At 32.7% G+C, this 72089-nt stretch overlaps 3 protein-coding genes across 5 annotated transcripts; 2 read left to right on the top strand and 1 right to left on the bottom strand.

Moving 5' to 3' along the window:
* Positions 1-18137: 18137 nt before the first annotated feature.
* SOCS2-12 (protein) lies at positions 18138-39769 on the top strand. 2 transcript variants are annotated; one of them, XM_013313922.1, is made up of 4 exons: positions 18138-18538; positions 37688-37992; positions 38261-38406; positions 39087-39769. In XM_013313922.1, the coding sequence occupies exons 1-4, from the start codon at positions 18520-18522 to the stop codon at positions 39409-39411; spliced, it is 795 nt and encodes a 264-aa protein (XP_013169376.1). In that variant the 5' UTR covers positions 18138-18519; the 3' UTR covers positions 39412-39769. The 2 variants fall into 2 exon arrangements, with proteins under 2 accessions (XP_013169376.1, XP_013169375.1); XM_013313921.1 differs by lacking the exon at positions 18138-18538 and adding an exon at positions 36508-36849.
* A 1983-nt stretch (positions 39770-41752) lies between these two features.
* On the top strand, positions 41753-43575 carry LOC106119016 (uncharacterized protein KIAA1467). The gene has a single exon (XM_013313848.1). The coding sequence runs from the start codon at positions 41889-41891 to the stop codon at positions 43206-43208; it is 1320 nt and encodes a 439-aa protein (XP_013169302.1). The 5' UTR covers positions 41753-41888; the 3' UTR covers positions 43209-43575.
* A 2742-nt stretch (positions 43576-46317) lies between these two features.
* On the bottom strand, positions 46318-54329 carry LOC106119015 (uncharacterized). 2 transcript variants are annotated; one of them, XM_013313845.1, is made up of 16 exons: positions 54137-54329; positions 53940-54060; positions 53434-53563; positions 52898-53218; positions 52304-52442; positions 52073-52214; positions 51479-51616; positions 51063-51163; positions 50849-50940; positions 50392-50510; positions 49778-49889; positions 48226-48372; positions 47589-47692; positions 47206-47310; positions 46840-47048; positions 46318-46615 (listed from the first exon to the last, which is right to left on the bottom strand). In XM_013313845.1, coding segments are annotated over exons 1-16 (2133 nt in total). In that variant the 5' UTR covers positions 54139-54329; the 3' UTR covers positions 46318-46464. The 2 variants fall into 2 exon arrangements, with proteins under 2 accessions (XP_013169299.1, XP_013169301.1); XM_013313847.1 differs by having other exon boundaries at positions 54202-54329.
* Positions 54330-72089: the final 17760 nt, after the last annotated feature.

Below are 72089 nucleotides of genomic sequence, written 5' to 3'. Positions count from 1 at the left end.
GCTTGGCTATGGTTTACGACAAGAGTCGGTTGGCGAGATTGGAACTCTGGAACGCGTGATCGGAAATCCGTACCCTTAACCATTAGAGTATTGGCACTTTATATTTTATAGCAGGTTTGTTAAGCATTGAAAAATCCTGAAAGGAAGTTAAGAAAAATAAATATTTTCAAAAGACTAATATCAAAATTACCTATATAATATATTTAAAGTTGTTTGTCACTTCTGTTTTTCTGAAAATCTGAGTCTTGACAGACAGACGGACGGAAAACAAAGTGATCCTATAAGGGTTCCGGTTTTTTTCCTTTCGAGGTACGGAACCCTAAAAAAAGAGGAAAATAAGTTAATAATATCTGGATTATTAAAAACGCTCTTGAAACATTATATTTTCCTTATTTAATACAAAAAATAATAGAAAACAATAAATAATTTTTATTAAATCCAACAATAATATCATAAATTATCGTTAATTAGATTTCTACAAAATAAAAACTTCAATGGCGTCTATAATTTAGTTTTTACTATTATTACGACAATTATTTTAATATAACATTGTAGTTAGACAGATCTATAAATAAATAACAATAAAAAAAATAAAGTGTATAATTTATATCAATTATTATAAAAAGTATTTAAAGTTATTTATTTATTATGGTTATATCTTATTAATATTATAAATGCGAAAGTTTAGATGGATGGATGTTTGTTTGAAGGTATCTTCAGGAGAGCTGAACGGACAGACGGACGGAAGAACACATAGGCTAGTAATTATATTGTTTTAATTCCGCGCGGTCAGAGTCGCGGGTGATCGCTAGTAAAATAATAATTCCTTAGAAAGCTGGGTTAATAATTATTTAACTTGAGTACTCAAGTTAAAGTTAAGATTGGGAAAGAACGAAAATTTTTAAGGATTAGTTGGACGTATTTGAGAACGGACGTTGAGAAGTTAGTCGAGTGGTTGGACATTGATATTCTGTATTACTTCAAAAAATACACTTAGATACTGTTTAGTAGAGCACTTGTTTTAACCCTTTCATCGCCGGCGATTTGGACGTCAACGTCGCTATATGAGAGTTAGGTTTAGCCCTAACCTTAAATATCTAACTAAAACTAATTCGGATTTGTGTTATATATTAGTCAAGATATATGTCAAGCATATCTCAATAATGATATATGTATGTTTTATATTATGTTTAATTACATAATCTATACTAATATTGAGAGTTTTTTCTAAGAGTTTGTTTGTTTAAAATCTCAGGAACCACTAGTACGATTTGAAAAATTCTTTTTTTGTTGGATAGTCCATTTATAGAGGAATGCTTTAGGCTATATAACGTTACGCTGCGACCAATAGTTTTTTTTTAAATTCGCGCGGACGGAGTTGCGGGCGACAGCTAGTTATATAATATTTAATAACATGTTATGTATGTTTAAGCTAAAATTTAGTTGAAAGACTCTAAGTTTTTTATGGTTAGGCTCTTTGTCATTATGATAAAGTTAATAAAGGATTACTTTAAATGTTTGTACAACTTTATTATTAACTAGCGATCGCTCGCGTCTTTGTCTGTGCAGAATTAAAAATCCTATAATATGCCCGCGTGCCTCAGCTACCTTCCCTTAAAAGTCCCGTCAAAAACAATCCAGCCATTCCGGAGATTATCCGGAACGAAAGCAGGCCTTGCGAACAGACGGCTTTGCTCTAAAAATTGACTTTTTATTATCAGCTAGACAAGCACATCATGTGTACGAAATATGTTATTTTATATTACAAACAGACACTCCAATTTTGTAATATATATAGATGTGTGTTTACAAAACGCGGAGAAACAAGTGCTTGTATGTATACGACAAAATGATCTTTATTTTTCTTTATAATATATATTTCAAAGAAAACTGGCGCCACACGTACGCGCGTATAATAAGCCGTAAAAATATTTAAACTATGTTTATTGTTCCAATGAAGATTAAACAATGTCAATAAAAGTATACAAAACGTAATTAGTTATGTTTTAAGCAGTTAAAATATAATTAAATACGTTTAATTTTTCTACATTTTTGGTAAAAAAAACCCATTCCAAGATACGCAAACAATGTCATAATAACTTTATTGTTTCAATTAAACCTTTTTAATAAAATAAGACATCACACGAAAGTACTTCTTGATATATAACAATGCACATTAAACATATTAAATAATGCATTTAAACTAATTATCATGGTCGTTCATTTATTAATTTAATAAAATATGATGAAAGCTTTAATTTTAATTAGTTGATGGGGTATGAAGGGTCGTACAGAAAGCCTCTTTCAGTAAGACCCCTCTTCTGTACATTTAAGTTGATGTATCGACAATCTGTTGAAGATGTCTATGGGCAGCGGAAGCTTCGCTATTTTAGCGAAATCATGTCCACGCATACATATCTATCTTACTAATGTTATCCAATGGATCTCGATAAAATTTGTTAGGAATGTAGAACATAGTGTGGAAGAACACATAGGCTTCATATTAAGCTTTTTTTTTCTATTCCGCGCGGACGGAGTCGCGGGCGACAGCAAGTACAAAGACAAAACAGACTTTGGCCCTTTTTATATATTTGGGCAATGGACGTCTTGTGGTTTGTGATAATCCTATTTATCGTTTGTGACGACAAAATTATCTTTTAATTATTTATGTCACTTAATTTTCTGGCTTTCGAATCTTTCTCACGTATTTCTTAATCAAATCTACCCACACAAAGGTATTATCTACGTTTCTCTGTGGGCGTAGTAATGACATCTTTTTTTGTGGAATTGGATATTGTGTTACTTGTTAAAAATACCTTTCGAATAACTTTCAATCTTATTCTTAATATTTTCTGACATCTTCGAAGTGATCAAAATTCCGTGAATAAAACATTAGATATTTTATTATGTACAATTTACTAGCCGTCGCCCGCCACTCAGTAAAAAAACTTAGTAGCCTAAGAGTTCTTCCATATATGTTCTAGATATATGCCAAATTTAAGTGAGATTTATACCGCATTTATGAAGATACCTTTTAATTATCTCTATTCTATCTATCTCTCTATTAGTAAGATATATTTTTAATATGTCTATACTGTTTTGCTTTCAGTATAAAAGTTGTCAGGCATTCGTTAATAGATGGCGCCTTCGATAGTACTTTGTGGTTGTTCCCAAAGAGTATAGTAAGTATACTATAGAAATGTAAATATGATTGTTTCTTAAAATTTTCTAATATCAAATTAGTTGTGTAGTAGTTAACTACACAGACATCTGAGTTTTTTTGGAAATGTTATTCACTAAATAATTTTTCCTTCTATTTGAAAAAATAGTAACGAATACAATGTTGCGTTTAGGAATTAAAAACTTACTAAAAAGTTATTATTTAAGATCTTTTTTACAAATTTTTGGTTACAATTATTATAATTTCAATACCCGGAATCAAGGTTAACTTTAGAAAGGAATCTGTGCAAATCACACAACTAGTTCAAATATATTTTTTTACATTTATATTGGCCATTTTACATTTCAAAGAACTGCATATGTTAAAAGGATCGATAGCGCAATAATTCTATGAAGCGAACGGGTAATGAACCCGCACAATGTCACAACTTTCATCCTTGACTGAAATTCCAAGAGCGTTATCTATATGTTCTGATACTATGTTATATGAGATAGTACTGGGAATAATGTTAATTTATACTATCTACAACAGAGATACGACTTATCTATAGTCACCGCAAAATTGTGTATGCAGACATTTTGTAATTTATACCGGGAAATAATAAACTTATCTCTTTCTTCTCTTGAATCGCCGTTAAAAGTGACGAAAGTGTTTTATATCGATTATATTTAGCCAATAGCTGTCGCCCGCGACTCCGCCCGCGAGGAATTAAAAATAACTTATTAAGTGGCCTATGTGATCTTCCAGACTAAGTTCTATATCTGTGCAAAATTTCATCAAGGTCCGTCTAGTCGTTCCAGAGATACCTTAAAACATCCATACATCCAAACATTGGCATTTATAATATTAGTTAAAAGTAAGATAGTAAGATTTTGTATAGGATTACATTTCTATCAAATCAAATCAAAATCGTGATCTGTCACGCTGTAATGAAAATGCAACTGCCAAAGAAATGTCACATTTACGAGTAATAATGAAATACAGTACTCTTAAATTATTCAAACTTCCGTGAGACATTATACTAAACTGATATATAAACACGGCTAAAGACTCACGTATATTCGTCCGGTGCCGGCACCGACTAGTTTCGAGCCCATCGGGGGCCCTTCATCAGGATGAGTGGTACTGGTATTATTTCGTGGACGCGGCCCGTCGCTCACTGAATAACGTGTTTATATATATATACAGTTTAGTACAATACTCTTTATGGACGAATTTTTACAATATGCAATTTGCCCTGTCTTTCTTGACTAGACAGATTAAAAATGTACAACGTTCACGATTTGCCGGTGACATAAGCAATTTCAATGTAAACGTGAGTTTGCATCTCTCACGCTTTCTAAAGCTTATAATATTCCAGCGAATTACATTGGTCGGATTAATTTATCAATACTTCATGTATTGATAAAAGCCTGTTTCTAAATCCATACTTATATTTGCATGACTAATATTTAAAAATGCGGAGTCATTTCTATATTTCTCTTGAAAGTCATAAATAATTATTTTTAATGATAAAGGTCAACGAGTTGAGTATATTATAGTTTAAAAAAATACATATAACCTGTTTGGCATAATATGATATGTCAAACCAAAAGCAAAAGTATTCTTCTGACCAATATACCAACTTAAGCACAACATACTTTAAAAAAATACAGTCAAATAACCATCTTTTCGAAGTAACCTAAGAATGAATTATAAAGTGATATATAGTCAATTTTAATTCGCTGGAGATCCTTATTTTAATATTATTCGATGTAAATACGTCAAATAGATTTCAAAGGAAATAAATCCTCTTACATCGTATTTTGCCTAATATTTGCTTCACGTCAATATTGATAACAAAGCTCTTTGAAGTGCGATAAGCTGGTTCGCAGAACTTTTTATCATAAAAGAGACTTCCAATTGATTTCGCCCAGACATCCTGTCGTCCGTTCCGAGAAGGTACGTCCCTATTTAATTTAGGTTGCCAAGTTTTTGGCGCGCTCTTCGATTCTCCCACAGATTATTAAAGCATAACATATAATTTATTTTTGGGTATAAAAAATAAAGGTAATTATAGGTGTTGTTATATCAAACTTGAAGTGGATATTTGTATTTTTTTGTTAGGAACTTCGATATACTTACTCTGTTTACTTTTTAAAAGTGTTTTTGTGTTTCATCCAGTACACAACAGAAAAATTATAATAAACACTACATTAGTTCTCAATAGGGAACCAAATAAAATATTATTATAATGGTCCCGTCGCGTCGGATTATTTGATCGACTTTCATAAATTGCCTTTGTGAAATATGTTGTTCTATTTTATTTAAATGTCGATAGCTCGATTTTACTGACGATGTCTTTACTATATATGTAAATGTTTATTCAGAAGTGCAATATTTGGCCAGACGTGTCCGCTAACTTGTTAGTACGTTCGATTTCTAAGAACTACTTTACGAATATTTGTCACTTTATAAACTTTATTAACATAGATCTGTTGCTATGCGACTTACGTATATGCAAGCTGATAAGCAAGCGTCTTAATATGAAACATGTAAATATATAACTGTTCGTCAAAATAATGTCGTTTTATTTATTGAAAATGTTGGTTGATAAAACTGACATAATTATTGTAGTATTTATCAGCTTGACATGTAGCAGAAATCTTTTAGTGTCTCTTCTTTTCTCCATAGACAAAGTTGATCGTTGACATTTTTTGACATTGACAGGGGGGCGTTAGTGAACTGTCATAATTTAGTTTAACTTATGCCCAACGGCTTAGATATCCTCCTCGGTCTATACTATAAACTATTTAGTTTGATTAAGCGATGATACCCACACTGGGCCAGCGTGGTTGACTAAGGCCTAGTCAACTTTAATTTATGGTAGGCTCCGAGACCCTCAGTGGGGCTGTATAGTGACCAGATATAAGTGAAGATAACAATGAGCTCTGTTGATATATCATAGAGAAAACAAGATTTCATTCATCCTCTTTCAAGACGTAGTAAATTCTAAAAAATAATAACATGTCGCAGATGGATCACATAAAGATAAGATTCATGGAAACATTTAACAACTTGTTTTTATTATCTTTATCTCAGAACTTGAATGTAAATTACATACATTAGACATTTTGGAAAATGAATAGATTACTGTGTGTTTCCACTAAGCTTAAAATATGTTATATAAGAAGAGGGATGCTCAAATGCTTTTATAGTTTTAGACAATATTAGTTAGAATTATTTGGATCGAATGGCGCGCTTTTATTACCAAGTCAAGTGTCAGATCGATTAGTGAGGGGACATAAGCGTTGATATTTTAATAAGGCTAGTGTTGCGCACATTCACCGGTACATTGTTGAATTTTCTTTCTTACAACACGTACATGTTTTTCGTCAGAAAACTCATTCCTATATTTGTCTCTTGTTAAGGCACTTTACAATACTTGATTCATTTTTATTATAAATAAAGTCATATTGTTTCAATACAAACAATACTGTCGATATGTACAATCTTAAATGGATTTTCCTTCCCAGAAAACTGATCGTGCGTCTTTATTTATCGATTTAAATCGATATCAGATTGAATCGACATACATATAACATTAACCCTGAGCTTCTGACATCAGAATCTTTGTATAAAATATATCGTCATCTCTGTCTTTCATCTTTAACGAAACAGAGATAACAATATGTTTAAAACGTTTTGGTCTTCGAAACCCACGGTTAATTATGCATTCGTTATTTGATTGTCACAAAATTGTGATATCACGTTTCGTAGAAGGCGTTGTGTTAATGTCGTGACACACTCGCTGGGACCGTGAAACGAACTTGAAAATGACATTTTAATGACGATTTAACTTAGTAACGATTGATTTTTAAGACAATTATCATGAATAAGTCACATATTTTACGTATCGTCGAGGTTTTCGTTGACAAGGTCAAAGGTCAGACCTGCTAAAATACATTTGTTAAAAGAAAAAAATAACACTTTTAAGACATTAAAATTATTTTATAAATAAATATTTAATAGATAATTTAAAACTAACCAATTATGAAAACATTCAAAAACTACATAGTTCCTTCTCAGTGTGTCTACAACTTTAATATCGAGTCAATTTACTTTCCATTTGTATATGTCGTAGGGTCAAAAATACGCGTCATCATTAGACAAGCTCATTCATTTCAGTTCAATTAAACTCACTTTATCATAATCATTCTTCTCTGAATTTATTCATATGATACTTCCTTTATTTGCAAACAAATGAATACATTTTTAATCAGGAATTCTTTGTTAATCAAATGATGCCCGCGTCTTCTCCCAGATATAAAAACTAACTTAATAGCATACTTAAGCTGTATTTTAACTCTTTTACTGAAGTTAAAAAGTAACAAACATCAATACATCCAAACGTGCACACTTTAATTATTAGTAACATAAATACGATGAACCTACACGTAGGTTCATCGTAATTTAACTAAGTATTATAAACATACTCGTTCTGACTTTAAAATTGACAACGTACAAGTATCTTATCCTCTTCGCATTATATTGTTATGTTAGGTGTGACTAGGACTATTCTAGATGTCTACACTGGCACAGTGTGGGTTGCCCTTTGAATTTCTACACAGATATGAACAAGTTGCAACATGATGTTTTCCTTCATCGTGGGATGTACACAAATTAAATTAGAAAACAAATATCTGTAAGACTATTTTGCGTTTTAAATTTTATTCGAAATATCAATTTAGTAAATGGCGGACATTGTATGTCTATTCTGTTATAACGGCCAGTTATTTTCGGACATGCGACAGTTATTGATTTTGTGTGTAGGGAGCATGCGTGGACAAAGAGTTCATCCGTCGTCCGTAGGTATGACCAGTATCATTGTCGTTTTATTTTTAACTTAACAATAATCCCTTACTGTTGAAATCCTTTCTATTGTAGTTTTATATTATTTTGTTACTAAAATGATAGGAAATAGGGTAAGTAAAAAGCGTAACCGACCTTATTTTATTTCGTTTTCACGTGTGATCTTAATTCTTACAAATTTTACTAATATTATAAATACGACTATTTGGATGAATAGATGGATGGATGTTTGTTTGAAGGTCGGAGAACGGCTGTATGGATCTTGCTGATAATTGGTATAGATGTAGAACATAGTCTGGAAATATTCATAGTAATTAACACTTTTTCTAATACGCCGCGGACAAAGTCGCGGGCTACAGCGAGATTAATAATAACAATGATTCCGTATTTAAAAAGGATGTTTATACAGATCTGTCGATTGAAATATTTTTGATTTTTTTTCAAATCAAATGCGCTGAACATTTTATACATCCTTGAGTTATATTATTGGCATGTTCATTTCTAAGAATTATGCAATAGTATGAAGGGGTCGGTAACCTAGACCCACGAGTCACCGAGTAACCTATATATGATTTTCAAGGCTCCATACTTCGATATATAATACAATAAATATTAGACAAAATTCTTGTATTATAAAAAGCTCAAGAATTCCTTTGGGTAATATTTCTAACTGTTTAATACAAAATCAGGTTAACAATTTATTTATTTTATAACCCACACTGCAATAAATAATTAACATCGGATTTCAGATGTCAAAACATCTGTACAAACACATATTTTTATCTATATTTTTGCAAAAGGAATACCCGAAAAAGAGACGATATTTTCGTACAATTATATTTTTGATGGAAAACAGATTTATAGTGGAGTTCTGATGTCATGGTTACAACTCGTTGTATGATATTCGATTGTAAGTGGTTATCGAATTTATTTCTTTGATTGTCTAAGACAAAGAAACAGTAGGCCGTCGACGTAGGAGTATTACGCAGCGCGACTTCAAAGGAAATCTTAAATCAGTTTTGCAATGATGCTTACTAGGAATTGTTCCTTCCATTACCTAAGCGTTGTGGGCGATTGTTACGACACTGTTTGTGATTCAGTTAGATTTTAAAGCAAATTGGAAGGCGGAGATTTACATTTCTTAGAATAGGAGAATGAAATTACTATTATTAAACCCTTTGAGTTCCGGTTTGTGTAGTAATTTTCGTAAATTTTAATATTTTAGTGCCTTTAAGATCAATCCGAAGATTATGATTACTTTGTAAGGTTGGACGTACTAAAATAGACCCGTAAATCAGGTTTTTCGATTGCTATTGAAGTCTTTATTTAAAAAAAAACAAATTAATTAATTTAACTTATTTGTGTTAAAATATATATTTGATCTGTTCCGGTGTATCGGCGCAACACTAGCCTTATTAAAATGTCAACGTTTATGTCCCCTTAGTGAATAATAAAAACAACAACAATTATGTCCCTTACTAATCAATCTGACATTTGGCTTAGTAACGAAAACGCGCCATTCGCGCCAAAGCATTATAACTTATAATGTCTAAAAATTTTGTTTTCTTTCAAAACAAATTTGTTGTTATAACCTCAAAATAACTATCGATTTCGAAATGAAATACGTAAAAGTAATACGTTAACTTTTAAGCGGATTAAATGGATTATATTTGTACCAATTATTGGAAAAGGTTTTATCCAACATAACTGTTAGTTTCCATTGCTGAAACAATTGAAAAAATACATATTCTAATCCCTCCGGCAACAGAAACTACTAAATACGCTTCGCTTTTAAAATAGTCATGACATTCGGATTTCTTATGTATTTTCTCTTATATATTATTTAAATTACTTCAGAGACCTACATTTTAAATAGACGACGGAGCAGATGTGTCTTCATTGTTTTTTTATTAAAGAAAGTAGAGTATAGAAAACATCAAATTATCCTGACCACTACCATTGTAAGCGTATATAAGTTAAGGGTGATTTTTAACGCTCGCGCCACCAGGCGGCGCTAATTCTTCGAAGTATCCACATTCGAATGTACAGTAATTAGTAATTACCGAGACGGAGAGAGAGGCCGCTGTCCCTTACCACGAAGTCGCGTAATTAGACCCTCGATTGCGCTCTACTCGGAAACGTGAAGTTACGAATCGCAAAAAAACTGTATAACAACCGCACATTACTGATAAAATTTCCTTTTATATAGCAATTATGTTTATTTTTCGAATGAATTTGCATGGTTTGATAAATTTATTAATGTAATTTGTTATTGTATTTTAAAATTTACAATGGGAATAAACAACATCATGTATACTTTTATGTTTTTTTTTTGTAATGTAATATGTAATATGTACATTCAGAGCACATTCAGCCTCATTAAATTTCATACAGGATGAATCATAATTAAATACGTATAATTAAGATAAATTGCAAACATTAATTTTTAATCTGCATTTCACAAATTATTTATTACGTTTCAAATAAATACGAAAAGTCTCGACAAGTATTTAATATCTTAATTTGATTAAATCAAGTCTTTGTTTAATATAAATCGTAATATCGTAGTTATGTACATACTTAACTCTAACTTTATTTTTTCACAGTGATTCATATCAAAAGCATTACAATATAGATGTATTAATCACGTATAGAATGTAAATAGCATTATATAGTTATTCAATATATACATAACTTGAATTCATAAAGTGTTTACATTGTACTAAGCTAGAAGAGCTACACGTGAACACTGGATGCGGCGAATGTTAGTATTTCGCTCACAAAACCACTACTACGAAAACTCGAAAGATTTTATACGCCTACCTCTTTATATAATAGTTAAGTAACATAGCGATAATTGATTAATGTGTTATTCGAAATACAATAGTAGAAGTGAAAAACAAGCTTCTAATTGTTAATTTGTCGACTTACAGCCAAATACAATGAGATCTCGTAATAAATGTTCTCGAACTAAGCTTTTAATTAAAACGGTCTAAAGACTGCAATCACAACCTTTTAGAGGTTTTCACCCACATTTAGGGGGTGATTGAATCATCCGAGTACGGCCCTGCGTACAAAGTAATTAAAATAATCTTCGAATCAACCTCAATAATCAATTATTGAGTAATGCCAACAATTTAAATTAAAAATTACTTTTCATTGTTTATATTACGATGTTATAAGAAATGATGAATAACATTTAATAGCCGATAATAATTGCATCATCTTCGCAATCATAAAATTATATGTCGGTTTGTTTCCGTTCATAACAATATGTCATCTTCACCTCTTCATAGGAAGTATGTTTCGTGGAAATGATGACCGCGGCACTAGTGATGTTCTGATTCAATTCGTTGCAATTATGCAACATTGTACTGGAATCGATTTTTTCTTTCTTTTTTTATTTGTGTCGTTTTATGCCAGTTTTCAGCACGACGTTAGAGTGAAAACTCCTTAATTAAAATAATATTTTAGTTGACTACGTTCTACATCGAGATCCATTCTGAAGACCTTCTAACTTCTTTTCTTCTAGTAATAGTAGTAGATGTATGGATGGATGTTTGTTAGAAGGTATATCCAGAACTGCTAAACAAATCTCGTTGAAATTGGGCATAGATGTAGAACATAGTCTGGAATAACACAAAGGGTACTTACTATGCTTTTTTTTTGGCGGCAGCCAGTACATATAAATATACCACATGTGACAAATAAAACTTGTCGGTCCCTCTTCAGAGCAACCCCTTGGCGGCATTTCCATGTCGTCAAAACATTTTTTTACCGTACGTAATTCCTAGACTGAAATTAGCAGTTGGATCATAATTAACGTAGTTAATTATAAAAAAAATAATTAACCTTTAAAGTTACTGCGGCGGTCTCATTGTCAATACGTTTCATATTCTTGTAACTAGTACATAAATGAATTCAGTATTTAGCTTCGTATTTGATATGAGCTTTAAAAAATTCCTATGACCTTTAATAAAAACCTTGACGTTAAAATAACTTAAATTATTTAGTTTGAAAACAGCAGTTGTAGGCGAAGTTTTGGTTAATGCTATTTTAACCAACTATTAAAACGGTAACCATAAAGGTACAATTCCACGGTGCGTTATTCTGCACATGCACGTGGACGGACTAATAGTCATTAACCGCTGTCTAATCTCACGACTTGAAGTTTTTATAAGATTCAAAAATCTTTGCCTATGGCCAGGTGGGCTCTCAGTTCATACAGCAGTGCTCCGCTCCCTGTGGAAAATTGCGAGTCGCCATAAAGAAAAAAATTGCCATAAAACCGATTTATAACAGACATAGACTTATGACACAGACGTCTGTCCACAGAATCACGCAACGTGGAAGCGAGGTTTAAATAAGACAGCTAAAGATGCTCTCTAATGTTTCTATTCACAGAAAGTCGCAAATGATACGACATGGCGGTCAAACAATCGCTGTTTGCCGCTGCTTCATTGAACCGTTGCCGTTTGTGGAAATATTTACTTTGGCATGGCGATGCGTAATTTACGCCGTGTTGTTAGATGAGTATGTAACTGTTCACTGGCCGTTTGGAACGTGTTTCCAGTTCGAAAATTATAACTACTACATATATACGTTCAATAACTAGGTATGCACAGGAAAAGTAGTTAATTTATAAGTTTTACTTTACATTTCAGATTGTAAAAATAAAGTGAAGTGTTAATGTTTGGATGTATGCATGTTTGTTAGAAGTTTTAGACGTTACTAGTTAGAATCATTTGGCGCGAATGGCGTTGACGCGCTCCCTTTACCACATCAAGTGTCAAATTCTGTTACTGACGGAACAAAAGCGTCGACATCTCAATAAGACTAGTGTTGTACCAGTATACCGGCACAGTATCGGATTTTCTTTCTAACAGAAGGTATCTGCACAACGGCTCCATAGATATTGCTAGCTATTGCGGAGTCGTTGGCGACAGCTATTTTAAATACAACCGATAATAATATTTTGTTCATGGCACTTACGTCAAAATCTAATTTTAATAATTTAGTTCCAAGTAAATCCAAATTAAGCGTTTTCAATCGCAGTAATTCCCCTTTAACATTTATATGTTTCGATGAAAGCAGTAAATCAACAAATAGCTATCACATACATCCAGATTAGTCTATCATTTATATAGATATGAGAAAAATACTGGTAGATTTACACAAATCCGTATTAAGGTTATCTATTTGAGATCGGCTGTACTTTACATAATAGTTAAGATAGTTATTGATATACCACAGATAAACAAATTTTTAGACAGGATAATTTGCATGCGTTCATATTATGCTCCGAGATTTAAGAGACATGACATAACTGTATAAACAAAATTTGTACGCTTCGACGTTTGTTAATTCCAATTTAATCTATAAATAATGAAATAATTAAATTACATTTATTAAAAAGGTCAACAGTCTTTTTAATTACGTATATTATAATCTGTGGCAGTAATACTGACAAGTGTTCGTTACAACACATTCGTCTCAACTCTTCCGAGTATCAGATTAGATAAATTGCTTTGTGTATGTATTAATTAGTTTTAGGAAACGCCTGACGGTAATTACCTGAAAGTAACAAACGAGATATTGCTTCTGAGAAATCCAAAACAATAATATTTGATGTGTTTCGTGTAAAGATAAAAAATATAGTGTAACGTAATATTATCTACAGATAAAAAATACAATTTTCATTGTGATTAGATATTGTTTATTACGTATATTTTTCTAAATCGTTTTTCTACTAACTGAAATAATATTTGTAGAAATAAAAACTAGTTTTTCCTTAAATCATATCATTAAGAAAGTAACGAGATTAAACGAGGATGTCTATGAATATCATACTAATATTATAAATATGAATGTTTTAATGGATGGATGTTTGCTTGAAGGTATCTCCAGAACGGCTGAACGGACATCAATGAAATTTGGCATAGACGTAGACCACAGTCTGGTAGAACACATAGGCTACTAATTAAGATTTTCTTTAAATTCCGCGCGGACGGAGTCGCGGGCAACAACTAGTATAGAGATAGATGGAAAAAAGTATGGATGGATTGTATGAAAGAGGCGAAGCGTATGAAGGGAGTGAATTCAAGTGACAGCTGATAGAGATTTATGAGAGAGTTGTACCTATTGTGTCGCCCTCTGTCGGGAAAAATGCGTGAAGATGATATCAATTTTATCGTTGTGCGCCAAAAAAAACATAGTTTATATCAAACTCGGAAACTACAAATTCAGTTATAGTTTGATTTACTTTCTTAATACTTGTTGAATTATAATATGTGAAGAGAAACACTGATCTTTATTTTCTTATAAATTCAAACTTTATTTAGATGGCATAAAAGGTAAATAAAAATTAGATCCAGACAATCAATCAACAATAAAATAGTATATAGATTTTCATGTTTCATGTATATAATAAAGCTTCAATCTATTGCCCTCGAAATGGACGCGTTACTGGGCCGAGTTAATTTATTAGTTTGCGAGAGTTTTCTCGGAAAACGTTTAGTGTTGTTACTAAATGTGTTTATACAATAAATCTAAAGTGGTTTCCTGACGGCCATGTTGTTTATGAAAGAAGTAAAATATGTATAAACTAATGTAGGTTTTATTTACATTATAACAAAATAACCTTTCACCGCATTTCAATTAAATCTCAATAGGAAATCCGTTGGAATTTGCTATTTACGTATATTATTTCAAGTAGGATTTTTATGATCTCTATGTATTAGATGATGATAATAATTAAAATATTCATACAAAAAATCACATAGACTAATTGATAATCTCCTTTTTGAAGTTGGTTAACATTGTATACCGTCTTACTATATACTTCTTTCTACATTCTCCTATACTTCTTTTCTTGCGAAACTCTTTCCAGGTTTTCATATAACGATATTATTTTATTATACAAAAACTTTACATAACAATTTAAATATTGTTTTTTTTTCGCTTTATTTTTTTTAGGGACTTTTGTTCATTTGAACATGTCAGTCCCATAACAATCAACTTAGGAGCTAATTACACTACAAATATACATGCAAGCGATATAAAAATAAAAAAAGTAATAATAGTAACAATAATAAAAAATAACACAAAGAGAAAATATTTAAACTTAATTTATATCTACAAAGCCTTTATCACCATATTTCGGACGCCGTCTGCTAGATCCGACAATGGATGGGCCAAAGCAACATTGAGCCTTGACAAATTGTGCTCTTTATATATTCTTCCTCTCTCCTCCTCGTTTAGGACACACTCAGCAAGCACGTGTTGCATATCCTGAATCACGCAAATATTGGTAAGACAGCATTACTCAAAACCCACAGGGTTTAAGTGTACTTATTAATTTATAAGATCAGCAAATTAACAAATACAGACGTTATTAACCATTTCACAATTATATTAAACAAAAAGAACAGAGATTAAACGGTTTTTTCAGACCATAATAGAAATAACGTAGAAGAAGAAGAGTCTAACGTAGAAAAGATTTACTAACGTAGTATATACTTTTTTGTCTAGTAGTTTGAAAAATCTTTTGATAGCGTTAAAGATACATTTTTAAATAAAACAAACATTTCTGGGAACTAATATGAGAATAGCAGCTGTAAATACGGTTCAAAAATTTAAATTTATTTTAAGCACCACTTTAGAATACACGTTCTTAACGCGTTCGGAGGAAAAATCCCGATACGAATAAACAAGGGGAATTCCTGTGAAATTTGAGGAAAACTCGTCGTAATTTTTCCACTTGTTTATTATTTTCTTAAAACTATTCAGATATCTATGGTCTGACCTCATTTTTTGATTACTAAACATCAGTCTTCGTCTTACTGTTTCTTCAAACTTAATTATACTAGCTTTTGTTTGTTTTCTCAATACTTTTATTTGAACGTTGTTCATTTCTAAATTCTCAAACCTTTTAGGTTATTATTGGTCACAAACTCGAACAGACACTTTAGTACATACATACATTTTGACATCGCTTTTATTATCCACGTCCCTCTTACAATAACGATTCGCAAAAGTGTGAAAGTTGTTTATGAATAATAAATGCGTTTTCAAGGAAATAAAATACCGGGAAAAGAAAGCGGCATTATTTTTTTTCTAAAGTTGAGGTTATTATAACTGTCACTTTCAACTGTCAAAATAATTAAAGAATGATATTGCTGTCTCTGTTTATTTAAGTAGAATGAGCGGGATGGCAATATTGTACCAGAGGTCAATCATTAAAAGTTATCAAACTAACTATTCAAGTAATCCTAAATTTCTAACTATAGTTGTAAAATTTATTTAGTTCAAAGCAGTAAACAATAAAATGGAGAGGAACTAAGGGAGCTATTCAGAAAGTCATAATGAATGGCGCCAAGTTTTAACGATTGTTGGGCAACGGTAAGTGCTCGCTTTTATTGTATAGCCCGTTATTGACGAAATAATGGCAGATGAATGCATGGCACCATCTGTGTACCATCTGGCCCTATTTCCCCTACGTACAATCGCATACTTAATACTTTATGTATTTTTTTCGGTTTTGTATATATATTGTTGATTAATTTTATTTATTTATTATTTAAATACTTTTATAGATTATTAAAAAATCTCCTGATATTATTGTTTTTTGAAAAAAAAACTGAAAAGCACTATTCTCTTAATATTATAGTTAGTATTAAGAGTCTAACGATTTATTTATTACTAAGGCAAATAGATCGAATGCAGTTGATATGTAAAAACAAACTATTTTATTTTACAGTAAATACTAACGTATATTAAAAGGGTAAACGTTCTTTGTTTCAATCATTTATTATTTAAACTTCAATTTTAATAAAACATTCATTCAACAATTACTATTGTTAAAAGAGAGTTTAATTCTTGTTGTGAGTACTTATTTGTTATTCTCATTGTTTATAAGTACTCGGAATTTTTCAATAGTATTCATTGAAGTACTTACAATACTTAAGATTAAAATACATAAATAGAATAGTTAAGTAAATCTTAGAAACGCATCTGTAGGTCGTTAATAAACTTTGCGCGTAAACAATTTCTCTGTTAGGTTTTTTCATCGCGACTGTACCTAGAGAGCATGAAGAAACGATCATTCGGGGAAGCACGGCGCATGTCACACGCGTCGTATTTCGTAGAACATTCGATTATCTTGATTCATATTGATTGAGGACCAGCTGGAGAGAATTATCCATTGTTAAGGACTCTACATTGTAAATGCAGATAAATAACAGGAATAGAAAAGATAAGAGATGTAAAAAAATGCTGCTTATTATAGTATCCTATTTTACAATATTTTTTAAATATGCAGTTTATTAGAAGAGAAGATTAAAGATGACCCAGAGTGTGTGTAAGCAAAACGTTTAAGTTTGATATGCTTTTTCATTTAATATTGAAAGTTAATTAAGAGAACTTTCAAACTATAAATTAAATTCAATCTAATTTTTTAAATGTATACAAAATTATTCCCCATAAATGTGGAAAAAGCTTAAAATTAAATAAAGTTCTCTATCATTTTCATACACGTGCTCCATGATGCCAGTAATTTTAGTTAAAATCGATAGTTCTAAGCCGAAATTTTAATTGACTGTGTAATTAATAAGAGTAGCAAGTTCTTGAACCGTCAGACGAAGTAGATCTTAAAGTGAATGAACTCCCCGACGTTCTTCATTGCTTCCACCGCTTCCACATAAAACACGAAGGGCGGAACTTTATTCGCTACCAAAGTTTACCGGTTAAAGTACCTACTACAAAAGGTCAATAGACTGTCTGCGTGTCGATAGTTCTTATCGTGGTCACGAGCCACCTCCCATGCCGGCTGTCGTGCTAGTGCGGCTGCAAGTTTTATATAAATTAGTGACAATGCCTTGGTGTAGTTCTCAGAAGCGCCAAGGTTGGTAATTCTGGGAAGTGCGGGCACGTTGGTGACTCTAGCAAAGCGAGCGAGGCGACGTTCGCTATGCCGTGCTGGCAAGCGGCGAACAGCGAGCGGCGAACGAGCTCGAGCGCGTGGTGCGCTCGCCTCCCGCCGCGCCGCGCGCCGCTCGCCTCCGCGGGCCGCCCGCGCGTGTTTACTTCATGTGGCGCGTCGTGCCGCTCCAGCGCCAGTCGACTTTCGTACATGAAAGGGGAACCATCGCTGCGGCGACTCGCCTCGCCGAACTTTCACCTCCCGCGGCGATATCGTTATTTGTGATAAATACACCACATTGAGTGAAATTGAATGTGCGCGTTCTTAGAAACGGTTTCTGCTACGGCACGCGGACGAAGCGCCGCCGGCGACGTCGATTTCTACAAAATAATTTCTCCAGTGCGCTCGGCTTCTACGAAACTGCTTATAAAGAGTTTACCGAGAAGCGCAACGGCAGTAAAGTGGATTTGAGGAAATATTAGTAATTATAAGTGGTACTGTGTGTTTCCGTGTTTTGTTGTTACCTACGGCTTTTACATTGGATCCCAATCACCCCATCGCTCCTCCAATGGTGGTCAAACTACCAGGTAAGCTTCCTTCCCCGTTACCACTAATGCGAAATGTTTACTTAACTGTACTAACATAATGATAGCGATTTTATGACAAATGAGTTGTTCAGCATGTCATAGCACAGCCCTATTAAACAACTATGCAAACATAATACAGACGATACGTAATGGCGCCAAGCGACAAGCGATATCTTTCAGGTCGCCGGGTCATTCATACATAGCACATTGTTTACATTTATTAGTACTAACACGCTACGTTTTTCCTTGCCTATTTATAGCTAAAGATAGGAACTATTATACTTTTCTTGTATAGTACTCACTACCAACTACTAGAACGAATATAAACATGTTTAAGCAACGAATATGTACGCAGCAATAAAACTTTTAACTCCTGCCTTTACCTGTATATTTGTGTGTTATCGTCAATTTCTTTCCCCACTCATTACTGATACTGATAAATAAGAATTTGATGCCATAGACAACACTTACTAAAGGTACCCATACTGAGTTTAGGATTACTTGCTTAATGGGTTACTTATTGGAATATCTGGCCATCTAGACAGCTATAAAGTAAATAGGAATCTTGGCCTAGTCCTAGGAAGACAATCTCGAAACCTCAAAATTATTCGCCTAGTGCTTTTTAAATAGTTAAATGTTTAACCTTCATTTATTTTAGGCGCACTGTCGAATGGTAGCAGAAATTCTTGACCATCTTCAAGGTTTACAACTGTTATTAAATGGTAAACTAAAACTTTAGGCACATTAACGGTATAATATTACACATAATCATGCCTTTAATACATTCCTTGAAATGAATATAGGAAATCTGAGATGTAATATAATCTGCAATGGATTCTTTGCTTTAGCAATGTAGATAGTCTTGTTATGCTAAAATGAAATGTAATAAACTTTGACATAAAGTGCAAATTTGTATTTCGCAACTATTATAAGTTTCATAAAATCATCCTAATATTGCGGTAAAATTAGGAAATAAATATTATTTATCGTGAACATCGTTCTTACGCGTATAATATTGAACTCTGTTCAATATGTTCATCAAAAATAAATTAGATGTCTAACACAATGATTAGATTTATATACAAATTTAAATTGAATTTTATTTAAATATAATTAAGGCGAAAGTATCTGATATTATGGATACTAACAACTAAGTAAAAGCCTCGTATTAAAAGAGATAAATCATAAGACAAAACTAATAAATATTAATTCAAATGAAATACTTAATATAAATTTGTAGCTTTCCTTGAAAGCTTTCGGTCGACCTTCAAGATAATTTCAGTTGTTGTTTCGGCGAATTGTTCGAACATTAAAGCCGCAAACAGCTCCAATATTATTTCAAGTTAAATTACATTTAACGTTCAAGATTTCAAGGAATATATTATAAAATATTTTATACTATGTATTTATCATTATGATAGCTAATTTTACTTTGAATTTGTAAACGTATATGTTTTTGATGCAACACGTGTTGTGTTTTGACTGTTGTGATATTTGTTTTGATACATATTGTTGTATCTGTTTTGTGAAAGAGAATTTGAAGAATGACAATATGCCAATATTGTCATTCTTCAAATTAATAGTAACGTATCAGTGTAGTGTAAACCCACAGATACAAAATAAATATTCTTTCACGTACCGTAATCCGGTTGCAAAACTTAGTTTTTACAGGTCAAGATATTTCAAAGTTTTTACCGCAGAGGCGCTTAGACAATGCTTGATTCAATGCGGATTTCGGAATGTAAACATAGTATCAGAAATTTACATTACGGCCCTTAGTGATAGAACGATTCTGAGTGCGGGAACATTTTAAGCGGTACATAATGTAAATTGCTTTACAACTGTGACATTCCAATTGAGCTTATATAGTGTTCTCGGTTTCTTTTTTTTAAAGAACGAAAGGATGACAAAATATTTCATACCAGTGTTGCCACATTGGAAAATTATAATTATAATATTGTAATTTTGCACACATTTTTCTGGGTTAACAATATTCATTTTCGCAATGGTGCGCACAAGCACCCCTGGCTGGTCGAACGACGCAGACAATCGTACATTGTTACTTTACCGGGAACATCGGAGGTAAATCGTCTACCGGGAATCGACATTGCCTTTGTTTATCCACGAAGGGAAACAATGGCGTTTTTTGCAGCGTTATTTTAAGCATCAAAGAACCTCTTAACGCAATGTCTATTGTTAATGTTTATTGTTCTATTACGTTAGTAATTTTCGCGGAATCGACTTAACATGTTAATGTGTAGATAACCCAGCGTGGTATTGGGTCACTGATTATTTGCATGCATGAATTATTTTGAAAGCCGAATATGTTTTATGTTCCATTTTCTACGAATTCAAGAATTAGATTAAACTGGCCGCAAGACTGACGTTTTTTTTTCTGGAATCCACTTTCGGTTGCCAATATTTGTGACAAGTTGTCTAACCAAAATTGCATGTTTGGAAAATCGAAAGAAAGTCACTTATCTTGTATTCTTTAGTCTCAAAATGCAATAAATCTGGATTCAAGTTAAATCTTCTTTAAAGATAATATAGAACACTACTAAAAGAAAACCTGAACGAGCGGATTTATTAGACTAGTTGCTAGAGGCATTTCTATTGTCGTCGCAAGCTGAGCTCATTTTGATTCAGACAAATCCATGAAAATCCGGTTTAAAGATAAAAATGTTGATATATCATTATGTAAATTCTTGTGTAAAAAAAATGTCATCTTTTTGAGTGAAGAAATTAAAATTGCAATTCGTTACGGTTTCGGCAGTGAGGATTAAAAAGAAGTTTATTCTCGATGCCTACTGGTATAAAAAAATGCAATATAGACATAGCAAACATTGCAAATGGTCAGAATACTGTTTGAAACATGTTCATTTGCGGCGTAATGCTTTGCATTGTATACCGCAAAAAGCGCCGACAATTAGGTCGATTACAGAAAGCTATGAGCATCAATTTAACTTGTGAACATTCTTTATAGTGTATGGTTGACGTCTAATTAAATAAACTACTTTATTCTTTATGCCCATGTTGGGTTCTAGTCTTTTGCCTTAGTGTACACATGTGTTACGTTCCATTATTAAACCGAATTATTTTCAACATAGACAAACAGCAATTTATCCCAAAAAGCCATAAAATAATTCCGTTAAAACTATTTTTATAATATAACAATGTAATATTAGCTATTCTTATTTTACGATACAAAAAATAATTGAAAAAGGTAAATAGCGTAATGGCTGCCACGTAAGGAATTTTACGACGGTTGTACGAAACCTCTGATTACCTTTTATGTTCCACACAATAGCCTTATGTAAGTATTTTATTGTTGTAGATTTATTATTTATTTTTCTATTTTTATTTACATTTTCCATAAACGAGTCTTTTTTATGTTATAATTAAACAAAAACCGTTCTAATTTTCATCTATAGTAATCTATTCTTACCCAAAAAAATGCGCAGTTTCAGCTGTAGAAGATATAATGTACGTTCTATATGTACTTAAATTTATATTAATGTATAATTTAGGACTTTTACTTTCAAAATTACCAAGTATTTTATATTTACAATAGAGTTATTGAAATTCTATTCCGTACTCTTTCTAGAAGTTTTTATTTCGTTATTTAAGTGTTTACCCGCTTTGATGTTAGAAAAAGTTTTTAATTTACCAAGTAAATATAACTATGATGATATTAAAAACCTTATTCTTAGTCTATAAATATTTTGAATAATACGTACAGGTGTATTTAATCACTAGAATTGACTTTCCCCCACCAAACACTTGGCCACGGGTCCCTGACACCAATGGCTATTTCTAGAAACTCATGTACAATAAAATATCGTTGGCTTGATTACTGAGGCGTAGGTTAACCACCCGACAGTGTACTCTGGAAGAATTAACTCGACCAAGATAAGTAACTTACCTTTCAATTTTTTCTACAAAAATTAATGTAAAAATCACTTAGGTTTTATTTAATATGTTTATTAAATAAAATGGAAATACATTAAAATTAAATATATATACCCATTGACGCATTAAATAACAAGAAAACGATTAGACGGGGGTATGAAAAAGGCAGATATTTGTTCTAAGAGGGGAGCCTACTAGGAAAATGCGCGTTGGATCGAAACGTCAGAGCAAGGTGGGATCGCGAGCGGGCACAGGTATGCGTATTCTGAGAACGAGCCGAGTCCGTTTTTGCTCCTTTTTCGATTCAAGTTTACCGAGAATTGAATGGCCCGGTGGCGGGCGGGCCTACTCGGAACTCATAATTAATCCTTGGAAGCCTCCGACCCGAGGGTTGTTATGAGAAATCGTCAGTGTTATGACTATTTTTTTTTCGTCTGTACGAACTTTTGCATTATCATTTTGAAAATTGTCCGCTCGGGTTATTGTTCGCGGAAGGACCGGGTGTTGGAGGTTATGCATGTTATTAAACTTTAGGCAACCTCGCCCTCGACCTCGCCAACGTCGCAAACACGTCGTCCTGCGAACCCCGGACTCTTCGATGTGCTTCACGGAACAAACTAAATATTTCATTAGCGCCTTGCGACGTTTTCTCCTTTTCGGAATACACAAATAGGCAATGATCATAAAATTAACATTTTACGTTAAGGTAGGTTAAACAATAAAGTTATAATAAAATCCATTGGTGCGATTTGTTCTAGTTTTTATAATCAGTTTGGCGCCATTTTTCCAATATGGCGCCTATTCTGATCGACAATGCGACAAGCATATCTGAGTAAGAAATGCGCTATTGTGCTACTATCGTGATTAGTTGTGTCAGAAAGTATTTAAAAGTTACATATGCATAGAAAGCGGACATAAAAGATAAAAGGTGACAAGAATCTTGTGACACTTTTTGATATTAGCACGGGGGCGCCAGTGAGTTAATATAATTTAGTGTGATTATATCTTAAGGGTCAGATAACTTTATCAGTTTATAATAATATGAACGAAAACATTTTTGAACATTGATAAAAGGTGTTTTTGTTCTTTTTAGCGCAATAACACGATGACCCGATTGCTTGTTTGTTTTTTAACACCACGCTATTTATTATGATGAAACTTGACATTAATTTAATTCAGAAACCTACATGTGGGTTGCCATTTAAAACGATTTTATTTTATTTTACAGTTTGCAACAATAAATTCTAAGCAAATAAAATAAATATCTCACTAAAACATAACATAAAAATCTGAGTACATTTGAAGGAATTCCTTTTACATTGCAACATTTCTTCGAAACAATTCAAAGGTGCAAGAAAATATTTTATTATAGGATGAAACTGTTTGAATAAGATTGAATTATCCCAAGAGTTGCTGCCTTTTGTTCAGCGGAATAAAAAATGTTTTATACATTGTAGCATAGGGGTGGCGTACCTTAACCTATCAACGTGCTTGACCCTTAATTCGACGAAATTTTTTGTAGCAAAAAAACTGTTTTTTTTTTAGTAAAGTCGTACTTACGTAATTTTCTCTAAACTAGTTTAGTAGATTTTTTAATTAGTTGTTCGTCTCACTGGACACCATCGAATTAAGGGTTAACGTATTAATCAAACGTTCCATATATGTTAACGAGCTCATAATCTATTTAATTAACCACAACCACAGACATTATTACGTAAATAACTCAGGGTTTTTTTTTACATTATTTTCATTTTGTCGCATTCAATTAAATATATACTAAGGCGAATCATCCGTTTTCCGTCACCATTTACCTCGTTGGGCTAGGCCAGGGGCCGGACAAATGTAAAAAAAGATAAAGCCGCTTTCCGAGAAAGCCGGCTAGTTTAAATTTCAATGGGCTACTGCGAAACGTCGGCAGTTTCGTCTAACGAACCGATCGAATACACCGCTTTGATCTTCCCAAGCTCGACAAAATTATACTTAATCCTCACTGAAATAAAGATTAAATCCGATTGGCAGTGTCCACTTGTTTATTTCGAAATTTCTCCTTTAAATCATGCATTCCTGGTACAGAAGGTCGTACGATACGAAAAGATTCCGCAAAAAATCTCTTAAAGCAAATAAATTATTCCTCTCACAATTTAACGTCGTCTTGCTTGAAAAAAACAATTCCTTAATACGTTCGTAATTTGCCGTTCGTTTTCCCTTTCTATATTGAAATCAAAGTTAGCCGCTTTCGTTTGAAGCGAGTGATCACGATTTTATTTTTAAACTTATATCTTAAGTTTGTATCATTTGTTGAAGTAACTCTATTTATAAAACTTTTATAGTAATTCCGAAATATTTTATTCTACTCGTGTCTCGTGTGCTTCGTCATTGTAAGAAATTTTACTGCACTTCAAGGAATATCGTAAGTTCAAAACATTAGCCAAAATGGCTAAAAAAATAAGTAGGAAGTATAAGTTTACATTTAGCAAGCAAAATCTCGTAATATTAAATAATAATCCAAGTAAGGCTAAGGTATTATTAGATCACTTTTATTCAGGCCGGTCAATCGGTCGGTTACACGCGCTCTGAGCCGTAGTGTGACGTCACGATGTAGGTATAGAGTAGTAAAGTACGTACCATGAATAATGTATCACGCGACAATAAGTCACTAGTGACGCGAAACGCACGAGTGTAAAAGACGACACCACGATTTATGAATCGCAGTTTACGTAACAAATTTAAAATAAACAATTTTAGGTAATCTCATTTACGAAGATAAAAATATCATGTACGTACAATTTTAAAAGTATTGTGGTGAATAAGACAAAATCTATGTGGTGTAACGGAACGTTTATTTTAAAAATCGAAACGGCCGCGATATCGTCGTTCCGGGAATCGAGGCGCGACGCACGGCTGTAGGGCTGCCAACATGCAGTAAACGTAGACCGCGAAGACTGGCTTAAATAAGGCAAAAAAGGCGACTAATATTATATTTTGTCAATCTTTTAGAAAAAAAAACAATATAAAACTTAATCATTGAGGTTATACAGTACGTCAAAGAGGTATCATGTAAACTCGAATTCCGGTTAAATCCGCGGCAGCCCTATCAGCCGACCGGTCGAACGTTCCGAGAACACGTGAAGGTTGCCCAGCTAAAACTCTTACATTGGAGAACGTTCATTGCTGACTTTATGTGCCGTGGCCATTACGCTCGGTGCATTATCCAGATGGGCAAGACATGCCTGTACTATACATAAATCGATTACTGGATTACTGTCTGAGAAATACCTTATACCTATATACAGATTATAATAAAGATTGTCTTGACATTGCGTCCGATTTCCTGTCACATAAATCACTCTTAATCCCTAGTTAGTCTTAAATGTTTTAGTTAATTTAATTTAAATATGAAATACTCTTTTATTCATTTTAACACCAAATACTTGGCAACACTCGAATGACCGAGGTTTTATTGCTTGCTGTATGATTTGGGATTGAGGCCAATCTGACCATTAAAGTTTTCGACGATCTTCCGTACTGTTATGCGTTATGAATGGATATTTAGTAACCATCTTTTTATAGTATAAAATTTAAAAAAATAACATTTAAAATAACTTAGTACTTGTAGTATAGACTAAGACTAGTTTCGATGCCACTTTTAACGTAGATTTGGTAACTGTTTAATTTAATCTCATCTTCAAACTATCAAATGATTGTAAATATAATATTATTAAAAAAATGTTTATTAATTTTTCTCGGTATCTTGCAAAGGCCATATGAATTATTCATAAGATATCTGCGAGAAAAACACATGAGTTCATAAATTTGTATTTTAATATAATATCAGTAGACAAATAATGTTGTTTACACGTACACAATAAAAAACGTTTCGTGAAAATTTACTATGAGAAATCTCCACTAAAACCCTGTTTAAATGACTTATTGAGCATTAAATGACTGAGAATGGAATGAAATAAATGAATCGATGCTCTATTTACAAATTATTTCCGCTCTTTCGAGAAGTATTTAGTAGCAAATAAACTAAATTCTACAACGAATGCATTAAAATAAAATTACGAAACTATCAGAATAAATGATATTTAATACATTGATATTCATTTACGAAAACCACAGGTTAATAATAATTAATTCTTAGAATTCATTTCCATATTAAATTATTCAAACTTTCGTGAGACATTATACTAAACTGATATATAAACACGGCTAAACACTCACGTATATACGTCCGGTGGCGGCACCGACTATTTTCGAGCCCATCGGGGGCCCTTCATCAGGATGAGTGGCACTGGTATTATTTCGCGGACGCGGCCCGTCGCTGAGTGCCGCCACCGGACGTATATACGTGAGTGTTTAGCCGTGTTTATATATCATTTCCATATTGTACATTATAATATAATAGTATACTTATAACCTAAATATTAAATACTAAATAATAATATTTAAAGAGAACTTTTTATACAGTATGTTACTTTTAATTCTAAAACTAAGTGTAGCCCGCAATTTCGTCCGCGCGGAATTAAACAATTTAATTAGTAGCGTATGTGTTCTTCCTGATTATATTTTACGTCGATGCTAATTTTCAGCGAGTTCAATGCAACACTCATATTTATATATTGGAAAGAAGTAACATTAGTTAGATACTATAATATATAAGATGTATATACAGTCTCTAATTCTATAACATTGCCAATACGGTTCAGTAACTTAGCAGTTAGGTTGATATGAGCTTACGATTATGAAATTTGGGGTTCGATTCCCAGATTCGGAAAGAAGAAAAGTCCTTAAATAACTGCCGTTTACTCTAAGAACAAATATGTACTTACAGTAGGAGAGAATCAAGGAATAATAATAATAACTAGATAATAAAACTAAATTAAACCTTGAACTTACACTTTCTTTTATATATCTACCGCGATTTAATTCTATTTATATAGTTTACCATTTCTTGTAAATATAAAGAAAAAAAAAACACATTGACCTTTGTCGTTTTATTACATTAGAAACGCGTAGGCTTTTTTCCAGAAAGTTTGTTATTACCTACGAAGCCGAATAAAAACGAAGCGTACACGAATATCTGTAGATTGAAATGCTGCTTTTTAAAGATTAATATGAAATTAAAAGCAATGAATTCTTAAAATAATATTCAATTTGCTTTGAATGTCACGACCTCGCTATTATGATTATTAGTTCTCGTTATTTTTGTTTTTTCAAATCACTTTATCGAAAATGTGTTATAAAAAGCAAAACTTTTTATTTTATTTACTGGCTGGAGATAATGTTATTAAATTTCTCTACCTCAAAAAAAAGATAAAATCGGCGATCGCATTAAGATACAGTGAGATATTTTTAAACACTTTTTTAACTTCCCAGTGCAATATAAATAAATAAATTAAATTCAGCCTTTCTAAAGTTCTAAATAAATGTAACGAACATCAAAACCACATACAACAAAATGTTATTTACATTTCTCTAAATCGGAGTCTATTTTAGTGACAGTTCGCATAACAATGTACGCGGAAATATAAATTAGTCTTGGAAAATTTAATTCTGAATTGTTTACATAAGTTTTGTTTTACATTTCTGACACTAGTTTATAAGTTTGCAATATGAATAACTGAATTTTGATAATTCAATGACATAGTGAATTATCCAATAATACGAAACTGTGGGTTTCTACTGAGAAAATACGCTTTAATGTCATCCCTTTCATTATCTTTAGAAAAGACAGAGATGAACTCTAAATGGACAGGTCGCTGCTTGGAAACAGCTAATACGCACAAGGCACAAAATACCATCGCTTATAGCCTGTCCATGATGTCAGTGGTGTAGTATAATATTTTAATTATTGTTTATTTCGTTTTCAAACGAAACTCTGTAATATAACACTATTTTACAGAATTGTTAATAACACATACGATTTGAAATATTTTGCTTCCATCTTTATTGAAGTAACCGAAGCTGTGTTGCTATTTAAAGATTAACGCCACGCTTTCCACAATTCCGCCTGCAATGCATCAAACATAGCCATAAATATGCTAGACGGAACCAGTTTTTACTGACACAAACTGGATTGCAAATGATAATTTCACTTTTAAAGATACGATTCAAAAAACGATTTAATCTTATCAACATTAAAATTATAAAAAGAAAAAAATTAATAGTAACTAAACTTTTTTTAATACTGTCCATTATATTATTTATTGACTAACAAACCCATTAAAAAAAATTAAAATAATCGTTTGATTACATTCATTCAAACAGTAATAAATCGATAGAAAACTATAATAATTAGAAAGGTCTTATCCATAAGTAATAACTCTAATTGCGATTAGATTATAAAAGTTATGTCGCGGGTGTATAATTTCTATTAAATTAAGAAGCCTATCAAATATATTGGCAAAGGTTAGCCAATACTCCCTCCCTCCCACATTAACTATCTACTCTCTCAAATTATATCTAGAAGGTACTCTTCATTATATCTATTCATTGAACTACAAGATATTTTAAACCGGTTTAATGGAATTAAGTAATCCATCTTGCTTATCGTTACAGAATTGTGTACTAATATGATATTACAAACTGTCGACCGTAACTCCGTCCGCGCGGAAATAAAAAAAAAACTTAGTAGTCTATGTCTCAAATTTTATCGCGACCAGTTCATCAAATATTATCTAACAAACATCCATCTATTGTTAGGAAGAAAATCCGAAAATGTGGCATTGTATTGATCCAACACTAGCCTTACTAAAATGTCGACGTTTATGTCCCCTCACTATTCATTCTGACACTAGACTTTGTAACGAAAGCACGTCATTCGCGCCAAAGGATTCTAACTAATAATGTCTAAAACTATACATTCAAATATTCGCATTTATAATGTTGGTAAGATAATGTCTCTTCTGTCCCGTCCTTGAATGGAGTATTTTGTAAAGGTTTTAAGATGCACGTCTTTTTATACTTTACTGAATGAATTGAATTTATTTAAAAACACGTCGAAGAAAAAAGCCCTGATTAGCTTGGAACTTAGTACTTAAAAGTTATTTGTTAAGCTGTGATAAGGATAATTTGTCTGGATGATATTTTAATTTAGTCATCCAGCTCTTCACTTGAACATTGTAAAACAGGCTCTTAATAGTAAAATTAAAATTAATATGTTACTATGAAATTCCACTGCTGACATAATATATTTTTATCCGTTCCGACCAACAGGGGAAACCCATTGTTAAATGAATCTCAGTACAGCATTTAAAAATTTATTTTAGTTAAGGTAATATATTATCTTAGTTATTTCATTTTAGTAAAACCTAGTTCGTTAACGTAAAACAATTTGAACAAGATCGCGAGACAGTACTGAAACCAAAATAGTATTTACCCTCAAGCTATACGTACGTTGTTATTACGCTAAATTCAATCTTATACCACTGTTATAAAGTTGTAATTTGTCTATATGTTACAGACCTATGAAATAGTACCATCCTTATCTTTAATGCCACGGTAACGTGAACTTAATACACGCTTCGGGTTACAAAGTATAAAGACCTTTACAGATAATGTTTTAAATTATTTTTTTTACTTTTTAATGTAGCGTAGAAGACACTTTATTGGCCATTTGGAGACTTACGAGGAAAAAAAAATTATATGGTCATTGGGAGCGCATATTGTTTGATAGACCGTAGCTTCAATGTCTAAATATTTGTACATAGAAAAGTAATAAAGGCCTGTAGTGTACTCTCTCTCTAGCTCTCTTTCTTTCTCTCTCTCTTTCTCTGTAAAACACGATCTTTTATCTTACTAATATTATAAATGCTAATGTATAGATGGATGGATGATTATTTGAAGATAAAATTTGACATGAATGTAGAACAACCTGGAAGAACAAAGGTTACCAAATTATTTCTTTTTAATCCCGCGCGAAAGGACTCGCAGACGACAGCTAGCATGTTATAAAATGTCAAGATGTCTATAAAATGGATGCTTTATCGATTTCTTGAGAAATGAGTATTTATAAAATGTATTTTTATCCTCGATCCAAAAGTGTATATGACATCACTGGCCACGCCTTCGAGAAACCTCCAGGGTGACTAACATGTTCACTCTGACCTCAGCATTCCGATGACCCAAACCTTTTGGAAGCTGTAACGTTGTTTTCTTTTAACCGACATTAATTTGGTTATTTTTAACCGCGGTATCGCGTCTCAGAGTAGATTCCTTTCCAATTATGTATAATTTCTACCTTATATTTTAGTAGATGTAGCTCGCGACTCCTTCCGTGCGGAATTAAAAAAAAAACTTATTAGTAGCGTATGTGTTCGTCCAGGCTATATTCTTCATCTATACTAAATTTCAGCGAGATGCCTTGGAGTAAATTACTAAGTTACTTGTAGCAAGCGTCCATCCATCCAAGCATTTGCATTTATAATAATAGGATGATTTAGAGAATGCCCAACAATTAACGAAAGCAGAAGTTGTGTCATTTTGTGTTGCAACATGCGAAGTAATAAATTTTTATAATTTAAAAGAAAAATCCTGGCAACATTGCTTTTTTAATTTGATTTACAAACGCTTTACAAATATATCTTGTCACTAGTTAGATGTTGTTGACTAACTTGTTATTCTGCTAATTAGTGTTCTATCAGAATTTCTGAAAACCAAATGATACGTCCTCCGGTCCTTCTCGGAACATCTTTTTACAATCAACTATTAAAACGAACCGTATATTTTTTGCATCAAATAAACCTGTATAGAATAAAAAAAAATAACGAAATGTTTATTATTCGCGGAATACGAGTCGTTCGCAATTTTATAACTTCGACTGAGAATAATTGGTAATTACATTGCTTTCGTATTGCGAAACAGATTTATAGTTACATTTTTATTATTCTTGATTGACGACCAATAAAACTGCAATCGATTGATTAGAAAGAAATATCGATATTAATTGACTGAATTGTTTTTTTATTAATCGATATCGATTCTGATCATTTTTAATCGATAACCTATCTTAGTTTCTTAGTAATTCTTACAGATTCTACAGTTGATTGAAATGTATTTATCACATTTCCTTCTGACCTATCGAGATGTTTCTTGGATTGTAGTCATAGACAATATCTATAGTTACATTAGCTGTCGACCGCGACACCGTCCACGAGGAATTAAAAAAAAACCTTAATTTGTAGCCTTTGTGTTCTTCCAGACTATGTTCGACATCTCTGCCATATTTCTGCGAGATCCATACAAGTCGTTCTCGATACCTTCAAACAAACATCCATCCATCCAAACATTCGTAAGAAGTTTATTGATTGACTAATAAAGTAATTAAAGAAGTTTTATAATTGGATAACTTTAAAGTATTAATTGTTGTCTATTATATTGCTTTGTTTCTTACAAAAACTAATTAATATTTTTTTCTTAAACCTGTTTCAAATCGGTTAGATTTGTAGTAGTAATAACCGAAAAAAAAATGTTAGAAATATTATTTTACTTCCTTTGTTTTTATATTGTAATTGTGTGACGTAAAGATATTTAAATCAAATAAAGTAATCTGTAATCTGTTAGGAAAACAGATAAAGTGCAACGAACTACAAAGTGACATTGCCCAACACTTCGTTCTTCTTTTGTCATTGATTTAAGTGATAAATGTATCTCGATATCTCTTTTGCCATAGTTCCCGCCTTTCCCCTTCGAATCCCGCCATGTACCAATTTGTTTTTCGATTTACATATGTACATTTATCCGACTGCACATATCTGAGAAGAAATTCAAAGATATGTGTGAAGTCAACCAAACCACACTTGGCCAGCGTGGTTGACCATAGCCTAATCACCCTTAACTAAGGGGAGGTTCCGAGCCCCTCGGTGGGGACGTATAGTGAGCTGATGATGATGATGAACCATAGCTCAAGGTGTGTCATAGATTTTAAATCTTTTAATTTTCCTACCAAACGTCGTCTCAGCTCATATGACCCCACCGAGAGACTTGGTCTATCTAAGTTAGGAGTGACTAGGCCATAGTCAACCGCGTTGGACCTGTGAGGGTTGACTTCACATATATCTTTGAATTGCTTCGCCTATATGTGCAGATAGCATCACAATATTTTCTTTCACCATATGTATGAAAATAAAAATCATACTGGTACATAGCGGAAATCAAACCTGGGTATAGATTTCGGTCGGGTCCGGTCAAGTGAACAACTGTGCCACTAATGATAAAGGTTAACTATGACTTAGCAACTAAGAAATTACTAATAATCTATTGCGTCATATTACTTTATTGACATTTTTTTGTTCTTAGTAATAGTAAAAAGTTACATGTCGGTTGATATTCTTAATAGGATTAAAACTTTGTTAACTTGATTAGCTTTAACGAAGTAACATACAATTGCGGGTGATAATCCAATTCTGAAAAGTTGACGTTGTTACCAGATAAACGGATAAGAGTAATGAAAACGTGTTGAATGATGAAATCGTACAGCCTTTCCATACTCGCGGTGTGCGTGACTGTTCACTTCGCAATGTAATCATTCGTCGCGCCGGACCTCGCCTTAACGAGAAAACCTCTTAAGAAACCTTTATGTTTTGAGATTTCGACGAATTGACATATCGCAACTCGAATCCCACTCACTTTGTTCCACTTCGCTGTTGAGGTGTTCAAAGAAATATTGAGTAAGGTAAAGATAAGCGCCTTATATTACATTAAATTATTTTTTAAAAAGCAACGGGACGACCGCAAATCTTTGGTTCCACAAATTGAAGCTTTCCCCGAGGGTAAATCAATACTTAAATATCAGCCCTAATAGGCGTAGGCGTGTAAATAGAACAAGGTTACTTTTGTGTTTAATCGTAATTTATAATCCTGAAGCTATTAATTATGATTACAAAGTTATAATGAAATTCTTATTTTCTAGTATTACATAATATCTGTCAAGTAACTTAAGTAATTAATCAACTAGAAACTTACGTGTGATGTAAACTTAATATACAACAGCATCTCGACTCTAGCGATTCTCATTAGCATGATTAAAATTACGACATAACGCTCGTATCTTTATGCGAGCTATTAATTATCTGTGCCTAGATCCCGCGCTTCCTGTCACGTGCGACATCTCTTGCGGTTTGACATAATTATGGCGCGGAAGCGCGATGTTTTTTTGTAACCATAGACTATAATAAGATTTTTTTGCCAACATGAAAAATTTACGTACGAAACGTTCTTAAAAATTATATTTCAAACTAAAGCTAGTTTATTGTGTTATGGAACAGGTCATTAAATATTTTTATTTTTATTTTCTTGATGTTCCATAAAATATGAAAATTATAAATGGAACCCGGACACCGCGTGTTATTTCATATCAACACAAATACTATGAACTGAACAGTTAATCTTATCAGTTAATATCATAATCGGGCAATCATTTCGAGGAATGGTATTATTCATTATGGCTGTAACAAATTCCAAATAATTCCTCCTCTTTAATCTTTAGTCTTAGTAAAACAAAGTTGATACACCTTTTCTATTAACTAAGACTGTTCAGCCCACGTTTCATTGAAATGTGAATTGTAAATAACATAGAAATAACGACAAAAGCTATTCTGAGAAAGATATCGTCACTGAGCTGAGAATTTCAAGAAAACGCCTTAGTAACGATACAAAGTAAAGGCGCAAGGTCCCACTATTATATTGTGTAGGTGTGTATTTCCTTTGCAGGAATAACTACGGCTTCATTTCACTCTATTTTATATAAAGTATCATTGTATGTTGAGATATTTTTCTATTCAAGGATTAAATAAGAATAGGTCTTTTATTTACTATTTACTTCAGCGAATCCAAACAATTTATTTACGACGAATGTATTCTTATGTTTAAGCTACTTTTGTATTCAAAATATAAGTATAAATATACACATTTTTTTTAAATTTCTTTTGCAACTGTAGCCAAATCTATTATCGGTTATTTAAAATTTTAGGGGCAATTAAAAACGAATCCATTGTAATGAAACCGTGCACATAAATCGATTAATTTGCGATTAGTTGTAAAACGAAATGGGCACAAGGCAATTAATACATATGAAACCGCGGCCATGTTTTTTTGCTGTTGTATATTTCGCGACCGGTTCAACCACCGCGGATCAACGCTGTCTTGTTTACTGCAAGTTTTTCCTAGAACAACTTATTATGGCACAAACCATAGACATCAAGGATGATCGCCTATGGATTATGAAATGAGTATTGTTTTATTAATTTGGTAGTAATTGCGTCATATCATCAAAAGGCGGGAATGACGACTTAAATTTATTTTATGGCACAGACTAAAAATATGAGTAATGTCTATTTTAATACCTGTGTTATTGAGAGTGTTATTTTAAAATCTTATATACGTTTATATGTACGCGATATTAATAAATACCAAGGTAATGTTAGCAGTGGTAATATTTAGGTATTTGCAAACTAGGCCAGGCATTATATCACTAGTGCAGACAGTAAACATTTAGTCCGCTTTCCAACACGCGCCGACGCAAAACGGACATAGAAAATATTGGAATGAATTCTGCGAATATGTTTATAACAGCTTCGACCCTCCCGTTAAATGAAGAAGTACTGAGAACAACGGTATCTCAATGTCGTATTGAAATCGGAGTGTGCCACCTTCCGCGAATTGTGAGATGACCTCCTAAATTGTTTTTAATAACTGACCGCATCCAACCTATTATTGAGAGGGAAATTATTTTTTTTTATAAAAGTAACGGTCATCGTAATCTTATATATAAAATTCCTGTGTCACAATTTGCGTTCCCATACTCCTCCGAAACTGCTTGACCGATTCTCATGAAATTTTGTGGGCATATTGAGTAAGTCTGAGAATCGGCCAACATCTATTATTAATCCCGAGCGGACGGATTCGCGGGCGACAGCTAGTATAATATAAATCTCTTTCAAACGATCAAGACGAATTCTGTCGAACTTTGTAGCATTTTACACAAATGTCGAGAAGCTATAATTTTACACGTTATAGAAGATTTATTATTTACACTAAACCGGTGGCAAATAAAAATACAAAAATAAATCTTATGTTACACGCAGCTGCGTAAGTAGTACCAAAAAGTGACGGCAGATGTTCGCCTGTGAAAGCGACGCGGGCGCAGGTACGGGATTCCGAGAACGCCAAATATAATCGCACTACGTGGAACACGCTCTCTATGGCCCGTTCGAAATTCGAATGCGCCTTTTTTCTATGTGTGCGTAAATTTAAAGGAAAAAAATGATATCGAAGTGATATCGATTTTAATCTTAAAAACGATGACGTAACGAAAGGATTAAAGCGATTTTCACTTTATTGCCTGATTGCAAGCTACTGTATTGTGTAATTATATCAGAAAACATTAATTAGGTATTCCGTAACCATGATTTAGTATTCCAATAATGTTTCTGTTACTCCTGTCACCTTATCAGATTTTTCAGAAATTCAATTAATAAATGATGTTTTTGATATACACTTAAGGTACTTCTTGGTAAAATAATAAAATATTTAATGGTTCTGCAAACTGTCCGTAAATAGCGGCTATGGCACATGTTTAACTGTAGTATTTAAACTTCTATAATAGGGTCACGCACATTTTTTGATGTTTTACTTTTTAGCTCCAAAGTTTCATAAATAATAAACCATTTTGTTTCCGAGTAATTTAATACACAAATCAATATCCTCGAAGCCTGAAAATCCTAAGCATAGTTTATAGATCAAAATATGACATAGTTGCGACAAAATGATATCATTACGCGAAAATATGATTCCAATATTTAGATAACTCAACAAAATTGCTAGTTAATTGTTATTAGTGGTAGTGAATGAATTCTTGGAAGCCAGTAAACGTTCCGTTTCATTCGTATCACTTCTCCTGCCTGAAGGTCCCCCTCTATTTAGAATTTAGCTCGCGTATTGTATTGTAGTTTTGTAGTGAGGCTCGAACGAAGTGCTTGTAGTTTCCTTCCACTTTGCAATCGGCCACTCGAGCAGTCGAGTCTGCGCGCGTCGCAAGCGCGGTCATTCCGTCCGTATTATTATTCGCTGGAAGCGTTCATATTTATTATCATTTATTCATATTATTTTTTATGGTAAATAAAAGTGCCTGTATTAAATTAAAAATAAGAGAACGTAAAGTAAATTACGACAAGGGTTTTAGAACTTTAATAAGTTGGATATTAAAGTGAAATCAAGAAGTTTTTTGTGCCTATCATAAGGATTTGTTAAATTTTGTGTTAAATAGTGGCCAAGAAAGGTGTAAGTGGATGATAAAGTTGGAAAACAACCGGCTTGTGAACGTCAAATGTGTTTGTTTGAGAGGCAAGTGGCGCCCGCTTGTCCTCTAAATATGACTTTAACAGCGAGGTTATCTCCCCAAAGTGAGTGAAATATAAATGGAATAATAATTACGCTACAGTTTTAAGTATACTTCAAACCTATTACGAATTCCGGTAATGGTTATGTACTGCTTAAATATACATGTTTTAGGTTATAATTATGGTGTTTTGTTTACAATACATACTTACGTTACAATAACTTAATTTTTGTAGAATAGTTTTTTGCGGTCTGTACACATTTCCAATTACATAAAATTAAAAAATAAAATTCTTAATTACTTAACCGTCTTTCTTCTTTTTTTCAAGAAATGAAATAAAATTCAAAAACATTGAAGTGGGAAGTACAATGTTTACATGTTTAGATCTCTTGAAATCTAGTAACCTTGATATTATTGATATGAATTTGGTTTAAGAAATATAAATTTACTATTTCCTTAATATGATAAAACCGATATTTCTTATCATTTATTTAAGAATTTAAACATGATTTGAAAACTATATGTGTGGAATATCATAAAGTATCAATTTAAATATGCAAAACAGGAAGTAACATTTAGTTCATTATCATAAGATAAAAATTATAAATCCATTTCCATTAGCTTTAGTATAATTGAAGACTATTAAGTTTAAAAGCTAAAATGTGTATATAACAATTTTGCTTCAATTAATGTTATATAGGAATTACTATTAATCAATTAACAAAAATAAATTTATCTATATAATTATTCTGTCATTTCATCCATCACATTGTTCTGTCCCAGTTCAAAATAGTCATGACTAGACCTTACTAATTGTTCTACAGGAAAGTTAGTAGTTTCTAGTTGTTTAGATTCTTGGGAGTTCTATACAGTTGTCTTATGAAACTGTTTCTTCTTTACAGATGCATGTGTGGAAGTGGGGGTGCCTCTCAACAACTGGTCCAGTGGCGTAGCTTGCTGTCCAAACTGCAGGCATGAGCTGCGAGTGTCCCTGACACCATGCAGCGGGAAGACACATGCCCAACCCCAGACACCTGTTACCCCACCCTTCACAATACACCCTCCGTACTTGCCACAATCTCCATTATACACAACCCCATCCTCACCTTTCATACCTTCACCATACAATGATGAGTTGAGACGGCTAGCAGATACTTTGAGAGCATTAAGGCTCTCAGGGTGGTACTATGGAAATTTAGACTGGCAGGTGTGTATTTTTATTGAGTTAATTAGTTAATTCTCCTAACTTAAACTGATCAACTGAATGCGATTAAATACGCGGCATTTGTGGAGTAGCAAAAAGTCATGACCCACCTATATTACCCCCCTACTTAATATGCCTGGTTTACTTTATGCATATAACTGGCATAAGAAAACACTTTATATTACATCCATATTATACAGAAGACATTAAGATTAAGATATCATTTTTAAATTTAAAAATGTCTTTATTAATTATTTTTTTCTCTTTACAGGGTGCCCGAAGTTTATTAAAAGATGCCAGTGTTGGTGCTTTTGTTATAAGAGACTCGGGTGACAGGAATTTCATATTCTCACTATCAGTACAAACAGAAAGAGGTCCTACTTCTGTGAGGTTACATTTTGAAGATGGATTTTTTAGGTAAGAATATTTCAGAAAAATTAATTTGTAAATTATCAACTCCATAAACAGATTATTTCTTTTTTCTTTATTATGTACTGAAAATAGAATTAATTATTATGCTATTAAAAACAAGTTTTATTTTGTATTGATATAAATTACAGTTAAATATCAATTAGCAAGTTACCAAATAGGAAGAATTGTTTTCCTGTAATGAATTACTTCATAATTCCGTTTAATGTCTTTTGTAACTGTACTTAAACTGAGTCAGCATTAGTCATTACTACAACATTATAAGAACAATGTTTACAATTTACCTATTGTGATGTAAAATCAAGGAAGATAAAGGGTGTCCATTTTTAGACAATATCAAAAAGAATGATGTTCAAAGAGATTCATCTATATTTAAAAAAAATGCAATTTGTTGTTATTGATCATACACTGTAATGTAGCAGTAATTGACAAAATTAAAGTTTTTAGGGTTCCATACCTTGAAAGAAAAAAGAACCCTTATAGGATCACTTTGTTGTCCGTCCATCTGTGTCAAGACCCCATTATAACAGCATTTTAGTTACTTTCTGTTAATATAAATGAATCAATCATTTCATGCGTAAAAAGCAGAATTGTAAATTAGCAATTTAAGTCTTGTTTTAGTACATTTTCTATATGAAGTACTAATTTGACTCTTTCCATCATTACAGATTAGACTGCGACAGACCATTAGCGAGGTATATGCCGAGATTTCGATGTGTGGTAGAACTAGTACAACATTATGCGAGAGTCGGGGAACGAGGTGCAGCGGGCACAGTGTGGGTAGACAGAGAAGGTTGTACACATTCACCAGTCCTACTCAAAACACCATTACGAAAGAACCCACCATCATTACTCCATGCTGCCAGACTTGCAGTACACAAAGCATTGTCTAACCCACTAAGACCTAAAATATGGTGCGCACCAAAACACAGGCTGTTGCCTCTCCCCTCAACTTTAATAGACTATCTCGGAGAATATCCGTACTCAATCTAATATTTGGATCTGTGTTAATTTAGAACTCATTTAATGCGTACCTCTTGTCTGTTGGTTTGTACATTATAAAGTCAGATCAGTTCATAATATATTTTAAATCTTTCTTGGGAGAATATGGTACAAAAAACTGCCGAATGTTATGCATTTATATTATTTCATTGCCATTTATAATTATTTGGCACAGCATTGGCTTTTTAAATATATTCATAAATATTTAAATGTAACCTAACGAAGATAATAAAAAACCTAGCTTGGGAACTAATTACTAATTTTATCACATCATTTTCAGTGTAAAGAAATTGTTTCTATATTATTCCGCAATATGGCGAGGTTTTTTATATTATTGGTTGTGCTATATTAAGTTATAAAAAGATTTAAAATTGAACAATCATAATCCCAAGACAGTGTCAAACAGTTTGTACAAATGATTGTGTCATGTCATAGGGCAGGCTCCTTTATTACCATAAATGTTATAAATAAAAACTTGTGTATTACTCATAAGTATTGAATAATGGGACTCAAATATGGTATTTAGTGAAAATGTTTATTGCAATGATTTTTTTTTAATTTCTCTATGTATATAAGATGTTTTGATAATGCAAGACTGAAATCCAAGAGCCGCTATGTAATAATTATAATTTGATAGTGCATTATGTATGTTTGTTAACGGTGACCAACACCAGCTATGTTTGATTTAGTTAATTGTTCACTAATGCCTAATCTTGTCCGTAATATTAAGATATCATCACACTATTTTGTAAAGATTTTTATTTTATTTATTTATTTCCTTACTAATAATTAGGGTAATCAATGGTTCACTTATCATAAAATTTTGTTCCTATCTAATTTCTTATTAAGTTTAGTATTAATTAATAATCAAAATATGTAAACGGCAAGAATCTGTAAGAAAAGTCAAAATACTTTCACACATACGATATAGTTTTGTGCCATTATAGACAAAATAAACATTCTCCCTTACAAGTATTTATGCAATGGTCATATTTTTGAGGCTGAAAATGTAAATAGTTCTTGTTTTTGTTTTATTATTTATTTTTTTAATTATAATGAAAATAGCTGAATTTAATCTTATCAAAAAAACTTAGTGACAAATTTCACGTTAACCATGTAATGGTTATTTTTCGGTTTAGGTAGAATTTTAGATAAGGTTTTGGCTAGTGATGTTAACTAACGTAGAAATTAAAAATGTACCTTGAATAATCTCAATTAGCATATTACTAGGTCTCACAATAATATATTTTCTATTTTAATAGCCAATTTCACTTTATATAACTATGCTCTATCATAAACATGTATGTAATAAGAATGTAAATTTTATTCTTTGATGGCAATAATCGTCGAATGATTCTTACATTGCTCGACTAATTTATTTTTTTACCATTCAAGGATAAAGCACCAATTGAATAAGTGTGACATAATAGAAAAATGTGTTTAGAAACTTTGTAGAAATAACATATTAAAAAGAACTGCAAATAATTTATACACAAAAAAATAAAAATATACATTATGCCTATAAGCTCATTGTTTCATTGTTAGATACCACTTTTATACAAATCCTTAAACTTATTAAGAGTTTTTAATTTCATCTTACTAATATCAATGTGAAAGTTGAGATGGATGGATGATTTGTTAGAAGGTATCTCCAGAACGGCCTCAACGGATCTTGATGAAATTTAGCATATAAATAATAATCACTATAATATCACTGGTAAAAAGAAGCAGCTGTTACTTTAAAGGCAGCAATAGTATTTATAAAAAATGGGATAGATAGTCAGCTGGTCTTAACAATGTAGTATTGTTAAGACCAGCAATATAGCATTGGTTTTGAATTTGAAAAACTTATTTGTCGATTTAAATAGTTTTATTGCAACTCATCAAAAGATGGCGTTGAAGTTCTTAATTTTAGATGACTTATTTGCCAGCGCAATAGACTTTACAAGCGTATAGAAAAGATATAATTACTCCGCTAGATGACACAGAGACCCAAAATTAGTCTTAATCTTCCATAGAAGAGATATAAGTATTAAAAATGAATGAAATTATTCATGACAAATATAAAAAGAGGTTGCCCAAATCCAAAGGCCGAAAGTTTAAATACGCTTACATAATCACGATTATACCTATTGCTCATTATTTAATCTTCATTCGGATTTCTTCCAGCATTAACAAGACTCAGATGCTTCGGAATATTAATTAAAGATATTGACGAAAAATGTTAAAAATAAAAGTCCTACAATTTTTTTTATCGCAAATCGATTTTAAGATAGCCATAAATCGATACAGAACATTTTGACGGTACAACACTAAAGCCGTTTCAATTGGATTGAGTTTGACATTGCGTTGTTATTGATTTTATTTAGATGTAAGTTGAAGTGGTCATTGCTTTTAATCGGAATAATGAGATTACAACAATTACAGTAAGAAGAATATTTATGTAACATTATTCTGTCGTAAAAGCCATGACAGCAAATGGAAACGGCGCTAATTATGCACCGTTGAAACAAACATTGTCGGATACGGAGTCTGAAGACGATCAAAAAGTGGAAAATGCTGTTCGTATTAGGGCAACGGATAGCTGCAATAACTTGGAATACAATAGTGGCTTACAATCTTCCAAAAATTATAGTACCAGCGATATGGACGACTTAAATACCAACGCAAACACATTGGAGAGTACAATGGACAACGTAAGTTTTCTTCAATCAGATGCCTCTAATAAAATGTCTTTGCCTCGCCGCTGTGCGTTTGTGGCATCAATATTCATGTGCATCTTTACAGTTGTAATATTTTTATGGGGAATTCCTTGTTCGAATGTTGGGAACTGTCCAAATAAGCAATGGCATGATAAATCTGCTGGCTGGGAGTTACCTTATTACGATTTAGAGCTGTCTGGCGCAATTCAAGTTGTTAATGGTGCTATACCAAAAACAAAGAATTTAATATTCATCTACCGAGGCAACCATATGAAGCATGAAGGATTTAATAACAATGACAATGTTAATGGAGTATTACTTATCGTTGGCAATACTGGAGAGGTTGGATGGTTCACTAGAGAAAAAAGAATACCAACACAAATAAATTGTAATTTAATTGATGTGAACAAAGATAGACAAAAAGATTGTTTAGTGGTTGGCACTGAGGGTTTGTTAGCAACATTGAATGCTCTCTCCGGAACGCATTATTGGCATGTCAATAAAAATGGAAATGTCTCCACTGATATAGCTGCAATTGACTTTCCTCTTATTGTAAATGATACAGACAGTGATGGAGTTTTAGATTTGTTAACAATAGGTACAGTCTATCCAAATACGAACCACAATGAACTACTGCTGATTTCTGGTGCCAATGGGAACATTATTGGTGGGCCATTGGTTATACCAGAATGCACATCTGTTAAGCTATTACCGGAAGCAACTTTCATAACATATCTGTGTAAAAATGGGCCAGCTGAAGCTGTAAGACAAATATTGTATCCACATTTACTTAAAAAATTATCAGCAAATCATGGTAGTGAAGTACCATTACCAAAAAAAGCAAATTTAAGCTTAAAAAAGAATATAGGCAACACTAGAACAGAATATAGTAATGGACCGGGAAAACTTATAGTTGAGAATGAAGGGGAATGTCCAAACTCCTGCAGAGTGAACCTGACTCTGGTGTTAGAACAAAATGGATCCAACAATGTTACTTGGGAATACACCGCAAACCACGTGTTTGCTATGGCCCCAAGTTCATTTTCTTTCCCGAACTCAATACGAGGTTTTGTAATAAAATTATGACAGTGGAATAGTGCCCATTTGGCAAATGGTGCACGCAAAGTCGATGAAGTAAGATACAATATACAAAACCAAAGCCCAAAGAATGTTTTTTACTATCGCCCAATGATAAATGTCGCATCACTCTCTTCGTTTATAAAGTATACTAACTTTACGGCTCATGATATATCCGAGAGAATTGTACTGGTATCATTTGATAAGAAACAGATTCATAATGTAAATGTGAGCCAGACAGACATAATACAGATTTGCGTTCGTGAGTCTATGAACAACATGCCAATACCATTGTGTCAACCGGATCTTGAATATCAGGAGCAATCATTGAAGATTGCCGACTTGGATGGTGACAGATCAAACGAAATTATTTCATATTACAGTACATTCATAGCACCAGAGTCATACACACCAAAGAACTCTAATCCTTACGATAATTGGGAATTAACTTCTGTTGTACGAGTTATACGTTTGGAGTCTGAATTGCCAAAGTTATTTATGACAGAACATTAATCTGTGCTATTTTATAGGAAAGAATCTGTCGAGCATGGTACATATTTGTTAAATGTTTATAGATAAATAATTATTATTATTGCCATTCATGACAATGTTGCCGTTTTAAGCTTGCCATAGATATTAGAATAGTTAGTGATAATTGTTTTAAAAACATCTTAATAAAGATTGTGCAAAATCTGTTCTATAATATTGTTAATACTATTATACAATTCTTAAATTTCTACTTAAATTGATACCAAAGATAATTATGAGTTACTTAAATGTTTTAAAATATTATCATTTTAGTTTAATCCACTTTCATTTTATGTGGGTTTAATTTGAACATTTTAGCATGATATTTCTAACCATTCCATTCCAGGTCATCTCTAATCATAATTTTTTATTTATAAATAGAATTACATTAAGTAAGTTATTTCCCCTAGTTCTTATCTTCACATATTATTCATATCATAAAATAAGTTAACACTTGGTTGTCCTGAAATGCTTTGGTGAAATCTTTTGAAGCCTATTTATAGTAGTTACTTATGTGTGTTACCATATAAAGTTCAATGCTGGCATTACATTGAGGTATTATGTTACGCTGATCTACCTAACAATCAAATGGCCCAATGAGTTTTTTCTTCCATTTGGCCATTGTCACAAACTGATCAGGAGGGTTACACCGCTTTAGCCAAACAGAGGGCTATAGTAAAAAAGAAAAAATGTGACATCTTGTGACAGGCAGTAGTGAAATATTATAATTTAGTTTGATTTACGCTCACCAGGTCAGATATCCTTGTCTGTCTATACCTTACAGTAGGTGTGATTTGCTTGTTATTTCAAAGACAATGTAAGGGATGACGGTATGTAATGTCACATCAGTTGCGTTGCACTGTTACATGTACCTATTCCAACATTGGCATTATTTGTATTAAAAATCTGTGATGTCATAGATATTGAATTTAGTTATTGCGGTGTAGATTTTATTGTGAATCAACTGCATTGAAATTTGACTTGAGACATATTTTCTGTTTTTTTCAAAGAGATTAAAATATGTATCAAAACAAGTGTCACTGCAGTACTTTGTGGATAGTTTAAGTGACATGTTAATATTAGAGTTAGTAACAAAATTGTATTACGATTTGAATCTCTATGGAGTCTGATAAATTATTGTATTTCTAATTGTTTCTTGTATATGCAGAGAATTGGAAATATTTATTAAATCACGTATAAATGCAAACTTAATGCTTTTTATTGCCTAAAATAATGTTTAAGTTAGCCAAGCGGATTTTGTTCCTGGTGTTGACTAAAACCGTAGTTATTCCCGAGTAAAAGGAAGTAATTAAAGAGAAGTTTGCTTGTGTGCAATAGTATACAGTTGACAAATACTTGGGAATTTCAAAGTGACTTGTTTAAAATAAAACAATTTTTTTCATTTTATACAAAATGTATATTTTACAATTTAAATTAAAAAATACAAAACGGAAATATTTTTTTTTTGTCTTGATTTTATGAACATTATTTCTGTACGTTTAATTATACAATTACTTATAACTTGTGTGCACAATTAATAAAGTAAATAAAACAAATTTATTGAAAAATGCTTCCTTTTTTTCGTACAATTTACTTAGAAAGTATTTTGAATGTCGAAACAAATATAATTTTAAAAATTAAGTTTACATTTTCGAACAATTTCATTGATAAAAAATAAGACGCTAAACTGAAAAGTTTATAATCTCTGATAATCAGTTTCTTGTCAGCATCAAACAAAAATAAAAACACAACAGAAAAATAATAAGGTCATAGTAATTACTTTCTACTCATTATAAAATGGAATAAAAGAAAATAAATTGCAGTCATCTTAAAAAAATATAAATTTTGACAGCTGTCAAAAGACTAGTGATGTGACATAACAAAGCAGGAACCAAATTTATTATTATAAATATTTTTTTAGTATCATTCTACTTTGTTCTTCTATTCTTTATTGTTATTATGAACATGGATAAATAACATTGCCACAGCTAAAACACTTATTTAAAACTAGTAGACTTACTTATAACATGAAAGATTAAATATCACTTAGTATACAAATAACAAAAATAACAGGAACAACAATTATTTATGATTGAATTCAAATTATTATATACGAATATAAAATGCTCTGTTAGCGAGTTAATAAATATATAGTACTCACAGAATGTTTATTATATTTTGAATTAATGCATGGTACATATTATCGATAAATAACCGTGTATTAAAGATAATTTGCCACAAAATGACGTAAATACATATGTCAAATTAAATATATACTTATTACTAATAGAGAAAAACATAGCAACTTATAGTTTTATGTTGAGAAAAACTTAATGTTTTTTATTTTTGCATAACTAAGTTGTCCAAAGAGTAATAATAATACGTTTTTTTATATATTTTTCTTAATATTACGAACGTATGACATCTATTAAGATAATGTCGTGTACTTACGAGTTAATGCTGTCTTCTTGTCTATGGTTTAAATATAAATAATTTAGTGTGCTTACGTGTGTGCTTTTTGTCTATGGCTAAATTACAGTTAACGTAATTACGGGCATCGCGACAGTTGTATACATATATATATTGTTTGGCTTTTCAAAGAGAATTCGAGGAATGGTAATATCTGTCTCTACAATCGAAATCCATAGAAAGAGCGACACTAATATCTTGTCTATGGTTGTACTACAGATAATGTAAGGGCCTATAATGTCATCTTGTCTATGGCATGCAGTGTGGTTTACGGGACAACGACACGCTGCTGGGCGGCGCTGTCGTCGCTAATGGCGTATTCTGTGACTTCAACCAGCTTGCTCTCGGCGAGCCGCTCCGCAATACTTTCGCCCTCATTGTCGAACAGCTCTAGAGTCATGCCGTCATAGTCCCGAGAACTGGATAAGAAAAACAACATAGGAAATGTTATTTGCTACATTCTTAAGCTTCTAATAAAGCAACAATTCAGCTAATTTTGGCTTGATTTGTCATAATTATTGTTTGTATTTAGCCGTCATATAAAGGCAAACTTTTATCCTGGCTATGACATGGTTAGATTCCTTTACTGATTCATCACTTTTTCACAACACGTTTAAAGTCGTATAATAAGATTTTATCTTACATAACGCGCGCTGAGATAGTTTTATCCGCGATGAGTGCGCTGAGTAGTGCGCGTGCGTCTGCCCAGTCGCGGCTGAGCTGTGTGCGCGCGCGCACGCCGGCCAGCGCGCACGGCACAGCCTGCGCCGGTAGCGCCCAGTGCCGCGCAGCCAGCTGCCGCACGCCGTCTTCCAGGACCCACGCTGTATTACCGTAGTCAATGTACACCACCTACAATACAACAAAAACTATAACAGTGGTGGGACAAACTGACACTAAATTATATAGCTCAGTAGCGCCCCTCATTAATTAAAATAAAGCTAGATATCTTGTGACTTCATTTAATGGCAATTTTTTTCAACATAAATTAAACTAAAAAGAATCATACTTCAATGTTCTGGTCCACTCTTGTGGAGGAGACGACGCGGGCGCGGTACCACTTCTCGTCTGCCGGGTACAGTGCAGCCACCAGCTCACCCAGCGCTGGCGCCATCTGTGCACAAAACAATACATTACAAATCCATCCTTTGATTAATGCTTTTCATTAAACAATTGTCGCCTGCGACTCCGTCTGCGCGGACCTAAAAATAAAATAGTAGCTATGTGTATGCCAGTATATGTTTTACTTCAATGACATATCAGCGAAATTAATGCACCCGTTCTGTCCTTCTTACAAACATCCATTCTTACATTACATGAAGGGGATAAAACAGTCCAATATTAAAGGGTTGCTTTTATATCTGGTGAATTAAATAAAACTGCATATGTTACCTTGAGAGGTTTGTAAGCCATGCGTGATGCGGGGCTGTTCATGTCGCGGACGAGCGCCTCCAGCGTGCTCGGCGGCAGCACCACGCCGAAACTTGACGCCTCCACTAACATATACATTTAAATACTTCACACATTTCTCCTTTTTATATTTAAAAACCATTTTTGTGCTTTATATTCTTCCAGACTCACATTTAGTACCCGTATGTGGCCGGGTGGACAAAAGTGGAACTAAATCATACAACACAAGCGCCCCCTAGGGGGCTCCAATGTCAGTATGTGGTATAAAATCCCTGTCAGGCTGTAATTTTCTTGTTCCACTTTCTGATATAACTAAGTGAAGTATTGGTTTTTTTTATTTTGAGATAACAAACGAGTAAGAGACCTGCAGTATTTGACATCCACACTTGCAGATGCGTTTCTTACCTAAAATACACTTAAAATATTATCCCTCCATCAAATCTGATTTCCCTTCCCATCTTTTCCTTATAAGAATATGGCAGGAAGAGGAAGATCACTATCATTAGGCCTCCGATAAACACTCATCACACTAAACCTCGGTAATACTTCACGACTGTCTGATGGATGGATGGATGTTGGCTGGTTTCCATCCCCACTAGAATCATATTATAGTATATACCTTTCCGTGTTTCCTGCGGTAACTGAACGTAGAATCGGTCGTAGTGCACCACGTGACACACATAGACCTGGAGCCAGGCGCCCGGTGCTGGAAGTGGCAGCGGCAAGCACTTGCCAGCTACAGCCACGCGGTCCAGCGTCCATCCCTCTGTTACGTGCGCATACGTTACACTTCGACAATTTAAGTTAAGGTGACATATTGTTAGTAATTGATATCTGTGATCGCCCTTTCCCAATTCTTTAAAAGCTGTGCAGAAAGTGACACCTAATGAAAAGTGTGTACCAAAAAGTGTTTTTTCTTAATAGGTTTTATGGCTTGGCTCAATGAAATGTCTTTACGAAGTGTCGAAATACACGTATATAATTTTTTTAACTAATTGTTCGCAATTTCGCTAGCGTAAGATTAAAATAAAAAGTATTGTCAATCCCGCATACATAAGCTACTTTCTATTAAAAGTTCCTTCAAAATCGATCCAGCCGATTGTTATAAGCCACGCAAATATATCACTTTTTGGGTAACCCCCCGAGTTCATTCGTACATACGAAAGCATTTTTTTATTGTAATCTACGTTTTTCTAATGAGTTTTAGTAGTCTAAAGAGATCAAGGACAATGATGTGAGCTTCTAGTCCTTCTCAAAGATTTGAGTTGGATTATTTGCGCTTACAAAAATTCAAATATAGAAAACTAATTGTCACCTGTGACTCCGTCCGCGCGGAATTAAAAAACAATTCATAATTAACTTATGTGTTCTTCCAGACTATGTTCTACATCTATAACAAATTTTAGTGAGATCTATGCAACCTTCAAACAAACATCCATCCATACATTCGCATTTATAATATTAAAGTAAGATTAGTTAAGATTGAAAACATCCTCCACTTCAAATCGATATTGGGACAAACTAAAAAGCATGCAGGTTAGTACCACATCCATGAAACCTCAGTTCAAACATAATAAGCAATTCGCCACAAACACAATAAATAAATATACCAGCATTTAAACATTTTCTTTATTTTTATGACATTTACAAGCGCACACATATATATACAAACATAACATATGTAGGGGGGGAGCTACCCCAAACCCTACCCCCCTTACGCTACACCCATGTATATAGTTTTAGACTTTTTTAATAAAAATACTTTGACGCGAATGACGAGCTTTCATTACAAAGTCAAGTGTCAGAATGATTAGTGAGGGGACATAAACGTCGACATTTTATTAAGACTAGTGTTGCGCCAGTACACCGACAGTGTCGGATTTTCTTACTAACAATAAGTAGATTTAAATTTATATAAGTAAATTCCCAGGAAACCCATATTATGACAAAGTTCTACATCATCATCATCATCAGCTCACTACATGTGACTACGGGTGACTAGGCCTTAGTCAACCATGCTAGCCAAGTGCGGGTTGGTTGACTTCACATATATCTTAAGGGAGTAATTTTTAGCTATGAATGAATAATTGATATAAATAATTAAATATTTTAGTGCATTAGTATACATTTTAAATAATTTTATGTGTTTTAAAATTTGCTTTATGTCGTACCGGGATGTTTAAGAATGTGTTTCTTTGTGCAGCGGGCTCCTTTGAAGCAAGTCTTCTCCGGACCACCCTTGTAATGCTTGCAGATGTCTGCTTCATCCCGGTTGTGGTAACCCTGGAAGATAATTAGATTTTAATATTAGTAATATTATAAATGAGAATATTTATGATGGATGGATGTTTGTTTAAATTCTTGCTGGAATTTTGCAGAGATGTAACATGGTTTGGAAGAACACATAAGACTATTGATTATGTTTTTTTTAATTCCGCGAGAACCGAGACGCGACCGACAACTAGTTTTAAAATAAATAAATTTGCCTGACAATGGGTCTGAGGACATCTTCGTTTAAAAAGATCAAGATATGTTTTATACAGAGAATTTCGTCTTAGAAACCAAAGGCCACTGTGAAAAAAGTGAAAAACAAATCGCTTCACTTTTTTAACGATTGAATAGACATACACACAAAACAAATACATTTGTAAAAAAAAACTCGACTGACTAAATCGCCCTAGAAATACAAATTTCGAAATCGGTTTAGTCACTTGGACTAATCAGAATGGAGTCTTATTTGAGTCAGTTGCGTAAAAATATAAAAATAACTAAAAATAATAAATACCGTGACAGCTTCAACTGGGTCTTCAAACTCTGGGCAGTCATTGATGTCACACTCCGGGTCCACCAGCTCCGGGGGACCTCTCTCTATCTTCACCTCTGACGATGACTTCTCCTCTACTACTGTTTAAAGAAATTCTCATAAGAACATAATGGAATACATGTAATTGGCTAATATAATGTTAATTGAAAATAAGAACGGTGACGTCAATCTGCAATTTGCAAAAAAAGTGCTAATTTTTTTTATTATCTTACTAATATTATAAATGCGAATGTTTAGATGGATGGATGGATTGATGTTTGTTTGAAGGTATCTTGAGAACGGCTGTATGGATCCCGCTGAAATTTGGCATACTAGTAGAATATATTCTGGAAGAACACATAAGCTACTTATTAAGTTTTATTTAATTCCGGACAGACGGAGTCGCAGGGAACAGCTAGTAATAAATAAGATGAATTACTTTCGTAAGCCAATCCTTGATCGATCAGAAGATTATTGAGGAAAGTGCCCGAAGGCAACATCCTCACAAACACACCCAGTGCCTCCGATGAACTGAAAACAAATTCATTATATTACATTGAGTTTCCACTGCCGAAACACTTACAATACAATATTATTGTCTCTTTTATTTTTAAAGAGAAATAGAGAGACGAAATCAGAGTTTCCATACTCACTTGTCATCAACAATAATGATGCAATGTTTGTTGATAAACTGCTTGAGTACGCTTTCCAACTTATCTATGTAGTCCTTGTCATTACAAACCAAGAATTCAATCTGAAAAAAAAAAGAAAAAAATATATATGAGCAAGATATTCAGTATTCAATGCAGAATCTTACTAATATTATAAATACGAATGTTTAGGTGGATGTATGGTAGAAGGTATCTCCAGAACGGCTGTATGGATCTTGCTGAAATTTGGCATTTACTAATTAAGTTTTATAAATCAACGCGGACGGTATCGCGGGCGAAAGCTAGTCTTAAATAAATAAGAGTCAGAGGAATGTTGACACCAAACAATTCCCTTCACCTACTTAATTTTAGGATAGGGTTGATGTGAAGTGGGAAAAAGAGACTTTGTTCCTACTCACCCCAGCAAGATAGCAGCAACGTGCAAATGGTGGGTATTTGCAGAACTTCTGGGGCAGCGGCTGCACATTCACCAGTGAGGATACGAGGACCTCGCCGGTATCCACCAGGAATACTTCCACGTAATTCGCATTAGACTCCTGAAAATAAAAAAAAATAAGGAACGCGGAAAATTTACTCTTGGTAATTAAAAATCATATCTCAAAGTAAGAGAGGTGCCAGGACTGTAACAAATAGAGGTATGTGATCTCTGCCTACCCCTCTTTGTTACAGGTTATGTTGTTGTCTTGAATACAATGTAACTCTTTTCATCTGGTGGGTTTAATCAAAATTTTAAACCTCTATAACCAAATTTGAAATTACTATATAATTAGTGTAGACATTTCATTATAAATCTACTCAGAGAGACCACTAAGTAACCAATGACAGATTCACTGCGGAATAGACAAGACATTGCATGATTAGAAAATAATTTACATCACCAATTTTCAATCACTTTTAGGTCTCAAAGTCACATTTATGCCCTGACCAAATCCATATTAAATACTTGATGCCAGATTCTATTCTCTATTTTCTAAAAGTTATTTGAAACTTACCTCATTAAGTCTGATGAAGAGTCCTCGGAAGAACTTGTCTCGCTTGTGGTCATAGCAAGCGCAGTATGTTAGTGTTCTCACATCACATGGATTTAACTCAATGAAGTTTGTCTTATAATATTCACTCATTTCAATTAACAAGCTGAAATAAAGTTATGTTTACATTTTTATGATAGTTTTAAATTCCATTTACAATAAGCAAGATAAGTTTGTCAGACTATGTTTACTTACTTATAGAGTTCGTTATAGTTATCTGTGGTAACCCAGAATGAAACCCCATCAACGCTCAATATTTTTGCAGGATATTCTTGATCTGTTGTCAGTATAGTCTGTGCTGGCAAATTGAAACACTTAAATGGTGAAGGGGCACCTGAAACAAAATTTATGCATTTGTATTTCGTGCAAAATTGTGATCTTGCATATTTTTATAAAAAGTATGAGCTGTTGTCTAAGGATCCGCAAGCGTTTATAAAATTGATAGTAGCCGATTTTTAGACCTATTGAATATGCATATAAATTTTCATTAAAAATTATTCAAGCTGTTTGGGAAGAGTGCGGTAATTAACATTGTAACACAAGTATTTTATATATAAGATTACATAAACAATATTTCAAAGTAGAAAGAGTTTGCTTACTTCAAAATAAGGTATCACATTACAAAATGGCAGTTTCAAATTACACCAACATTTTTTAATTTTAAAAATCGCAAATATAAGTTGTTAGTAGAAAATAAATTTGGATAACAATGGATTACATTTTTTATACAGTGAGGTTGTTTCTCACAAATTGCAAGATATAACTAAATATTAAGTAAAAAGTACTCACCATCAGCAGTATTCTTTAGTTCTTCTACAAGTTCACATTGTACCTCCTTTTCTGTAGTTTCTTTCCTGACATTTATGCTTCCAGAAGAACTAGAAGGGCTAGGACTAGAGAATGCAATGAGAACTTGATCTTGCTGTGATAGTTTTCTACGTAACGGCTTCTCAGTTGGGCACTGATTGGGACATGCATTTGATGTTGAAGGTGTTGGCTCCGTCAACACATCAATAAGATTGTACGGAGTACAAATTCTGGATGGTCTTGCTGGTAAAGCAGTAATGGATGTATCTTGAACAGGAGTTAGCTCAATACTTGTGTTTGACCCTAAGAAATAAATAAATTGAATATTTCTAATAACACAATTTAAAGATTACAAACACAACAATTTGAAGGATTGAAATATATTGAGTTTCAGTCGCTAGGAGAAAATGTTACATAAATTCATAATATCCATATTGTGTATTGGTTTTCGTTATTTAAAGAACTGCACACAATCTTATAAAATTATGATTAAGTTTTCAAAGTAACAATTGACTTACCCAATTTACTCAGGGCTAAATTGAAATCTGTTATTAAATATGTAAATTCATCAAGGTTTTTCATGCAGTTTAAGAATCTTTCTTTTAAATCTGCAGGGTCGCAGTTTAACTGGTGGACAAAATTCTTTGCCTAGAAAATGGAAAAATAATTTTCTTTAGCATATTAAACGCGCCCAAGATGTGTGCTAAATTGAAAACTGTAATATCTGCCTATGAGTTGTTATTTGCAATTTTATTTTCATAATGTAAAATTACTAAAAGATACCCAACAATATTAACTGTTATTAGACTATTTAATCTTATTTAGGGGAACCTATAATGTATTCTGACTGCTAAAAGGAGAATCTCCTTAACTGTAAAGTCTAGATTAAGAATAGCGAAGAAAAATGATATCGATTTTTAGCACTAAGATTTTGAAAGTGCGCATTAAGTCTGCGCGTCTATCTTTGCAAACATTTGTGTAGTTTTAAGTTGAAATAATAGAAGGTAGATACAATAACACATACCTGTGTTTTTAGTTTATTTATATCAGTGATCGCATGATCACATTTTTCGGAAAACACCTTAATCCTGGCTTCCATTTCATTTCGGCGATGTAACGCTATGGTAGCTAAATCTACGAAACTCCTAGAAATAAAAAATAAATGATTTTCGCTAAACCAAAGTCGTTTTAAAATATAATGATAAAAATTAAAAGTGTTACATTTTGAGACTTTTCAACAATATTCACAATGTTAGTAGAATTAATCTATGAACTTTCGAACATACATATGCTTCGATTTTTAACGAAAATTGAAAATGCGACGTTAAGCACAAAAGAATTAAACCCTACGCTTCACTTCACCTTCACCTTCTCTTTATCGACCCATCAACCATAAATAAAATAACATTTTTGACTTTGTCATTCATTTGCTGTTTGGCTGTTTAGCTGACAGCGGCCACTGAATAAAGAGTATATAACTCTATAAACGAACGCTTGTCGATGATTCATTGAAATTGGTGAAATTGATTTAAATGCAATAAAATACATTTAGTCCTATGATAATATTTATTTTTTAGTATTTATAATAAAAATATTAAAGTAATGCTCCATCTCCTACCCATTTCACTTTTTTATTAAAACATTAAGCTTCTCAACGCTAGATGGCATTAATTTCTAAGAAAATAATTTAATTTTTATGCAATTTATTAATAATATATGCAATTTAATCGTTATTTTAACTTCCTTCACTGGAATTTTTGATGCATTTTTGCACATAATATTGTATTAGCATTATTTTTTACAGTACTTATTTCTTATCCATAGTTCTGTTTATTCCAAGAATACGGTTATGCCTTAGAAATTCTTTATCACATAATCACTAGCACACAAATACTACTACTATTGTACTATTGCTAAGAGAAAATAGACACGTAATATTAAGATAATTTAAAGCAACCTGGATAAGCAAGAGACCGGGACATTTTTCTCGCTTATAAGGGGTTTGTCACAATCCTTCAAGTTCTCTTTTGATGTCTATGCTTTAATAAGTTCTCGCGTATCGAAGTTGGACAGTAGTTGAATGGTTCCCCGTCTAGTTACAACGATTAGTTGCGAATTACGCGCGATGTTTCAATTAAAAAGGTCGGCAAACTTAACGAGAGCCGCATAATAAATTCAGGATAACCCACACCGCTCTCTACTAATTGGATTCTGAGGGCAGAGCAGTCAATTAGTGTGAGAGAGATAGATTACCGACAGTTCGTTGCCATGGCAACGTCAGCTACGTACAAAGCCTTACTTATTGAGATGAAATCAAGGATTTATAATTTTATGTCGCCATTTTAATATAATTAATTTTTCAGAATTAGCTGTAAGTGCTACCTGTTAAGTATTTTTAACTTATACTGAATCCGATAACGTATTTCTGTTGTTTATTTTCCTCACATTTTATTTGTAGCCTCAAACATTTGTACTAAGGCGTCATAAATTCTGATTACATTTCAAATTGGATAATGAGTACAAATGGCTTCATCTTCTACAATCTACAATAATAAATACAAATGTTAGCATGTTTATAATAGGATAATGTCGAATGCTTTTGGAGTCGCGAGTTTCGCGCCTTCTGGCGGCCATGTTGGGCGCTAGTGGCGCCGCGCTGCGCCGCGAGCCGTCATTAGGGCCGTGCGAATCGGGCCAGGCGGGGCGTTTAACATAATTTGAGGCAATACCTCGGGACAGATAGTTACCCTGATCGATGCTAATAGCTTTTATTGATATAGCTTAGGTGTTATAGTTTACTATCGCGCAATCCGGCGGTAGTTAGCCGCTGTAAATTACGTTAATGTCGGCCGTTTGACGCTGGCGCGGGGCCATCAAATTGTCGGTTGTTATGCCTTTTGAGTTATTTGATAATGCATAGCCATAAGAGAGCTCATACGGTTATAGATGGCACATCCCGCATGAAAACTACGTTAAATTCTGAAGTTATTTGTTTAATTCTACTTATGTGTAGTCTAAGAGTTTAAAAAACATTAATTAAATAATACACTGACGAATTTAGAACCTCCTTTGTGAAGCCGATTTAAAAGTACATAAACACAGACCGTATTCTTCTTGTAAGAACGTTAAACTTGGGTTAATATAAGATGTGAAATTAAATAATTAAAAAATGTAGAATTATTCGAAAACATATCATAACTTCTATGTATAGGTATCACATCATTTTACTGCTTTTTAATAAGTTGTTATAACGGCATGAGTGTTTAAAGAACGAACATAACAATTCCAAATTCAAATGTAATGAAGCAATTCAAACATGGCGGGAAAACGCGTTCCGTTCTACGCTATTTAATATTTAGATAATTAAAGCGGTCTGTATGTAACTCGAGGGCTAATTTCGAAGCTAATTACGATTACAACTCTGAATCGTAAGCGTTGGTAATACGGAGGCGTCAATTCGACCCTGCGGTGCTGCGTTTACTATCTACTAATAAACAAGTAATCATTGAGAAAGTCAGTTCAATAATCGTGGTTTTCGATGGCCGAAATATCAATACAAAAACATACTGGTATAGGTTTTTGATATATTAAAAGGGATAAGTATCTATCCTGTGGTATACAACATATCAAAATGTATATGATTTTCCAGATGAGGGGATGCATGGGAAGGGAAAATATTTTCTTTCTGTGCATCCCCTTCACCGTCGATTAAAGGTAGGCAACGCATCTGCAATTGCTGTTGTCAATGGGCAACGGTCAATTCGCTATTTCAATGATTTCAAGTGGCCGCTCGCTCGTTTTCCAACTTATGATATAAAAAATGTGATTAAATACGCGTTGATATAATGAAAAGATGATTCTTGTCTAAATTATAACACTTTAATACTTATATTGTGAAAAGTTACATCCAAATATTACACGTAAGTCATTTTCATCTTACGTAAATGATTAAGGACTAAGCATTCAAGTAACTGTTCGTTAAATTCGTGTAAAGGCAGCACGGGCGGCGCGGACTCTATAATTATAACAAACATTGAGCCGTCTCTCGCAGGCTGTAATTAAAACATAGTTAGGAGCAACGAGCGCACGCCTCCGTGGAACAGATTAATGTCTTAATAGAAATGTAACACGTGATTACAAGCATGGAGAATGATTAGTAGATATGTGATTGATGACGTCATTTATATGTCCCGATGCCTTTCTAAATCATATTTTAGAGCACCTTTAAAATCACTGACATCTACAAATAGGTTAATATAATAATACGAGGCACTTTGTGCCTATTTGATTTTCGCCATCTTGCCGCTGATTTAGGGGGGTTAGACAAAGTGCATTCGCTTCGTAGCGATTCCATAACGAACTTAAAAAATGTAAATAACTGACAATAACTTTCGATAAGTCACGTGATAGTCGCGCGTCATAATTTTTTTAAGTTCGCTATGGAATCGCTTCGAAGCGAATGCATTTTGCCTAAGCTCTTTGGTTAGATTGGAATTAATAATAGAGATAGAGTTAACTGTCATGAACGAAGCAAAAGCTATCAGTTACAAGCTAATATCTATCCATTTATGCCGTTCAGTGTTTAGAATTTTTCAGCGTAATTAGGTATATTGCATCATTGCTATATTTCTCGTTTTTAATTTGAACGTTTGTTATGATCAGATCAGCACTGAGGTTGCAATGAAAGGGCTAAAAAGTAGACACTAACAGCCAATGGTCTAATGTTTAAGAGTACGGATATCCGATCACATGATCGTGGGTTTGAGTCCCGCCATTCAACTATTGTGAAGTTACAAGTCTAGAGCTTAATTGTTATGGTTAATTTTATTGGTAAATTTCAAATAATCTCTAATATTCTGTACGTATATTTTTTTTATATCATAAGGTGGCAAACGAGCGATCGGCCACCTGAAATCGCTGAAATAGCGAAGTGACCGTTGCGGATAGACACACGCAACTGTATATGCGTTGCCTACCTTTAATCGACGGTGGATAGGATGCAAGGAAAGAAAATATTTTCCCTTTCAATCTATCCTCTCATCCGGAAAGTCCACTTCCCAACCCTTCCTCACAAGAAAAAGGGTGGGAAGGGAAAGAGGACTAAATTAGGCCTCCGGGACGCACACTCATCAGACGAAACGCGGAATTGCTTCCACTTCACGCCTGTCTTCTCTGTGGTAGTGGTATTTCACCGGACGAGCCGGGCCAATTCGTGCGAAGATGTTATAGCGGGCTCTACCACTGTTAAAGTTAAGTATTAAAATAAAATAAAAGCTCGGCTTTCTTAAAATTACTGAAAAGACATCTTTATAAAGAGGTTACTTTGAGTGATTGAGTAACCACAGATTCACAATAAACTCGCACAATGAAGGTGTAAAAAAGGGTGCCGTGTGGGGGCGGAGCGTGTCTTTATTAACATGTCACTCCGAGAGAGAGGGCGCTATAAACATTTCACATGTGGGAGGGGGAGGCAACACAGGACCGGCTACCATGCGCGCGAGACTCAAACGCCTATTGTCTTACTCTTGATTTGTTAACTCGTTGTCTATGGTTATTGAAGTGAAGATGAGTTGTTTCTGGTTGTTATTATTTTAAGACTGTTGCTTGTTATTACAATAGTTTTTTCAAATACAGAAGCAAGTCATTAAATTCATTTCTGAATGTATATAAAAATTATTAGAATTTTGTTTAATTATATTATAATATATTGAAATATATTTTATATGTGGATGGTATTAGATGTGTGGGGTTCCTAGTGGATTATGTACGTGATTCTACAGATTTTAAAGTGTTTGAAGTTAAATTTTGGATTGTATAATAGTTTAAATTAAACTTATAAAATCACTTAAAAATTAACTTAAGTTTTTTTTTACTTATAAAGTTAGACTGCGGGACATAGGCATGTCTGTGTATCATAGTTACTAGCTCTGAGTATATGATTACACGTCAAATATTGATCTACGACTTATTTATGTTGATGTGACGAATAATTTGTATAGTACATTGAAGTATTTAACAAGGCTCGAGTCGACGCGGGTTGGCGATAAATTGTTGGCCATTACCGCTCTGTCACTGTTGTATCACACACTAAATTAATATGAGAACGCGCTCGAGATTGTCATTTGGAAGAATAAGTCGGGTGACCATGATTGTACCAAACCAAGGAACGAACGGAAAAATAAGTAAATTACATTCATTTTTCTTAAAGTATCCGTAGTCTCTGTCTAGCTCTCATAAATAGTTTCAGTGTGATGGAAGGTCGAAATACTTTATTAAATACAAAACTCAATATTTGTAAATAATATATTTAAAAAATACTAAAATCTAAGACAAAGTCCTTATTTTTGGTTGTTGTACTTGACCACAAACAACTTCGCATAACTATTAACAACTCTGATGGTCACATTTTATAAACTTTGGCCATAAAAAGTCCACGAAGAGGTACTTTTATGGACACATTGGTTCGATCGTGAGTGAACGAATGAGTGAGCGGCTGAGAGGTGTTCTCACGCCGAACAACTCACATAAATAGCTCTAATTCAACTTTAATGATTCGTTCGCGTGAATGAAATTGATTCGGCGACCATATTTTGACTCTCTTAAGTTCTATTATAGAATATTATACGACGTTGATTAGACAGCGCGTCTTTTTATTTTTTTAACAATTTAATTTATTTGGATGTTTTAAAATGGACCAGTTTCAGAAAAAAATTGTTTAGGGTACTACAATGCATTCATTAAATATATACTAGAATCATCTTACTAATATTATAAATACGAATGTTTAGATGGATGGATGTTTGTTAGAAGGTATCTCCAGAACGACTCAACGGATCTCGCTGTTTGGCGTAAATCTATAACAAAGTCTTGAAGAACACATAGATTACTTTTTTTTTAATAACTCGCGGATGGATTTAGTTACATTTAAAACAAGATTTGTAATATTTGTTTTCTAAAATAAACGGAACGATAGTCACTGGCTGGATAAACGTAACGGTTAGAGAAAGAAAGAAGAAAAAAATAAATCGTATCAGTCTTTTGTCCTTTCCTTGTCCTTTTTTGATAATGTATTAAGGTTTTCACCAAGTATTTTGTAGCTAATAAATATGTCCATAACTAATTTATTGATTGAAGATCGCTCTGATTGGCTGATTATAAAATATTCACGTATTTAACACGTGAGAAATAAATGAGTGCGGACGTGTAAGACACTTTTTTTTAAAATGTATGAACATTAAACTTATGTTTGATCACACACTTAATTCCGCACTCATCGTATATTTAATCGAAATTAACGTTTATATTGAAGCAAAAACGTGTCATTAACAAGAGATGGCGTTGGAAATGACTCAATCATGACCGGGCAGGTGGCGACGGCCGAGTGTAATTATAGCCGAGCTGTTATGTGATTAAAAACGCATTAGTGTGGCACAACCTTTAAGTAGATAGGATACGTAAGGAAGCGTGGAGATAGGGAAATTACACGATATTCTCATGTATTGTTGTGGAGCAGCGATTTCGAAACTGGTCCGCGGAAGACCCATCGGGGGACTTCGATGGCGCGAAACAAAGTTACAAGCTTAAGAAGAAATATTCAGGGATTCACAAATCTTCAGTTAAATTTAGCAAATTTCTAGTAGCGTAAACAAATAACTATACAACTGTACAATAAAGTCAAAGCAGGTTATTATTAAGATCTATAGTTAGACTAGTACGTTCAGGATCAAGGATCTTAAAGACCCTGAGCATATATGACGTTGCAACTGGTCGCTGAAAGATCGGGTATGTGGAAATATATATATATATATACTATTTACATAGTAGCTACAGCTTTTCAATGTAAATCAATAGGTAAAAACATACGGTAGTTATATCAAAAACCCAACGCATATGTAGAATACCAGAAGAAAACTAAACTCTTCTATCGTCAAATCTCTAGCAATATATATGTATAGTTTCTACACCTTTTTGTATTTAAACGCTTTGGCTTTATAAAAAAAAATCGAAGATGAAATCATTTAACGATTACTTAAATTTGATTTAATAGTCATAAATATTTTAATTGTGTGAATACACGCATGACTCGGCTACGTTGTATTAATTTAATAACCTTAAAAGTAAATTTCAAGGTGAACTATAAACAACTAAAATCTATTCTCGAAGAAGTGTTGATATCTTACAAAAAAATTGTGAAGTATTTTTTAAATTAAAAAATAATCACACTAAAATGTTGTTATCCTAACGAAGAGGCACAAAGGCACACGGCGCACAATGGCCGCCGCACGGCGAGAGTGTTAACACGAAAATTAAATGCTGATATCACAATTAATCAAGGGTCCATATTAATAATTGGCTATTCACTACGTTGCGAGGTGTCAAATTATATAGCTCAATTAACGTCCGTTGAATAGAATGGACGGGCCCGTGTTTTGCTCTTGTTTATAAACACACAGTATGAATCGAAACATGCTTTTGTCGTAACGGTATTTAATTTCCTTTTAATTTATTTTTTGTCGAAAGTTTGATATCTTAATATGAGAGATGTCACGTGCTTTAACACCACTCTGTAATTCTTCACGAATATTCGTGCTAGGCACAGATAGCGAGCGCCTGGCTTCGGCGACGAAAGAACAAAATGTCGGCGACTCGTGCCTGAGTACCACACTCTGTACTGTCGCGCTGCGTAAGTCGCTTAGCGACCAAAATCTCCAGGTTCCGAAGAATTAATGGACCTTGTATACGAAAAATCCTAGCTTACCAAGTTATAATTATCAATAGGTATAAATTTCATTAAGTTTAAAAAAATAATGGAATTGTAACTTCAACGATACATTTTTATATTTTTAGTTTAAATAGTACATATGTTCGATTTGTTATAATTAAACAGCCGACTCAGAACAGAACTTATTCATCTATAAAAAATATTTTAATAACGGTTAACACATTACTAACGATGCAAGTTTTTTTTTAATCTACACAAATGTCTTAAATTGGGTGGAATGGTTTCGAATCTATTTCACCTTTTGGATTAGGGATGGGCTGGATTAAATATCGACTATCAAATATATTTTCACTTTAGCTTTGAAAATGAAAGTAAAATGAATAAGACGATTTGTTTTATTATCTATATTAAAGTAATAATTTTAACATAGGTAATACATTAATTAGTATAAAGATAGAATATTAGTGAAGGCGTATTTATTAAAGTAGTTTTCAATCATTAGCTCACTATACGGCCCCACCGAGGGGCTCGGAGCCTACCCTAAGTTAAGGGTGACTAGGCCATAGTCAACCACGCTGGCCAAATGCGGGTTGGTTGACTTCACACATATCTTTGAATTTCTTCTCAGATATGTGCAGGTTGCATCACGATGTTTTCCTTCACCGTAAGAACGTCGGATAAATGTACATATGAAAATCGGAAATCGAAAAACACATTGGTACATGGCGGGATTCGAACCCAGGACCTGCAGATTGCAAGTGCTTGACCCCTGAGCCACCGACGCTCTCCAAAGTAGTTTTATTTAGTTAAAATACTTGGATACAACTAAAGAGTAATTAAGAAATGCACATGGACGATGTGTTTTTAATTTATTTGCTGTTAGATAAAGGGAACTTTCTCGGTTATCGATAATGTAGCGTGACATCACTACAATTTGGACATTGTGATACAAGTGATAATTTATAGGCGATATATTTTTGGGATTAGTAGGAAAATTATTTCACGTTGAGGTCGCATTAAGCCTGCCTCGGCCGGTGAACGTTCGACAAGTTATTAATTTTATTCCCTTCTTGTCAAACAGTTCAAGCTACCGTTTTTAGGTATTCGGTAATGGCTCAAGATGGAGTTAAATTTTATGGTTTGAACTAAATATTCATAAAAGTCAAGATTATGCGGACCCTATTTTATTATGTCGTATTAAAAAAAATATTACGTTTCTAACCAGCCAGTGTTAATGATGAAATTATTTTCTTTTTATTGATAATAAACTATTTTTAAAGTAAACGAAAGAGTTTTCATTAGTTATATATTTTTGGCACTAATTCAATTGAAGATGGATTAATCTAAGCACAGAGACTTTGATTCAAAATTAATTTTAACAGTAATTACAATAATCTTGGCGTTTTTTACTGTTACCCTTTAGGGCCGGACGATTTTTGTGGTTTGTCTTTTAGCGAAAAAACTACCCATCTTTTTTAAGATACGTATTTATATCCTCAATTAATTGGTTTGCGGCCAACTAATGATTTTGTTGGCGTCTTATTATTAATATAATTATTATAAATAAGTATTTAAGGAAATCGATTCAACATGTCATAATTCGTTTGACATTATTCAAATTTTTCAATTAAATCTCGATGGAATGTTAATAGGTATACCAATGGAGTTGTGATGTAAGACGAACACGTTAAGAAACATAAGTTAATTAATTATTTTTTTAATTTATTGAGGTATTTATTAATATAATTTTTTATTCCTTCAATTATTAAAAGCAAAATCTTTATCTATTATTTTTGGAAGAATTCGATTACAATGACACTTGAACTATTGCGACAAAGTTATCTGGCCAGGTTAGTGAGACGCTGGTATCAGGATTAGTGCTATTATAAAATATATAAAACCTACTTAGGTGTAGAAAAAAGAAAACATTACATGACTGAGTCAATACAACAAAGATCTTGGCAAATTTTAGAGATTCATAGGGGGCGTTAGTGAGCTATTGTAATTAAGTGTCAGTTATGCCCATCGGGTCATAAGTTGCTGTATACATATTGTAGTTTCTGTTTTTTCAAAGAGAAGGAAAGGGATGACAATACATTATTCTAATTACAAGTTCTCAGTTCCTAGCAATTTGAATTAAGAATATCTAATTCCAAATTCGAACTTCAAAGTTGTCATAGCATACTGTTCGGTATAAATTTATCGATATCGATATAACGGGTAATCGATAATGTTATTAATTACCGAGCACTCGATATTACGGTGTCGTTATGAATTTTAACGCGCCCCACTAATGAGCTCCAACGTTTCAATATGTCTTCGTTAGATGACAACACTGTTTAGAAAATTAATTTGTATAATGTTATTTCCGCGCGTGATTTACTGCTGATTAAAAAAGGGAAAATGTGTTTTAATGTTATCATTGTAATTATTTTGTTGATTGACTAATATTGGTGTTAATTTGAAAGTTTTGAGTTTTTTCTGTATAGTGGTAAATGTTAGAATTTTCATAGAACTAAGGTAAGGAAATAATCATTTTTAAACGATGACATTTTTTCAAACTTTCGTAATGGCCGCCTTTTTAATTGAGTGACGTTTAATTACAACGATTTATAACTTAAGAACTTAGTAAATTGTAATTATGTTTATCTTTTGGTAACGTATGAATTATTGAATTCTAAATTGAATAAACACTTGGTTCGCCATATTCTTCAATATAAATCACGATAATAACTTTCAAAACCTTTACAAAAGTTCTTTTTCAACACTACCATAGAAACTCGAATACTAATCGAACAAAACTATTTGTAATACGAATGAAAAAAAGCACAATAGTAAAGGCGGCAACAAACAAGGCGTCTTAAATCACAGCAAGGTGTGACCCGCCCGTTTGATTATTCCTACAGAATCACTGTCAGATATATTGATAGTGATATATTAATCGGGCCGGTTCCAACGCCTTGTATTTATCGTTTATTTATGTTGTCCGAACTACACTGTGGTTTGTAACTCGTTTTGTATTTATCGATTTATTGATTCGATTGTTGTAATGTAATCGAGATTAAATAGTTCACGTATTTTTTGTTTTTATCATCATCAGCTCACTATACGTCCCCACCGAGGAGCTCGGAGCCTACCCTAAGTTAAGGGTAAGCCCATAGTTTTTTCGTTTTATAGTAATTAATTTTACTTCTTACTAATATTATAAATGCGTATGTTTAGATGGATGTTTGGCTAAAATTTGACATGGATGTAGAATACAGTCATGAATAACACATGATACTAATAAAGTTTTTCTTTAACACCGCGCGAACGAAGTCCCGGGCGACAGCTAGTACTTAATAAAATTTTAAGGTTATTCCTGACGTTGTTCTCATATCCAAGCTAAAAGTCACGTGTAAATATTTTTATTAAGTATATGCTTAGTTAATTTTATTTTGATCTTTACAGCTAGTAATATAATTAACATAATTTGAAATTATAAAATTTAAAAACAATTAACCATTTATTAATATCGTAAATGTCATGTATTTGACCATTAACGTATTTTACGACGCTGCAACTTTTTAATATGATAATAAATGTAATACAAGCGTCTTGTCCTGACATTACTCGGGTGATTTTATTAAATTTATTTACTAGATGACCTAACTGTATGGATTTTTATTGTTTATTTCGATTACATTTTGATAAAATTATTAACTACTAGTGGTCGTCCATTGTTCTAAATACGTCTTTAATTAATTTAAGTTCTTTAGTAATGATATTAATTACTTTTGATTGAAAATAACTTTATGTACATTTACGATACAAAGTTATCATTTCACGGATTTATATAATGACTAGCTCCGGCCCGCGATTCTATCCTTGCAGAATTAAAAAAAACTCCCAAATAGTATGCCAAACTTCAACGAGATCCATACACTTTCTTACAAAAATTTATTTATCCATGCATCCAAACATTTACATATATAATATTAGTACGATCTTTTTGTATGTATTATTCAATGGTAGAAAGTAACTATCACAGTGTTTAATATTACATTTTGGATATGCTCGTTTAATCCTTACATACAGACAGAAAAATCTGGATATTTATTTATTATATTTAACATAAATTAAATTTGTAATTAAATATATTAAAGTTTATAAAGCGTAGAAGAGAACAGAACCAGTTTTTTATTTTCGTTTATATCGTGTTAGAAAGTGAAATAATACGACGACCCCCCGCCGGGATCTGTGTAAATTATTATGTGAATTGCTAATTAATATTGGTATAAAAATATTAAGAAACGTTTAAACTTGAATCATGCTGCGAACTTGATATTTATGTTTTATGTAAATTATAAAATTTACTCATTATAAACGTGGATTGTGGTCAATGGCTGTTTTGCCATCTTCTGTTTTAACAACTTACCTCAAGAAAGTTATTCTACTCCGTTCTAAGTATTTTCAATTATTTTGCACAAATATAAGGAGGTAGACTGATAGTAGAAAGTCACTAGACGTGGTAAGCTGTAGATCGTATACTGTGGAAAGAATAAAGGAAGTGAATATTGACTTATGAAATATAGATTTACTCTCATAATAGCTGTCGCGCGCTACTTCGTCCACGCGGAATTAAAAAAAAAAGTAGCCTATGTATTCTCCTACGATATGTTCTTCATCTATACTAAATTTCAGCGATATCCGTTGGGCCATTCCGAAGATACCTTCGAACAAACATCCATCCATCCATCTGAACATTCGCATTTATTATATTAGTAAGATGTAAGATAGATTTGACTTCTAAGGTTTTGCTCATTTACAACAAGGGCGATTGCGTTAAATGTCATTGTGTACAAAATTATTTTTTTTTTAAACTTATTTATTTTATCAAAACGAGTGTAATAAATATTTTGTAATGTCCCGACTGTCGTGTGATTAAAATTAATATACGAATTGATACGAATTGATTTTTAAATGAGATGGTTATGTTATGCTAAATAGTTCCTTGATGTGTCATATTTTAAATTTAATCGTCTTTTTATAATTACATTTCATTCGATTTATATCAAATAGCTTATGTATTCGCTTAATTACTTTTTATTTTAAGTACTATATGTTTTTATATCTAATCTTTTACGGCTTTATCTAAAAAGTGATTTAATGCAAATATTTTATTATTACATCTTTTACGTAAACAGAAAACGCTGAGTACATATCAAATGAACGTTTTCTGCGACCACATTTTGATATGAAACATAGCTTACTCAATCGCGTTCAATAAATTAAAGTTAATAAGAATATAAATAAATAAATTCTTAAATCAAATTATTTATTTTTAATAATTAAACATATGATTAATGAGGCGAAAACCATCGGATAATTCGATCAAATTTTATTTACACTTCTTAAAATTCATTGGGATGCGTTTTAATTCGTATTACACGAAGCCCGTCTCGGCGTTATTTACAACACTTTCAAAACAAATCGCGCGTTCAACAAAACCCTCATTCTTATATTTATAAAGCTGTCAATTTCCAAGTCGTTTCGGGTTAAAGTGGGAAAGAACGCAGATGGTGTTACGGCCGGACGGCGAGGAAAAAACTCCTTGAGATGGCATGGCGGCGCGAGAAAGGCTCCGAACGCATTAAATTATTATGATTTATGTGTTTTAGTTCAGCCCGGACTCACCTCCTTAATTATATATGAAGGTTTAACGAACAAAGCGCGAGGATCGTAGCATCTGTGAAGACGTGAGGGCTTCACTCCTTTATGCCGTGTAATCTTAAAGAGGTTAGGTCTATTACTGTACTTATTATTTTGCTATGCAATAAAACAATCTCACATCGATCGTTTAATCTAAACAACAATTATCGCAATATATTTCGAATGATATATCATTTGTGGTGAGGAAAATTGATCGTTTAATTTCTATGGGAAAATAACATTGTATTAAAAACGATGTAACATGTATTTCTTCTTCTAAACCGTTGGAAAATAAAAGAGCTTAAACTATCTTATTTTACTTACTTACTAATGTTATAAATTTGAATGTTTGGATGGATGGTTAGGTGGATGTTTACTCGTGGTATCTCAAGAGCGTCAACATGGATCTCGCTGAAATTTGGTATAGATGTAGAACATAATAAAGAACACATAGACTACTTAATATTTTTTTTTACACCGGGCAGACGGAGTCGCCAGCTAGTTAAAAATATTCATTACCAGAGGTAGTTAGAGTTTTAAGAGACAAAATATCAAAAAGAGTATTTACTTTTTATGTAAAGAAACCTTTTTAAAGGGTACTGCATACAACCCTGCTAATTTAAGATGCATTATAAAGGGCGAGATAATTAGTCGCCGGATATTAAGTATGCATTGAAGACAGGTGATGTTAAATGCTAGGCGAGTAATAGTACCTACTTCATATGCGAATATATTGTTATTTTTATAATCCAAGGAAAATATAATTATGTGATAAAAATTAATGAGAAAAAACTTGCTGAAATGAGGCATATGATTAATAACATGATAATGTTATTTAATTTATTAATTGATTCTGTTATTATAATGTTTATACATTTATCTTAAACGACGAACAAAAATGATACATTTCCAACTTAGGTTGTTGGTAAAATTGCTATTAAATTTTATTATTATTTTTAAACCATTACAAATAATACAGAAAAAGACTATTTTGTTATATTGATCCATTTGAATTGGATAACACTGTTACGAGTTATGATTTTAAAATTGTTAAATAATTTTTATTGGTTTTAAATCTTTGCACAAATTTGACATAAAGTTTTTGTGTATACTAAAAAGTTGTAATATTTATTTAGCATCTGGTGTCTTAGAACTATCACTACATGTGTTCAAATTAAACTAATAAACCTAATAACATCGATAACAATTCAGAAATTTTTGTATTATATTACAAGTGGATTGAGGATAATTGTTTTTAAAATCTAATTAAATTTTCTTGTACTGATTTAAAAATAATCGATTTAAAAGCGTTAAATGTCGAAAAGCATGTGATACGAATGAAATCCGGCTATGATATTTAATTTCATACGTCACACGTTCTCTGAATTAAAAAGTTTCGTCCATACGGAGCCCGTCAGTCATACTGCACAGTAAAGTAATAACATCGACTTATTTTATGTAAATGCATGTAGTACAAGTAAAATGTGATAATAATAACCTTCTTACCTGTCAATCCGATTCGCTACGGCACAATCACGTGGAAACTTCAAATAGAGACCACGATTTGCGGCTACTTACTTGCACGATTGCAAAATGCACTTTAAATTACTTAACTTTAAAACACAAATTACTTTGTGGAAATTATAAAATTGCGTATAGGAATTTGAATCTTATTCCTTTTTGTATAAAATTTAAAATCGCTCGTATTTGTATCTTAGTAAGGCGATAGTAATCTCTCCGAACGCGCCGGTGACCGCGCGTTATAATGGCGTCGTCGGTAAAGAAGTCATTATTCATTTTTTTAATACAGTGTTTTGTTGAAACGACATTTTCACTAGCGTAATCACGATTCGTACAGGCAATATATCAAAGTAATAAAAGCGGAGTTATTGCCGCGCGGTAACAGCTCTGATGATTTTCAATTTGATGTCTTCATTGCGTTGTTTTACTCAGCGTCTTCGAATTAACTCGCCGGTCATTACGTGTGATGGAGAAATGTCTCAAGTTTTTTCTCGTTATTCAACAGATTTTGTTATTGCTTTTTATTTAAACCATTCTGAGTATAAACAATGATTAAAATACGAGACAACAACTGGAATGCAAAATATTAAAAAGGAACATGTTTAAATTACTTCTTATTTTAATTATGCGTTATTTTACGTTCTTAATTTTTAAAGTTATATAAAATCTTAATGATTTATTATTAAATAAAGGCCCCATGTAATTAAAAGAAACAAAACTTCACAAACACAAACAGACGTATTAAATAAAAAGCAATCTTCGTAAAACGATAACTCGAACTTTCTCATTCCATAAATAAGAACAGAAAGAGTTTTGCTTCAGATTACAATGTATGGAGACCGCAACAAATAATAGTTTCCGACCGTATGTGTAAGTTATGACGACATACTTTAGTTTAACAAACTTAATATTACACAAAATCTTCAAAATTTAATGGAAAATCGCTTTTAATACTTTGTAATAAGTATTATAAATGCTTTTATGGATGTATGTATAAATTTGTATGGATGGTAAAGCAGCTGAAACGATGTTGGCGATGTCTCAATCAATGGAGCGGTGGGAGCGACGCGCCGAGAAACAATTTGCAACACAATGTAAAAAGCTCGCGAGACATGCGCAAGCGCATTCTGAACTTCGCGGAAGCTTTCAATTTTCATGTTGCTCAAATTAGCGATTTTGTTTGTTAAGTTGTGATTTATTGAAGAGCGATGATGCAAAAAGATTTTAAATTGGAAAAGAACAAGATTGCAATGCACAGATATCAATTAATCATGTTTTAAAATATTAATTTTGATGTAAAAGGCAAAAATGCAATATTGCAAATTTATTATTTTATTTTTATTATAGAAATACAAGATACGGACAATAGGTTTTTTAAGGTTACAAAAAACCTTTCCCAACAAAGTTCCCCTAAAAATGTTGTCATATAAACTTCGTCGCTAATATTATAAATGCGAATGTTTATATGTTGATGGATGGATAGAACGTATCTTCTAAGGTAGAAGAGCTAAAATAATCTCAATGAAATTTGGCATAGATATAGAACATAGCTTGGAAGAACACATGGGCTACTCATTAAGTTTTTTTTTTAACTTCGCGCGGACTAAATCGTTAGCATATAATATAGTTAAGTAATCATTGTTTATATTGTAATATTATCATCGGTTCTTAGTTATGTAATTGTAAAATTGAATAACCTTATACAAAGTCAATGACATTTATCTATAATATACGTGCTCGTTTTAATTAAACATCTCATTAAAACTTGTTGAAAGATGTATTACATTTTAATTTAAAATCTCTTTGTGCTGTACATAATACTTCAATATACCTAATGGATTTTGAAAACAATACTATTATAATTCATGTACTTTATTTGTGAAGGAGTCACAACAATTATCTGGTTGTAGACGAGTCGGTGTGAGGCTGGTCTTACTGATCCACAGATTATAGTTAATAGAGACCCGCGCTCGAGATGTCTCACTTATGTTAGGGTGAACGCACCATTAGTGGACCATGTATTTAAATAATATTTTTAAGTAGCTATGTTTGTTAACTGTAAGGACATTTTTAGTGACATATCTTGTCGTCTCTCATATTTATATTTGAAAAAACAGAGACAATAATATATGTGAATACAAGTGTCACGGCAGCCAAAAAGCATAGTTAGAATTTTAGTTTTAATTTAGGGATACGATTTGATATTAAAATACGCGAACCCGTGTAGAAATCACAAGAGTAGACCTAGTATACCTGCATAACCAACTTTTTAGCGAATTATAATAAGACGTTTTCAAGTTCTTCCAAATTGCTTAGGTTCGTAGGAAAAAATACTATGCATATTTTTTTTTGTAAAAATAAAATTGTTTTCTTTTGTATATTTTCACGGAGTTTTAAAATATAATATTGGAATCTAATAGAAATCAACTATATTTTTATGAGTCAAAGAAAGTTAGATGGCCAATACATGTTCAATTTACCTTAAAAATTCTTAACGCAGCGGGGTGCGCGCGCGCCGCGGGGCGCCTCGTTATTAGCACCTCGCGGTTCAAAGCGAGCCGCCTTCCCTCCTCCCCCGCGCCTTCCCCGAGTTCCCCCGCACACCCCCGCTAGCCCGCGCGCTCGCACGCCTCGTTAGGCTATCCATAACTGTTACATCCTACGCCCGGATTTAATATACGATCATATGAATTACTAAGACATAACGCACACGCAAAATCTAGTTAACCATTAAATCGATCTGGCGTATTTACATCTGCCTTGTCATGACATTTGTATTCGTAAATTACCTTTATTTTTATGTTAGATTTTAAGAGTTTATCGTTTCCTTTATTTATACGTCAACAAGTTTAGTAAATATGTAGAAGATTAGTCATTTTTTTGGAATAAATATATTTGAAAGAATTAAAAAATTGTTCTTATAAAATACAGTAGTATTAGATCGGTCTTGTTGTAGGGTTTTATTAAGCTATCGTTTGATGTACCGACAACCGTTTGGTATTACAGAAAAAAATAGATTTATGCCATAGCTTAACAATGTCAAAACCCTCTTTTCCGTATACGTAATGTTCTTAAAAATTCTCTTAATCATGATGGTAGGAAATTAGAAATCGGTATATTACTAGAGGAAATGATATTAGTTACATTTTAAATACGATATCCTTAATCCTTCATAACTACAACTGTCCAAGAGAAAGCCAACATGTGGTCACCGCTTTGCCGGACCTTTTCTCGCTGCGC

The sequence above is a fragment of the Papilio xuthus genome, unplaced genomic scaffold (assembly GCF_000836235.2).
Source record: "Papilio xuthus unplaced genomic scaffold, Pxut_1.1 DF827542.1, whole genome shotgun sequence".
NCBI lineage: Eukaryota > Metazoa > Arthropoda > Insecta > Lepidoptera > Papilionidae > Papilio > Papilio xuthus.
Note: the sequence above shows the minus strand (reverse complement) of the source record. Positions and strands in the feature narration are given on the sequence as shown.

What these genes read in the sequence shown, in the direction of transcription:
- SOCS2-12 (XM_013313921.1), top strand. Translation starts at nt 36,774, where the DNA reads ATGTGTTTGTTTGAGAGGCAAGTGGCGCCCGCTTGTCCTCTAAATATG. An exon ending in AGCGAGGTTATCTCCCCAAA is followed by an intron (nt 36,850 to 37,687) that starts GTGAGTGAAATA and finishes TCTTCTTTACAG; the next exon opens with ATGCATGTGTGGAAGTGGGG. An exon ending in ATGGAAATTTAGACTGGCAG is followed by an intron (nt 37,993 to 38,260) that starts GTGTGTATTTTT and finishes TTCTCTTTACAG; the next exon opens with GGTGCCCGAAGTTTATTAAA.
- LOC106119016 (XM_013313848.1), top strand. Translation starts at nt 41,889, where the DNA reads ATGACAGCAAATGGAAACGGCGCTAATTATGCACCGTTGAAACAAACA.
- LOC106119015 (XM_013313845.1), bottom strand. An exon ending in TCAAGGATTGGCTTACGAAA is followed by an intron (nt 50,511 to 50,848) that starts GTAATTCATCTT and finishes TTCTTTAAACAG; the next exon opens with TAGTAGAGGAGAAGTCATCG. An exon ending in ACTATCTCAGCGCGCGTTAT is followed by an intron (nt 46,616 to 46,839) that starts GTAAGATAAAAT and finishes TTTCTTATCCAG; the next exon opens with TTCTCGGGACTATGACGGCA.